The following is a 56,067-nucleotide window of genomic DNA, read 5'->3' as shown; positions in this document are numbered from 1 at the left end:
TTCAGCAAGCCTCCTGTACTCAGCTTTTTGAATATTTCCCCAAACTCAGAATCCATCTTCTCCATGCATCAGAGATGATTGATCACTTGTGAGCTTTCCTCAACTCAGCCACTTGAATAACTCTCTAGACCAGAGACAGTTGGGGATCTGTTCTCCTCCTCCAATCAGTGCCTCCATCATTTCTCCAGACTCAGAATCCATCTTATCCATGAGTGAGAGCACATCTAGTGTCAGCTCTCCTCCACCACTCAGCCTAAGTATTTTCCCAGAACTGGATTCCATCCTCTCCATTGATGAGACCAATGAGTGTCTCTTATATGAAGCCGTGAAGCTGGCCATGCTCCCAACAGTGGGAGACAGAATCCCGAGTCAGTCAGCACATTGTGCATCTTCTGCAAACCCAGCTCCAGTCCAAGATGCAGACCCAACACAAGCTCCAGAATCCAGCACAGCTTCAACAGCAGCTCCAGGGGCAATGGGAAGAGGTGCGACAAAGAGGAAACAGTTTGAGAAAAATATTATTGCATGTGTTTTGTTCAGTGTGTATTTGGTCGTAAGTCTGACAGCCCACATGTTATGTAAAAAGAAAACATGAAAACTGATTTGCCCATTTTCCCATGTAAACCATGAAAATAAAAGTAGGATCCTCGGGCTTGGTGATAAGGGATTTGATGTGCCATCTCCCAATTTTCAGAGCTCTTGAAGGGTTATGTCTCCAGGAAGAGTAGAGGATGACACTGGGCTTCTTATTTGAACTATAACATGCATGGCCTGTAGGCACCTCCAACTAAATAATTTTTTTTACAATTAATAGACAGATCTTTGAAACATTTCAGTAGTAAGGCCCATTTAATGCCTCTACACACCAGGTTGGTTCACCATGCTTGTATTGTCTTGGAAGTAGAGAAATTATGATCTGGGCTTGAAGGCCAACCATGACTACACAGCAGGTCCAAAGACTGCCTGTGTTACAGGAGACCCTGCCTCAAAAGGTAAAAGAAACATCAACAAGAGATAAAATCTCAACTTGAGTATCTAGGAGTTCAAATGAAAAGAGCAATCATACACTCTTAATGTTAACAAAGGCTACTTAAGAGCCAGACCTGGGGACCCAGGCCTGTCGTCCCAGCTGCTTGGGTCACTGAACCAAGAGAACTGTCTGGGCTACAGAGTGTCTTTGTGGTCAACCAGGGATAGGTGATCAGAAATTTTCATTTGAAAAAAGAGGGAATAGAGACAAGAAATTTATATGAATAAGACACTTATTTCCATTTTTACTATGAACTGGTCTCTGGTTCAATATCCAGTCTTAGGGAGACAAAGAAAAGAGCAGAGAAAACAGAAAAGGATTAAATTAGGTGAGGAAGTCATGGCTAGAGTCAAATATAAGCAAATGTCTGGCATGTGTGGAGATGGACATTCAGGCCTCAACCTTGCTCTCATGAGTGCACCATAAGCCTCAGAGACACAACTATTCCAAGAAGAGTATTTTAACTTTTAAAATTACACTTTATCTCATGTGAAGATTGTGGAGTCACAAATGAGAGAAAGCGGTCAAGTTGCAGATTTGTTTTTCCTATAAATGCCTTTACCCAATCAGCCCTTTTGGGATAGACAGAAAAGTAATTACTGGCTTTTGAGAAAAATATTTTATACCTTATATTTTAATCCCCTTTACATATGGTCACTTTTAATCCTAACACTCAAAAAGCAGAACCAGTACAATCTCTTTTACTTCACTTCTACCTTTGTCTTTGTAACACTTTCCAGGACAACTGGAACTATACAGAAAAAAAAATGTTCCAAAATGCTTAAATGTGCATTGATGTATGTAAATATTTATATTCTTTCCACTCCACCAGCTCCTCCCCACTTTGTGGCCATGCAAATTCAGTTTTTTCTCTTATAAAAATAGGTCCACAGAGAAACCCTGTCTCGAAAAAAAAAATAGGTCCACAGGTAACTACATGAATAAATGCCACATACATGCACACACATAAATTATATGGAGTCCATTTAAGCCAACTCTTTATGATCTGAACTTCAGAACCCACAGGTTGTTGCTAGAAACTGAACTCAAGTACTGCCCAAGAGAGGGAGTTCTCTCAAACACTGAGCTCTCCCTTCAGTCCATAGAGTATTAATGGTTTTAAATCATGTGTGGGAATCCCTATTCTAGCCCCAAATACACAGAATTCATTAGAAAAAAATGTTTCCTTTGCTTGGTAAATATTTGAAGTGCTACTCTCAGGAGATCTTCAGCCCTCTCCCAGGCCCTAGGTAGTGCATACATACATGCAGGCATTTAAACATACAAAAATTTGCAAAGAGAAAGCCATAAACACAGCCATTCTAGGAAGAACAAATGTTAAAAATGCTTGCAGAAATTATTTTCTGCTTTTATCAAACTAACACAAAAGAAACAATACTTAATATTTTAATTTGTTTTGAAACAATCTCAGTGCATGGACGACAGTGGTAAGAAACTAACACAGATTAAATTGCATCACTCTCCCAAATCCTGAGATTAAGGGCATGAACCACAACACCTCTTTCTTTAAAAACTTCTCGGCCTATACTGGTCCAGTGTGAGAGGTATTGTGGAGTCACTATGTAACTCCAAGTCTATGAGTCTCCCATGTATCCAGATGCTTTTGTATCCATTGCCAGCGATGCTCAGAAGTTGGCTGTGGATGTTGAGCAGCATCTGGGACTCTTGCAACAGCTGTGGTGGAAACTGGAGCTTCCACCAAGGCTTGACCTTCAGCCACTCCTGGGTTAGTCTGGGCTTCAGCTACTGTGGCATGACTGAGGTAGAAAGCCACCGCAGAGGCTTGAACATCAAGTAGGTCCTCTTGGGGTTACACCTGGCATCCTCTGTTCCTTGATCATCATGGAAAGAAGCTTGCAAGCTGGGGTTGAGTTTGGGAATGGAGCAAAAAGTGGGTGTACCTGGAGACATGGTCTTTACATTGGAAGAAGCAAATGCTGGTAAGTGACACAGGAATGGGGGGAAGGAGAAAAAAAATCTTGAGAGCATCCTCTTGCCTCTGGCAGTCCTTCTGGTGATTCTTCCATTTGTACTTAGGCATTGGATCCTGAACCAGATCTGGAATGACAAAAAAAGAAATCAGAAGACCTGGCAGCCTCAGACTGTCACAATGTGAAGATCCTCGATGGAAAGCATGGATACAGGAGCACCCAGTGACACACACATTCACAAGGAGTGATGCCAGGATCTGGTACTCTTATCACTGGAAACTTTTACATAAATTCCACAGTGCAGGCTTGGTTACCTGCACTGATCAAAATATTCTAGGAATATATTATCATACTTCAACCCTTTCCCAGGAGCCTTGGGGCAAACTTGCCAAGAGCAGCATTTATCTGTGGGCACTAAAGAGCTTATGAAACCCTGCCAACCAAAATGTCTTAAGCAACAAGACAGCATTTGGAGACTGGGGTCACTGGACCACTTCTCAGTGTTTGGGAACCTGGGTACATTGGGGACATGGTTGCACTCAGAAACTTTGTTTTCCTAGTCCTCCTGGAGCCAATCTTGACCTGGGTACCTAAAGTGAGAAATTACCAATATGGAGTCAGGTAGAAATACAAGGGTATTTAATAGGGAAAAGCCTTACTTACAGAGCGACCTAGCCAGCCAGCGCGGCAGCAAGCCAAAAAGTGAAGCTGAAAGTGAAACCCAGCCACCTGAACCTCTCACTCTACCTCACCCTGACCACGCCCTAACCAGGTGTGGCTACAGGTTCTCCTACAGGTACTTTTTGGGTCTAGGTGGAGGTGGAGACTTGACTGCATTGGGGATAGTGGAGACACCTGGGGATTTAAAACATTTGGAGCCATAAATTCCTTGTAGGCTCTGGAGGTGGGTGCATATGAGCACATTTGTTAACATGCATGCAATGAGGGATCTTGGGGCATTTAAGCAACGTAAGTTTCATGGGTATGATGGCTCTATGAGGGAGCTCCAGGCACAGAGGATGTGGAAGCAAACTGGGATGGAATCCTATTGGAGTATTATCCTCTACTGGAGAACCTGGGAGGAAGTAAATGCATAGATAGCTCCTCACTCCCCAGGTTTTCTCATCCAGTCTTCCCAGCACTTGAAAATTTGTTTCACGTCAGGCATTGGTGGCACACGCCTTTAATCCCAGCACTCGGGAGGCAGAGGCAGGCGGATCACTGTGAGTTCGAGACCAGCCTGGTCTACAAGAGCTAGTTCCAGGACATCCTCCAAAGCCACAGAGAAACCCTGTCTCGAAAAACCAAAAAAAAAAAAAAAAAAAAGGAAATTTGTTTCAGATTTACTATGTAGTTGGGATGACTCTGTTGCCTCATCCTATCTCTCTGTCATTCTGTTTCCTTTGGCTCTAAGTTTTCTAAAGAGTGGAGTAATCATACAAATAGCTCCTGTGTAATTACAAGACTGTTAACCCTGTGAGGCTGGCAATGGAAAGGACGCTCACCCAGAATTTCCAAGTCCTAGGTCCTCTGTCATCCCTGTGGTGCCCTGTTTCTAATCAAGGAGTGAGGAGAGCCTGGGACAGGCAGTCTCAAGTGGACTCACCTAAGCCTAACCCTCAATACACTATCCTTTGTGGCCAACTCACTCCAGTTATCAGTAGGCTCTCCCATTCTGACCTGATCCTTCCTGATGTTTGATACTCGACTCTAAGTTCATAACCTTAAATGTCTTTTCCATCCAGGATCCTCCCAGCCTCACTACACTTTATTCCCTCACATCCAGCAGACCCTCTCACCTGTGGCCACAATCCTGTGGATATCATTGATCTTTCTTTATTGTGTAGATATGGAAAATTACAAACTAACAGGTCTTTGGACAAAGCACTAGACCACCCTGCCCTCATGGTTCTCCAGCCCAGAAAAAAACTGGTGTCTACTTGGCTTCTGTCCTTTTCAGGAAATGTGACCCTACTAAGCTTGTTGACCAGGCATTCTCCACTTTCCTTTCTATTGATGTCATCTGATCTTGTTTATATCTTGATTGCTTCCATGCTCTCCTTATTTCTGTCTTTATTTCTGTTTTGCTTGCTTTCTGGCTTTCTAGTTGTCCTTATTTAATACTTTCTTCCTTTTCCTTTTTAAAATTAAGACAGGGTTCTCTATATAGCAATGTTGTCTTGGATCTCACTCTGTAGGTATTTCTGGACTCCATCTCATAGAAATCCCACTGTGTCTGTCTCCTTTGTGCCAAGATCGGTCATGCCCAATTGATGGAGAAGGGCATGCTCAGCCTGAGACCTTTCTGTCTGCCACTATTTCAGCAATGCTGACACCATCCAGTCCATTTACCTTGGACATCTAGAGCCTCACTCTGGTTCCACAACTCAATGGATTCCCAACTACTTAGAGGTGTCCCAAATTTTCTGCAAAGAGGTAAAGGCATAGGCCTGATGGGGGCTCAGTTTCAGTTAACATATTGCCCCTAGGCTAAATGAGTATTTAGTAGACAGGGCTGGTTACATTTTGTGAGGAACTGACCTACATTTAATCAGTACCAAGGAGGCTTCAGTTTGGTTCCTAGGGTACAGCCACTCCCAGCTGTAGAAATATAGAATCTGCATGTGACCTTTTACTAGTTCCAGAAGCCTGTGTCAGGGAAGACATTTGTTTACTGGACCAAGTTCCAGGCAGCTTTCTGGAATTCTACTGGTGATTTAAATTAACAACTAAATGCAAATGTAATCAGGCAGGGCCAGATAAGGCTCATAGACTAAGCAGTTGTCCAGCTTTTTGAGACCCTGGCATTAACTCCCAACACTGAGTGATAAAGAAGAAAAAAATAGGAAATAAATTGAAAAAATGTTATTACATGTCTTTTATTTTATGTGTATTTGGTCACAAGACAGCCATGGCTCACATATAGAGGCAAAAAGCAAATATGTGGGAACTGATTTTCCCCTTCCACCATGTGAACAATGGAAATAAAACTCATGTCCCTACAGCTGGTGACAAGGGCTATGGATGTGCCATCTCCCAAGCTTCAGAGCTCTTGAAGGTTACATCTCCATTCACAATAGTGACTGACAACAGGCTTCTCCCTTGAACTACAATCTTAAAACACATATGGCCTGTAGGAACCTCCAATCAAATGCTCTTTACAAATACTAACAAGATCTTTGGAACACTTCAGTAGTTGGACACATTTAATGCCTCTAAATCTCAGTTTGGTAAAGCATGCCTGTATTTCCTTGGAAATAGAGAAAGGTTGATCAGGACTTGAAGGCCAGTGCTGACTACACAGCAGCTCTAAAGACTGCCTGGGTTACAGGAGATCCTGCCTCAAAAGAAAAAACAAGTATCAAGAATCAATAGACAAAATCTTTACATGATTATTTAGGTGTTCAAATGAGAAGAACAATCATACACTCTTAATGCTATCAAAAGCTATGTAAGAGCCAGACCCAGGGCCATAGACCCGCCATCTCAGCTACTTGGGAAGCTAAACCAGGAGAACTACAAGTTCAAGGATAGGCTACAGAGTGTCTTTGAAGATGGTGATGATGATGCAGACAAACATAATCATCATCACCATCTTCACCACCATCATCATCACCTCCATCACAGTTACCATCACCATCACAATGATCACCATCACTGACAGTATCACCAACATCATCACCACTATCATCATCGTCACCATCATCATCACCACCATCAACATCACCATCATCACAATCGGTTCCTATTGGTTCTGAATGGTTCAGACTGGTTCCAACCAGCTCAGACCGGTTCCAATTGGCTCAAAACAGTTGGGTCCGGTTCTGACCAGTTCAGTCCTGTTCAGACTGGTGCTGACTGGTTCCAACTTGTTCCTTCTGATTTAGACCTTCTTCGACTGGTTCAGTCTAGTTTAGACAGGTTCTGACTAATTCATATTTCTGTACATAACTCTAAAGCTCTGCTTAATTATTAGTCCTTGTTATGAATTACATCCTTTGTGTAATGGAACTCAATTATAAAGTCACATTATACAGACATTGTAAAGATACCCAAGTGGGACTCTCTTGAGAAGGCCTCACCCACACTTGGGTATATTCTGTCCTTTTCTTATGCATCTCTTTCTAAAAACCAGTGCTTAAATATAAATTGTACACTATCATTTATACACAGTAAATTCACTATTTTTCCTTCACTCTGACTTGTCTTGGAATTCTTTTCTTTTCTGAAAAGTAGTCAAGAATTTGTGTTACCTCAGTGGGGGTCCCTAAGAATTAGAACTCCTCGGGCCATTGGTGGCAGTTCTGGGATGTGTCTTCTCACCACTGCTGATAGTTTCAGCTCCACAATTGTCAAAGGTTAACCCAAAATCACCCATAAGTAACATTAAAGAATATCTGTCTCCTGTTAAACTCCCTCTGTTCATATTGTTCTCTCCACCCAAACTTTGACCTACTATATCACACAAGGCTCCCAATCAGGGAGATGTGAGGCCCTTTATAAAGTCCTTTTATAAAGTGAAGAACATCACTTGTGCTTGAAATACTACACAATTGCAAAGAAGATAAACACATAGATAGCACTCACCAATGCAAGGCTTTGTCAGTTCAGTTTAACATGTTTGAAATGTTAATAGCAGCTCCCACTTATAGTAGAGTGGCACAGGTTAAGTTACAGATACGTGATAAGCAAGACAGTCATGTGAAAGACATTAAACAGTTGCAAAATACCTCCAGTGGGGTGGTGGTGCTCTAAAGGAAAAATAAAACAGATTTTTAGAGCAAGTGCGTTTGAGACCTCTTTCCTGACCTAAGGGTAGGTCAAAGAAGGTTTTTGGGGGAAAGGGGTGGAAAGAATCTATAATATGATTCAGTCTGTGCTACATATCTGACTTATTTCAATAAGAGCATGGCATTGGGAGGAGGAGGAGGAGGACTGGCATTGGGAGGAGGAGGAGGAGGACTAGGAGAAGGAGGAGGTAACTCACCCTCTAGAGCAGTGCTTCTCAACCTTCCTAATGCTGTGACCCTTTAATTCAGTTCCTCATGGTGTGGTGACCCCCAACCATAAAACTATGACATTGCTACCTCATAGTTCTGATTTTGCTACTGTTATGAATCATAATGTAAATATCTGATGTGCAGGATATCCGATATGCAACCTCCAAAGGGGTTTTGATCCACAGTTTTGAGAACTGCTACTCTAGAGGCCTCCAAGCAATTCTGGCTGCTGCTTTCCCCATTATCTCTACTCTTTCTGTCAAGGGTGTGACATCAGAAAAGACAGAAGAAGTACTGTCTATACAGACCTAAGTTTTGGATCCTTATGTACTGCCCCCACAAGGTAATTACTGTTTGCAGTATGTTCCATACAAAAATGTAAGCAACTTATCAGTTGCCATCTGTGCTGACCTCCTCTCTTTAACCCAAAGAAAGCAATAACAACCAAAGCAGTTTAACATGGTAGAGATTTGCTAAAATGCAGTCATTAATGCAGAATATTCTGTAGTTCAGACCCTACCAGTAGTCTTTACTTATTTGAAACATTTCTTGCAAGATTTAACTATGATATATAATTAATAAGCATGGGTTATCATTAATACAGTTAAAGTTAGATTTTAAAATTCTTTGTTATATTAGTATTCCCAGACTGATTGATTACCTCTATGATTTAAAATGAAGACTAAAAGGCTGGAGAGATGGCTTAGTGGTTAAGAGCACTTGCGCCTTTCAAAGAGGACCAGGAGCAGTTCCCAGAAACCCATAAGGTGGTTCAAAAACCATCCATAACTCCAGTTCCGGGGGGGGGGGTCTGATGTCCTTTTCTGACTTAACAGGCCCCAAGCACATATGTAGTACACATACATACATGCAGATGAAACACTAGAATACATGAAATAAATCTAAAAACATTAAGATAAAGACTGAGTTTAGATAAATCCATTAGACACTGTAGAGTTTACTTACAAAATAGAAATCTATATTTCTGGATATACAATTTGCAGGTTATTCTTCCTTGACTATAATACACACATGAGGTTTTGCTAGCAATATTTGAAACTACTTGGTTGTTGTGGCAATTAACTAAGAAATAAGTAATAAATTAGATGTGCTTCTATCTGGAGGAGGCAGGTAAAGGGTGGAAGGGAGTGGACGGCAAGAAGAATAACGTTTGCCTAAAGATATCTACATCCTAATACCCCAGAATCCATGAGTCAGTTACTTGGCACAGAGCAGTTATGGTTGTTGTGGCAATTTGAATGTAATTGATCCACGTAATCTCATAGGAAGGGGCACTCTTAGGAGGTGTGGCTTTGTTGGAGTGAGTATGGCCTTATTAGAGGAAGTGCATCGCTGTGGGGGCGGGCTTTGAGATTTCCTATGCTTAGGACACCACCCAGTGTGTCAGTCAGCTTCCAGTTGCCTGCAAGGTGCAGGACTCTCAGCTATTACTTTAGCACCACATCTCCCTGCATGCCACCATGTTCCCAGCCATGATGATAATGGACAGAGCCTCTGAAACAGTGAGCGAGCCACCCCAATAAATGTTTTCTTTTATAAGAGTTGCTGTGGTCACGGTGTCTCTTCACAGCAATAAGAACCCTAACGAAGATGATTGTAGACTCAGTTAAGATTGCTAATTAGCTAGTATTATAATCAGGAGATTAACCAGGTAGTGGAGGTGCATGCGTTTAATACCAGCACTCAGGAGGCAGAGGCAAGTGGATCTCTGTGAGTGAATTTGAGGCCACTTACAGAGCAAGTTCCAGGACAGGCTCCAAAGCTACAGAGAAACCTTGTCTCAAAATAAATAAAAACAACAACAACAAAAAAAAAAAAACATGAGATGAGCCTGAACTATCCATGTGAGTGAGTGTAATGACTAGGGTCCCTTTAAGGCAGGAAAGACCAGAGTGCTGGCAGCATGACAGAAACTGGTCAGTCATGCCTGGCTTTGCCAATGGAAGAAGGACTCCACAAGCCAAGGAAAGAGGGTAGCCATGGGAAACTGGGAAGGGAGACTAAGCTGATCTCTTCTACAGGGTAGGGAGAAAGAATGCAGCCCTGTTCACATAGTTTTGTGGTCCATAGAAATTAATGTCAGGCTTTTGATCTTTGCAATTGAAAGATAATATATTCTCATTGTTCACAGCACTATTTTTTTGTAATTTATTGCAGAGACAATGAAAAACCAATACAGAGCATCAACATGAGAGGGAGAAATTTGTATGCTTGGGGCAAAAACTTATAGTGGGCAGAAAGTAGCATCAGGTCAAACTAGAAAATGAGTTAAAAAACGTTTTAGTTTCCATTTCAGATGTTTAACTTAAGCCTATCAGGCCACAAGAGGCTAACAGAGAACTAGGACTATGATAGTTGGGAAGAAATGATCTGAGAAACGTTCTTTGGAGGACTGAAAAGTTTGGTGACTTACTGGGAGGGAATAAAAGACTGAGAGATTCAAAATGGTACCCACATTGACCTTCAGATAACCAAGGAATGAATCTGTAGAAAGCACCCGGAGAAAAAGAAGATCATTTGTAGAACTGACTCTTGGGAGGTATTGAAAGGTCCCCATGCTATTGAAACCCAGAGCCAGACGCAAAAGCTGGTCTTCCCAAATGTCCATCTCAGCCGATGCCCTCTCATGTTTATTTGCAACCAGTGGGAGGCACTGGTCCAAGGTCTGAAAACACTTCATGAGTGGGATATAAAAGGGATGAAGACAATTCTCCATGGTGTACAGGGAGTGGCTCATCTAATACTGGAAACTATTTTGTGGACTTGTTTTCTACACTTGAGTTAAGAAATGAATGGTCTCCTGTGTCTTGCAATAATGGAAGGCAGGCATAACAACCTAGAGTGATTTCATGCTATTTTATTAGCTGGGTGTCAACACTTTCTTGAGGATACTGTTGACTTGAGAAGTAATTCTTAAGCTAGTACTGGAGTCCTCAGATTGAAATTGTAGTACTGTGTTCAGCTTGTATAGCTCTTGTAATTTGCCAAGAGTTTTTCTTTTACAACAATTTGGACTCATGGTAAAGACATTCAGAGTGGCTAAATTAATTCTACATTAGTAGAACTGACCTTTCTTCCTGGAAGAACTCACCAAACTTATTAAGGATTAATTAGCATCATCCCAGGAGATGGTGACACACCAATTACCAAACACACATAATTGATAATAAACTCCAGTTGCTTGAAGATAAATGAGTTCATTTGAGTTCAGTCATAATTGTCTCTGGGTATTACATTTGCCTCCCAGTATTCTCTTTATTTAGTTGTTTCTTCTATCTACTGAGTCTGTAGCTGTACAATTTTCCTCATATGTATGGATTGCTAGAGAATTCCTATCCACTTTGATGGCAGAAGTAAAGCACAAAGGAAACAGGAAAGTTGTTTGCCTTTAGGCCTGGAGCAATAACTTTAGGAAAGCTGGGAAGATGGGGAAAGGAAGAAATGGCCTTAGGTCAGTGATCTGTGCCTTGTGTGTGGGACCCCTACATGGAAGGGCTCACAAGTCTTCCTTTTGGATCCTATCTATCTACAGCTTAGATATTGGGGAAGATTACAAGGGTACACTGTAACAATGTGTTCTCTGTAATTTTATTGTAAAACAGTTCCTGTGAAGGAAAAAAGAAACATGTTGAAAACAACTTATTTTTCTTCAAAATTGTAGCACTCAGTACTCCAAGCCATGAGCATCTCAAGTGTCGAATTTTAGGGAATGGTCTCCATCCTCAGCCCATAACAAAATACTTTCCACAACCAAAGGAATGGATTTCAAAATAGAATTCAATAAATAAAACTCACTGAAATGCTCCACCCAACATCTTCATCTTAAATTTCTGATCCAGCATCCTCAAAGAAACAAACTCAAAATTCCCTGTAGTCCAATGTAATCCTTTTCTAAAACAGAAACTCTTTTCTTGCCATGAGGTGCCGGGAGTACAAGGAAGTTTTTTTTTTTTTTTTTCATAAGAAGAATCTCAATGTATAATGCCAAAATGTTTTATTGTCATTAACGCACCTCATTTCCCAATAGTGCTTCTTTCAGTTGGTTGGTTTTTGATTGATCAGCTGGGTCTTTTGGGTTGGTTTCATTTATTGTTGTTTTGTTTTTAACAAGGTTTCACTTTGTAGTCTCCGCTGGATTAGAACACACCATGTAGCCCCAGTTGGCTGCAAAGTCACATCAATCCTCCTGCCCTAGTCTCAAGAGTGTGAGGATTACAGGCATGAGCCATTGGCCTGGCTTGAGTAGGGTGTTTTATTGTCATTTCTCTGGCATGTGGTCAAAATTTATTAATTTAATTTTTGCATTCCAATCCCAGTTCCCCCTCCTTTCTGACCTCCCACTCTCCCCCCCACACACACCTCCCATCTGTCCCTTGGAGAAGGTAAGGCCTCCTCTAGGAAGTTTACTAGGGCTGTCCCTTCATCTCCTTGAGGCAGGACCAAGGCACCTCTCCACCCTCCACTAAGTCAGTTTGTGCATTAGAGTTAGATCTTGGACCCACTGCCAGTGGCCTCATAAATTGTCCCGTCACACCACTGTCACCTATGTTAAGGGAGTCTAGTTTAGTCTCATGCAGGTTTCCCATTCGTCAGACCTGAGTCAGCCATCTCTCACCACCTTGGGTCAGCTGATTCTGTTGTTTTCCCCATCGTGGTCTTGACTCCTTGGTTCATATTATTGCTCCTCCCTCACTTTGTGCTCCAGGAGCTTGGCCCGATGGTTAGTTGTAGTTTTTTGCATCTGCTTCCATCTGTTTCTGTAAGAGGATTCTAGCTTCTCTGGGGTTGTGGATTGTAGGCTGGGTGTCTATTGCTTTATGCCTGGAATCCACTTATGAGTGAGTACATACTATATTTGTCTTTCTGGTTTTGGGTTACCTCACTCAGGATGTTTTTTTTTTTTTTCTAGTTCTGTCCATTTACCTGCAAATTTTAGGATGTCATTGTTTCTTACTACTTCGTAGCACTCCATTGTGTAAATATACCATATTTTCTTTATCCATTCTTCAGTTGAGGGGCATCTAGATTGCTTCCAAGATCTGGCTATTACAAATAATGTTGCTATGGACACAGTTGAGCAAATCTCCTTGTGGTGTGAATGTACCTCCTTGGGGTATATGCCCAATAGAGGTATTGCAAGGTCTTGAGGTAGGTTGACCCCTAATTTTCTGAGAAATCGCCATACTGATTTCCACAGCAGCTGTACAAGTTTGCATTCCCCCCAGCAATGAAGGAATGTACCCCTTTCTCCACATCCTCTCCAGCGTAAGCTGTCATTAGTGTTTTTGATCTTGGTCATTCTGATTGGTGTAAGATGGAATCTCAGAGTGGTTTTGATTTGCATTTCTCTGATGACTAAGGATGTTGAGCATTTCCTTGTGTCTTTCTGCCATTTGAGATTGTTCTGTTGAGAATTCTCTAATTATATCTGTTCCCCAATTTTTTAATTGGGTTATTTGGTAGGTTGGTGTCTAGTTTCTTGAATTCTTTATATATTTTGGAAATCAGTCCTCTGTCAGATGTGGGATTGGTGAAGATCTTTTCCCATTATGTAGGGAGCCATTTTGTCTTGTTGATTGTGTTCTTTGGTTTACAGAAGCTTTTCAGTTTCAGAAGGTCCCATTTAGTAATTGTTGCTCTCAATGTTTGTTCTACTGGTGTTTTATTTAGCAAGTAGTTTCCTGTGCCTATGCATTCAAGTGTATTTCTCACTTTCTCTTCTATGAAGTTCTTCTACATGTTAAAAAGGTTATATTTTTAAAAATGGCATTTTAAGAATTTAAATATTCTCATATATATATATATATATATATATATATATATATATCAGTAGGTTTTAGTCTGCTTATATTCCTTTGCTATCATCACCACTACCTATCCTAGAACAGTTTCATTAACCTCAAGGAGAAATTCCCTACCTCAGTCCTACTCATCCCTCCATCTTCTCTATTTAATTTGTCTCCATAGATTTACATACTCCATGCATGTCATTAAAATATAATCATAATATGTGATATTTCGTGTTTGTCTGCTTTCACTTAGCGTATTTCCAAGGCTCATCTTTGATGTAGCATGTATCAGTATTCCACTCTATGTTGTAGCTCAATAAGATGAGTATTAATTGTTTCCACTTTGGGCTATTATGAATAATGCTGCTGTGAACATTGACACACAAGTATTTGTATGAAGGTGTATTTTTGATTAAGATAAATGCCTAGGAGTGAGATTATGGATCATATGGTCATTATGATTATTTTAAAGAATAAATCTAATGGGCTTGATCCAGAAAAGCAAGTTAGGGAATGCAATTTTTCTCAAGGCATTGTGATCTGTTCCATTAGAAGTATATATTACACAAAGAAAATCCTACCATAAAGAAGATACTACCATTACTGAAAAGTAATAAAAGAAGAGCTCAGAATAGTTGAGGCAAAATGGCCAATTTTAAATTCAGCACTTAGTGTCCTCCAAAAAAATCAGGACAGATTTAAAGGTACATAGGAAAAAAGTAGAGGTTCACAGAGCTAATAGTTTAGAGAGAAAGATAATGTGGTGAAATTGGGTGGAAGAGGCAGGCAGATCTCTGTGAGTTTGAGACCAGCCTGCTCTGTATCAGGAGCTCCAGGACAGCCAGGGCTACATACAGAGACCTTGCCTCAAGCAAATAAAACACAAAATAAAAACAAGAAAGCAAGAAGGGTAAATATCAGTAAAATAAATGCATTATCTCTCTGAAAAGTTGCAAAAACATGGAAACATGGAACATACTAAGCTTTTTTTGTTTTGTTTTGTTTTGTTTTTCAAGACAGCATTTCTTTGTGTAACAGCCCTGGCTGTCTTGGGACTCCACTCTGTAGACCAGGCTGGCCTGGAACTCACTGAGATCCACATGCCTCTGCTTCCTGAGTGCTGGGATTAAAGGTGTACACCACCACTGCCTGGTGCTTTTTCTTTCTTTCTTTCTTTCTTTCTTTCTTTCTTTCTTTCTTTTCTAAGATTTTATTTATTTATTTATTTATTATGTATACAACATTCTGCTTCCATGTATATCTGCACACCAGAAGAGGGCACCAGGTCTCATAACAGATGGTTGTGAGCCACCATGTGGTTGCTGGGAACCGAACTCAGGACCTCTGGAAGAGCAGTCAGTGCTCTTAACCTCTGAGCCATCTCTCCAGCCCCCGCTTTCTTTCTTTTTTTAAAGTATAAATCTGCACATGATGCTCTCTGGTTGTTGATTCTTGGGATGCTCTAACATTCCTTCACGGTCCTATCTCATCTTCCACTGTGCTCCTTGACTACCATGCTCCATCAGCAGGCCTGCCTCCTCTTTTCTCATAAATATCAAAATCCAGAGTATTGAGAAACTAAGAATCCTGTTGTCAAAGAATGAAGTTGGTTTCCTATCTTAACCACATACAAAACTTAACTCAAAGTGAAGTAAGGACTCAAAACTAAAAGACAGAGGAGGAAAGCTTCATGCCATTGGATTTGGTGGGTGTCAGATATAACTCAAAAAGCATTAACAGCAAAAGCAAATGTGAACAGTGGGATGAAATCAAACTTTGATACTCCTGTCCATGAGAGCAATCAATCAACAAAGTTAAGGGACAACCTACAGGACAGGAAACAATGCTTAGAAATCATAACTTATTGGAGTTCATATCTAGAACATATGAACAACTCATATAATTCAACAGTAACATGCTGTTTTGTAAAAATAGATAAAAGGCTTGAATATATATATATAATATATATATATTCAAACATTATATATATATATATATATATATATATATAATGCTCCACATTACTATTGTAAGGAAATATAAATAAAACCTGCAAAGCCAGATGTGGTGGTACACACCTGTATCGGTGCTGAGAAGGAAGAGGCCAAGAACTAGGCCAGCTTAGAATATACCACAAAGTCCTAGCTTAAGAGAAAAATCATTTAAAAACCATTAAATAAAAAAAATATTAAATACCCCCAGGATATCCATGGGGCGGGGTTAATAACAAATGCTACCGAGGATGTGGAGAAATTGACAGGCATCTGCACTGTTGGTGGAAATATAAAATGGTCCCATCAGAGAAGTTTATTAAAAATGTAAAAAAGTTATTGTATGATTCAGTGTCTATATCCAAAAGGAGAAAAGAAAAAGAAAAACAGAAGTCTGAGAAGAAACGTCTTTAAAAATCTGTGTGTGTGTGTGTGTGTGTGTGTGTGTGTGTGTGTGTGTGTGTGTGTGTGTGTGTGATGTATAGAGTGCTTGGAGAGACCAGAAGATGAAGTCAGATTCCCTGGAGTTGGAGCTCCAGTAGTTGTGATCTAACATGGGTGCTGGCCACTGAACTTGGGTCCTCTGCAACAGCTGAGCCATCTCTCTAGGCCAGGGAAAATGTTGAAGTATTTACATAGCATGTTCACAATAGCATTGGTCTCAATGGGCAAGAAGGAGAAGCACCGTAAGCATGGCTAACAGATGAATGGATCAACAAAAGTGGCATATACATACAATGGAATGTCACTGTGTAAGTGGACAAATAAAATGCAGTATACGGTGCCACAGAAAGTCATTCAGCCTTGAGAAGAAAGACTTCTTGCCACATGCTTAAAGACACTGTGCTATGTGAAGTAAGCCAGTCGCAGAGAGACAAAACCCTCATGATCCCACCTACATGATGTACTTGACATGACCACACACACACACACACACACACACACACAAGTGTAAGGCAGACCTGTGAGCTGGGCATGAGGGCACATGCCTGCAGGAATTCAGTGTCATCCTTGGCAATGTAGAAATTCTTAGGCCAGCTTGGGTGGCATGAGATTCTATCTCAAAGTCAGGGAGAGACTGAGGAGGGGGAGGAAAAGAAGAATGATGGTTGCTGGAGTTAGGGACAAAAGGGGTGTTGTCAATAAGCACACAACTTGGATTTTGCAAGATGTAAGTGTTCTAGAGGTCTGATACCCAACATGTGAGTGTAGTTATCAGTAAAAACCCACAAATTTTAACATAATAAAGATGGAAAGTTTAATGTGTTTTTTTTTTAGAGCACAATGCTCAAAGTAATATTGTTTCTAGTGCCACATTCTTTCCTGACCAGAGTGGCCTTTGCTGTCCTTTCTGCCTGGAACATTCTCTCCCTTGTTTTTCATATGATTGGAACCTTTCGTAATTTTAGTAAGCTTAAATGTTTCCTACTTAGAGGTAACTCCCTCAGAAAATATTTTTTCTTTTATATTAACTTCCATTCCAGTCTTACCATGTTTTTACTGTTTTCTAAATATTTGTGGCAATTAGTTATTGTATTTATTTGTTTGAAATTTAATCTATAAAGAAAGCAAGATGTATTTTAAACTATGTGCATGACTTAGTAGCAGACACATAATAGATATTATATATACGAATACACAGATATATGTATATATTCCAAATGAGCAGAGTCCGTTCTCTCCTTCTACCTTCTCCTTCTCCTGTGGATCAAACTCAGGACATCGGGCTTTGCTGCTATAGCCGTTACCAGCTGAGCTGCTTCACTAGTCCCTTGTTCCTTTTTATATCCTTGAAATGTCAAAAGAAAACCTATGCCAATGGACCAACTCTTGCTAACCAATCTATAACTATAATAAAATAGTGTGGAGTAAAAAAAATCTACAAAAATGGGAAATTCTGTATTATGGAAGACCACCAGAAGAGTACAAAAGTATTGCATTAGGAACATATGGGATTCTTAGAAGACAAGGCAGAGCTCTCCCTCCAGCCTCCCCCTTCAGGGATTAGGAAATAAAGCCAGCGTTGAGAAATCGACTTTGTAAAGATCACTATGCACAGTTGAGAAATCGACTTTGTAAAGATCACTATGCACAGGCTTCCAGGCTGCCTGGGAATGTGAAAACACAATACCTTTCACTTTCCCCAGCTTTTTGTTTGGGTTTGCTATACTTTTGGTTTTTCTTCTTTTCTTTTTTAAATTAAATTTTATAAAAATTACAACCAACTCCACGAATGTTTACTGTGTGCTTAATCTATGCATGATTCCACAAAGGAGTAAAAGGAGTCTAAGAGAGTCCTTGATTTAGAGTTGCAATTAAAAATCACTGATTGAAGCTGGGCGGTGGTGGAACACGCCTTTAATCCCAGCACTCTGGAGACGACAGAGGCAAGCAGATCTTTGTGAGTTCAAGGACAGCCTGGTCTACAGGGCAATACAAAACAAAACAAAACAAAACAAAAACAAAAACAAAAAAAAAAACTGTCTTGTCCGGCATTGGTTGCGCATGTCTTTAATCCCAGCACTCGAGAGGCAGAGGCAGAGGCAGGTGGATCTCTGTGAGTTCGAGGCCAGCCTGGTCTCCAGAGCGAGTGCCAGGATAGGCTCCAAAGCTACACAGAGAAACCCTGTCTTGAACCCCCCCCCCAAAAAAAAAAACCTGTCTTGATTTAGTAGACTTCCTAGAGGAGGCCTTACCCTCTCCATGGAGCATGGATCCCCCATTTATCCTTTTCCTTTTTCTCTTAAATTTTATTGGGGGGGACTGCAAGGGAAGAGAGAGGGCAGATTCACAGTGATGGGAAATAAATGGAATTGAGATGCACAATGTGAAATACACAAAGAATAAATAAAAAGAAAGTTTTAAAAAATCAAATAGTACCACTCCCTGGTGACCAAGGATTCAAATCTGTGACCCTATGGGGGCCATGCTTATTCAAACCACCACAAAAAGGAATCTGCAATTCCACTAAAATTTAAACTTGACAATGTGGCTTCTATTTCTCCCATGTTAACCAAAGTACTTCTGAAAGATCAGCAATAGCCTGGGAGTCAATAAATCTAATGGCTTTTCTAGTATTGCATTTCCTCTTAGGTTTTGACACTAATAGTCACTCTGTCTCCTTTCTACTTCATGGGGGCAGGAGGATATCTATGGGGGTTAAACCCTGTTAGACAAGTGTTCTACCATCTCCCACACTCTTCTTCTATTTCTAATTTGTTTTCCTTTTCTAAAGGGCTAGGGATAGAACCCAGACCCTGGAGCAGGTTAGGTAAGCATGCTCCCTTCTCTCTCTCTCTCTCTCTCTCTCTCTCTCTCTCTCTCTCTCTCTCTCTCTCTCTCTCTCTGTGTGTGTGTGTGTGTGTGTGTGTGTGTGTGTGGTGTGTGCACTGCTAAGTCAGTCCTTGCTATGCATCCTTAGACTGTCCTTAACTTTATCATCCTTTGCCTCAGCCTCTCAAGGGTTGTGATTGATTTCAGATATGTACCACCAAGTCCAATTTGTCTTATTTACAGTGTCCTGTCTTGACTCCTCTGCACAAGGCTGATTATCGACAGCTCTGCATCTTTTTCTCCCCAGATTCTAACAGGCACTCATTCTCTTCATTGCTGCTCCTTTCCTTTGCTACGATTTGGATATGGCTTGGGTATGCTTCCCAGGAGTCCTGTGTTAGTCCTCAGGAAGGAAATGGAACATTTAAGAAGTAGAGCTCATCATAAGGTAACTAGATCATGAGAAGTATCAGGATGATGGAGGAGACAAGTCAGGCTCAAAATTAAGTTCCTGGAGGTGGAGCCCTTGTTAGTGCTATAAGGAACAAGATGGCCCTCCCCATTGTGCCTTTCTGTTTTGCCATGTAATCTCCCATCTTGTATGCGCTCCTTCCATGAGGTCATCAGCCATGTGATGTAGAAAGGAGGACACTGACTAGAGGCCAAAATGATGGAGCTATTTGATCTTGGATTTTCAACCCCCCCAAATGAAGTTAAATGAACCTCTTATAAAATACCCAATTCTGATATCTCGGTGCTCCAATAGAAAATTGATATTCTTGTAAATACTCTGCCTTGGACTCTTCTTCCTAGAGATGGCAGTTAGGAGGCTCCCTATGTTAAATGGCTTTCTACCCTTAAGAAAAAACGGCATAAGGAAGAAAAGAGAGACTTCATGATCTGACTTTTCTTCCGCTACTATTCACTTAGTTGACAAGAGAACTAGGAAAAGAACTAGACCAAGACAGGGTTAGCAATGGGTACTCCACGACCAGATATCCTTTGTCCTACAACCATGACTTTGTAATTTTTCTACTGAGCCTACTCTTGCAGGAGTTGATTCATGCCAAAGCATAGTAATGGCTTCCTCTTATTACTACCCCCAAGGTATGGAAGCACTCCCACTTGATTTCATTGTAGTTTTAGTTTACTACTAAGCTTCAACAAATGTGTTGATGCCATTGTCCACTTGACTCTAAACCTGACCATATTCCTTTTCAATTGTTGCTTAGTATTAGTTTGGATCTTAAATGTCCCCCAAAGACATGGAGGAGGTTTTGGTGGTCTTTAGCCTGCAGTGCTATTTGGAGATAGTGGAGACTTTAGGAAGTAGACTTAGTGCAAGGCCCTTGCTCATTGGAGACATTGCCTCCAAAGGAACTGTGGGACCTAAGTCTCTTTGACTTTTTCTTTTGGCCACCATGAAGTGATAAACCTGCTCCTCAAAGTGACCCTTGTCATGATAATCTATCTCACTACAGTCCCAAAAGTAATGAGCCCAAGTTACTATGGACTAAAACCTCTGAAACTCATTAATCCAACTGACCTTTCTTCTTTTTATGCTATCTCATACTGTGTTTGCTACTTTTAAAACACCACAAACAACTATAGAACACATAGAAAAAAGAAATTTATTTGGGCTTATGGTTCCAGAGAGTTAGAATCCATCATGGTGGAGCAAAGGCATGCCAGCAGAAGCAGAAATCCTGAATCACAAACACTAAATAGAGAGAGCAAACTGGAAATGATATGCGACTTTTGAAACCTCAAACTCTCATTCCTAGTAACATACTTCCTCCAACAGGGCCAAACCTCTTAAACTTACCCCCAACAGCAGCACCAACTCAAACAACTGAGTCTACAGGGAAAATTCTCATTCAAACTACCATACACAAGCATTTTATCACAGTAATGAAAAGCTAACACCCTCAGTTTTGTGTTGTGTATAAAACTGAATTTCTGGAAGAGTATACATTTCACCATTTTTATATCCTTAAACTTTAAAAGAATGCATACCACATAGATCTGAAAGATTAACCAATTCACTTCGATAGTGCACACAAAACTAGCATTACCACTTTCAGCAAGAAATTTTGATCTTCAGCATACTCAGAGATCAAGTGGGATCACCACTAAGATTGAAAGACTGCTTCCATGTGCTTCAAGAATAAACTGGGGTGTGTGGCTTCCCTACCAACAGTGGATGGGCCACAGAAAGTCCTCAGCCACCATTGCAGGATCAGGCTGAGGTTCTTCTGGAGCAGCTAAAGATAAAACAGAAGAAGAGGAGAAGCTAAGAAGATTCTACATTGGCCTGCCATCTGAAGTTGTCGATATGGTGGCAAGTCAAAGAAAGACTACAAAAAGTTGGGTGAAAATAACACCATGAGTTTGCTCATCAGTTTGGAAAAAATCTGGCACAGTGGACATAGCCAAAGAAATTCTAAACACTTGCACCCTGCTGTTCCCTCTCCCCATCTTACTAAAAGTAAAGCCATGGGTACAGGATGAATGCTGGAGTATACAATGTTGGGTAGTTACCTCCTCTGAATTGGAGCATTCCTCTCTGAAGGATGAGGCTTACAAGATTTAAGAGGCTATAAAAACAAAACTTAATAAGTTACAGGATTCACAAGGCCCCAAGGTTATAAAAGTAGTAAATGGCTGTTGGGAGGAGGCTCTCTGGTGGTGTCATCGGTAAGTTGGGCAAGGAGCTTCAGGGATGCAACTTTCAAGAGTCATCACCCATGTCATGGTTGGCTTTTTGGTGATGCACTCTGCCTTTGAGTCACTCAGGCTCCTGTAAGTAACCCCAATAAACTCTTTGGTTCACCAAAGTAGACTTGGGTGGAATTATTCTTTTGTAGGTTGCTGGTTCCCTATCTGGGGTAAATAGACATTTGTTCAAACCCCTCTAGGAAGTCACACACCATAGAAGAAAACTAGTTAGATGATGTGTTTATTTGTGAAACTTTCTACAGTCCCCAAGTTGCAGTAGCTGTTGTCTGGCCAGCTGTTAGGTCATATAGCATTGTTCACCATGGCCACTCAACACAGCTCATAGAAATCATTTTTTAATCAAAACACTTTTGATAGCTTTTATAAAATATTGTTTTATTTACATACTGAGATAAAATATCTTTTACTACTTCCACTTTGCACTAATTTTTAGCTATAAAGTTGACAAATAGATTTTTATTGTCCCTTTCTCTTATTATTTGGCTTACAAATGTCATTTTAAGTGTCAGAAATTTTCCTTTATTAGGAACAATGTATCACAATGCAATATTTAAAAATAGTTAAATTTCTGTTGATTCTGTTGTATTTTCTTTTTTATGTATGTAGAACAAGCTGACCTGGAATGCACAAAGATCCATCTGCCTCTCTTCATGAATGCAGGGATTAAGTGTCTGTCACCATTCCTACCTTTTTTTTTTTTTTTTAAAAAAAAGCCTTCTAACTACAAATATGTGATAACCACACTGTCTCCTATTCTACCTTCGTGTGATAGTGGCATTTTAGCGTGTTAATTCTATACTATTTTCAAGGACTTAGTAGTGGAATATCTGGAAAATTCTTAATTTGCTAATGGCATGTATACCGATCTATTCATTGCTTCAATAGACTGATTTATATCTCTATAAACTCTATAGATTCCTAATGCACTTATCATAAATAATAGCCCAGGGACATGTAGCTAAAGGAATTCGGTAGATATGGACTATTCTGCCAGCAGATACTATTAGTTTATTTGCCAGTGAGTCTGTATTATTATATTTATTTATAAAATCCCATTCTGGTTTGCTGTCTTATGAGTATTCCCTTATGAAGGAAAAGTGGACAACATATTTTCTGCTGAACATATCTCTTACTGTCATTCACTGACAGATGAAAAACAATATTTTATTTCTTTTCATTTATATTTTGAGCGTTGTACATTTATTCACATTTTTACAATTGATTTTCATTCCATTTTTTACATCATAGGAAACAATAGCAAAAAAAAATTGAAAGCTGAAAAATAAATCAAATAGCAGTTAGCTTAGCAGATGTGAGAGACAGAAACCCTAAGCAGGCCATGAAACAACCTGATCTGTCTCCTAGATCAATGCTTTAACTGGAGATTAAGTACAAAAGCCACAGATCTAATAGTCCCTTATAAGGCAGTCTTGGCTGCCTATCCCAATATGATAGACAGGTAAAAAGCAGAGAGGACATTTAATCAATGTTTTGATAAAAAAAAAGCAATGTGCTTCAGTGACTCCAAGTTTGTCTTCAGAGTACTGTCCGAACTTTAAGCTTAAACAGAGGATGAATTGGAAGTGAGATGCACAATTAAAACCATTCACTTGATTTCTTACTCTAGTGCAATGACTAGTCTTATGACAACTTGACACTAGCTGGAGTTACCTGAAAGGAAGTTCCAGAACCTCAATTGATAAAATGCCTCCATAAGAACCAACCATAAGGCATTTTCTTAATTAGTGATTGATCAGGAAGGGCCCAGCCTATTGTGGGTGGTGCCATCCTTGGGCTGGTGGTCTTGGGTTCTATAAGAAAGCAGGCTGAGAGAACTATGAGAAGCAAGTCAATAAGCAGTCTCCATCAGCTCCTGACTCCAGGCTTCTGGCCTGTTTGAGTTCCTGTCCTGACTTTCTTCAGTGATGAACAGTGCTGTGGAAGTGTGAGCCGAATAAACCCTTTCTTCCCTCAAGTTGCTTTGGTCATGTTGTTCTGTCACAGCAACAGACACCCTAAGACACCTGGTCAAAGGGTGGTTCAGTTGGTACTTTTCTGTTCTAATTCTGAAGTGTGGATGGTGGTCTAAAGAAGTTACTGCTGGAAGGGACAAATTGATTTTCAGATTACTTCTAACCCAGACACAACTTTACTTCCATGGGTTAATTATCATATTGGAGTAGTCTGTCCTGAAAGCTTACACTGCACTAGGAATGCAAGGTGACAAGGTTCAGGACAACGACTTGACCTTGTGTGTCTAAACTTGAAACAGGATGAGAGAGTCTAGGGCAGTGGTTCTCAACCTTCCTAGTGTTGCAACTCTTTAATGCAGTTCCTCACGTTGTGGTGACCCCCCAACCAATTATTTCATTGCTGCTTCATAACTGCAATTTTGGTTCTGTTATGAATCATAATGTAAATATCTGTTTTCTGATGGTCTTAGGTGACCCCTCTGAAAGGACTGTTTGACTCCCGAAAGGGATGTGACCCACAGGTTGAGAACTGGTGGTCTAGGTGAAAGACACTACTTGAGTGATTAACATGTGTATGCACAGTCAAGCAGGATTCTAAGCCAAAGTAAACAGACACAAAATGAAGGCAGCAATGCCAGGTTTTCACATCTGTGGGCCCAAGCAAGGAATTAGTGACCAGTGACTTTTAATGAAAGCAGTTTCTAAGTTCTTATTACAGAACTATTTAAAATGGTCCTTGCTTACTCCTTGGTATATGTGACTGAGGTGGTTTGAGTAAGAATGGCCCCCATAGGCTCACAGATTTGAATGCTTGGTCATTAGGTAGCTGCACTACTCCACAGGGATTAAGTATGGCCATGTTGGAGGAAATGTGTCACTGGGGGTGGGTTTTGGAGTTTCAAATACTCAAGCTAGGCCCAGTCTTTCTCTCTGTCTGCTGCCTGCAGATAACTCTCAGCTCCTCTCCAGCACCATGTCTGCCTGCATGCCACCATGCTGATAATGGACCAAACCTCTGAAACTGTAAGCCAGCCCCAATTAAGTAATTTCCTTTATAAAAGTTGCTGTGGTCATGGTGTCTCTTCACAGCAACAGAACTAAGACATGACTCACAGTGACCATAAAAATCACATTTTTTAAGTATTCACAAATGTGATAGTCCAAGGTACTTTTTCACATTATTAAAAAGTGAAAGCATGTAATTCCTGGTCCAAAAGCCATCAAAATAATTAGCAAAATTAAAGCATTATGACTAAAAATGAAGAAAAATAATAGATGATCTACTAAAGCTAAAAAGTGACATGTCTATTGCAGTTTTATGATCATATTTTCTTACACTGTCAACAGACAAGGGCTGTAACTGGCTCAAGAAATAAAAAGGAAGTCCCACATAGCAAATATACAGGTAAAAGATCAACTAAAGAGGCGGGAGATGGCTCAGTGGGTAAAGTACTCATTGTTCTTGCAGAGAAGCTAGGTTCAATCCCCAGCATCCACACGGCAGTTTGCAACAGTCTGTAAATCCCATCCAAAGTCCTCATCTGACCTTCAAGAGCACCGGGCACAGAAGTCCATATATGCTTGTAGACAAAACACTAATAAATCTTTAAAAAGCATCAAATGAAGAGAAAAAGCTTCTGGGCCATCTACGGACTCTGTGATAGTCTCACCATCATGCCCTGACAGATACTCGGACTAAGCTACTCCATTCTGGGTAGGACATTTCAGTCCAAGCCAACCAAGCTGTGTAGGACTGGACTCACAAGTAGTGGTGTCTCTCCGGGAATTTTCCTCCTCCTGTTTGTTCTCTTGCTCCTGAACACGCTTTCTTATTTTTGTCTTTATGAAATACCTGACAACATGTTTCCCCACAGTTAAGACAGTAGCAACGAACGACTCATTGCTATTAAGTTTAAAAGACATGTGTGTGTGGGGGGGGAATGAAATACAAAATCCAAAATACAAACGTTTTTGGACTAAGTCTAGCGACATCAGATTTGCAAGGTTAAATATATATGCCAAGCAGAGGAAGGAAAGGAGTTGGTAGGATGGCAGTGCGAGGGTTATTTCCCACTAAATCCGGTGTCTGGATCCTGCTATTTTAGGCTACAACTAAAGGAAATGAAACTGACTAACCCTTAGCAACGATCCTCAAGCCTGACTAGTTTTGTAAACGGCATCAAACAGCTCTTCCATCAGAAAACGCCTTAGGCATTTCCAGAAGGCAGGCAAAGCAGCAACTTCTAACCGACCAACATCTCAGTCATCCCTTCAGCGTCCCGCTCTGAGCGACCTCTCCTCAACGTTCCCTACTCATCCCACGCACGATCCACGTGCTCCTCCATTGGATCTGAACGTCACCTCCACTGGGTTTCTCCCAGGTTAAACAAGGGCCGGAGTGATCGACCAGCTCGGTGTCTCCGCTGCTTGAGCTCGTCCCGTCCGCCCGGCAACAAGAAACGGAGCGCCGAGAGGCTCGATCTCCGATGCCTGGACCCGCCCCCATGAACCCTCTCCAGGCCTCGGAGTGCCGAGCGGCTCGATCCCCGAGGTCTGAGCCCGCCCCCTCCGCCCAGCGCCAGGCTGCTGAGCGCCGAGTCGCTCGATGCGCGGGGGCGCTGCAGCATCACGGAGCGGGGCCGGGTCTGCGCCCTCGGTCTTCCCCCTCCCACCCTCCTTCCTCAGCTTCCCGCTCCCTCCCCCGCCCGCCCTGCGCAGCCAGCAGGGATTGCTGCCCGGAGCTCCTCCGGAGCCTCAGGTATCCCGCCCCGGCGCGCCTAGGGAGGAAGGAAACCAGGCGACGCCCCTGCCCGCCGCCCCCAACGTCCGCCGGGGCTGGGAGCTGGCCTGCGCGAGGACCCGGTCGCGAGTGGGGAAGCCTGGGGCCCGGGGTGCCGTGAGGAAGGGGCGCGAGGACGGGGGTGCGGCTGGGGCGGCCCAGGAGCTTTAGGAGCGAGTGACCCTCCCCGGAAAGAGCTGTTTCGAGGGGGCGCCTGCACCGGGAGTCGGGGGCCGGAGTTCCTAGCAGATGTCGGGGTGCTGGGCCTGGTACGGAGGCGGGAAAGAGAATCCTGGAACCAGCGGGGAGGCTGCCCCGGGCTCCTTCCTCAGGGGTTCTGGACCAAACGCGCAACCCCGCTGTGTTCAGAATGAGCCGAGGGTGGAGGTGAACCCTTACACGTAACAGGTTTTGCGAGTAACATTTCCAGTCTTGAGTCCATTCAAATCACGATTTGCGTTGAACGGCCACCAACCAAAGACTGCAGATGAGATGAGAAATGGGGAAGAACCAGAAAGGGAGTGGAGGCTGAGAAAAGGGAAGCCAAGTTTGAGCATTTTGTGAAATGAAACACACAGGGCGTGTTTTGTAAAGTTAAAAAAAAAAAAAAGCCAACATAGAATAAACAACAGGTTAGAAGTTTGCTACGTGTAAAACCACTGACGAGAGAACGTACTACAATGTGAGATTTAAGCCAGTGATGAAGTAAGTACACGTCAGAGTCCTGCGTTGTTGACACTTCAGTGAACCCTGACGTGGAAAGACATCAGGGATGGCTCTTACTACGTAGACGCTGTAACTGACAAGAATATTTTTGGTAGAGGAACTGTAGGCATAATATAGTCAACTCTAATTTCTGAGCACAGTTTATTTCTGCTACTTCCCCCCTCCCCTACAAATATTAGTTGCTGATAGTTTGTGAACCACTCATTTATCTGTCTGCTGTTTTGCTAGTGACCTGAGTTTGCTTCCTTCTTCAAATTGATAGCTTGGATTTAAGAACTTGGTTTACTCTTCATTAAGGCTTAGTGGTATATCTTGTAGAAAGGTTATGTAAGTTCGTTTGATCACTTCTTTCCCTGTTGGCTAAGATCAGGATTTATCTGTTATCAGTGAGCTGTTTCTTTGTGCTGTCAAAGTTTACAATAGAAAGTCCAGATATATTTAAAAGCTCATTTTCTTCAATTCTTGCTTTGTCAATTTTTTTCAGTCCACTCTAGTATTCCTGCATGAAATTTGTTTCGAAATTAAGGAATAAAATGGGTCAGATATATCTAACAGAAATAACACGGAGTAAAGAACCCTGGAGTTGTCACTCAGGCAAGGGTAGTAATTTAATGTTACAAGTGGTTTGAAAACAAATGGCAGGAAGCTGATTTTACTGATAGTACTTTGATTTGAGTTTCTTTTAGTGCCTACTATTAGTCAATAAACTAATATTTAAATAATTTAAAGATCTTCAGGGATATTTTTTGTAGAAGATGGTAGGTTGTTATAAGAAAGTATATCTTTTTAGAACAGAGTTGTGTAACATGATGACAGCTAAGTGAGTAAATGTTAAACTGATAATGCATAGTCACTTATCAATTAGTATGAGTGGAGCGATATAACACTGTTATTTGTCCTACTACCTTTTCTTATGCTTGAAAGAAGTGTCAAGAGTAAAAAAGAAAATGCATGTAAAACACTGAATGCTAAAAATGATTCCGTGTTACTGAATATGCGTGTGTGTGTGTGTGTGTGTGTGTGTGTGTGTGTGTGTGTGTGTGTTCAGCACATACTAAGCATCTTGGGCTCTTAGGAATTTTTAGTCGGCCATCATCCGCTCCACAACACTGAAAATTTATATTTGCCTAACTAGTTCTCTAGAAAATTTTGGTTATGTTGCATACTCAAGTATTTCCTGGAAAAATCACCGCACACATTCTGCTGCAAAGAAAACCAGCTTTGTTTAACTCCCTTGTTTTTATGTATGAAAAATTTCATTTTCTCAGAAAATGTCTGTGAACCCTGGATGTGAGGAGGGAGTTTTCACTCAGAAACAAACCAATTTTCAGGACATTCTCCAGCAGAGGCCAGCTGAAAGGCCTCTAAGTTTGTTTCTACCACTGTCTACAAGGAAATAGCCACAAGTGTCCCCCACTTCAGGTCCGAGCCCCAAGTTGTTATACCTGTGCTTCTAATTGGCTGTAAATTGAGATGGTCGCAGTCTCTATGTTGGTCTCATTTAATTTGCTAGAGTGGCACACAGAATTCAGGGAAACACTTATTGTCAACTTACTATAAAGGCTATTATGAAATGTGCAGATAAATTATCAGATGGTGTAGATGGAAAGGTATAGGAGAAGGAGCCCAGAACTTTCCTGGCCCCTCTAGGTGTCTACCCTCTAGAAAAGTCCATGTGTTTATACCTAACAGCTCTCTGGGGTCCTGACCTCTTGGGTTTTTATGGAAGCTTCATTTGTGGAAATACTAAATTACAACCACAGCTGTTGGAGATTACTTCTACCTTCTCCGGTTGGGGTGATGTGGACTGAAATAGCCCAACCTTTTAATCCTGACTTGGTTTCCTCAGTGAACAGCCTCCTTTCTGGCGCTGTTTATAGACTGCCAGACATCTGTCAAACTCATTAGCATAAAAACTCACATTTATCACTCCTGTGTGTGGGGCTTTTAGGATCTATATGTCAGGAAACGAAGACTAGAGAGAATATGTACATATACACGCATGTAAATATGTTTATGTGAATATATGTATGCATATATGTACTTTGTGAGTTAATAAATCTGCACGTGTATATAAATATAGAATTGCTATTACCTCAATGTCACACTGATACTTACAGATTAGCCACTCTCATGGAGCAACAGTGGACCATCGTTTACGAATACTTATGCATGGGTTATCTATGTCATGTGACCAACTCACTTCATGCAGAATCCTGGAAATCACTTCTGTGCAGATGAGGAACCAAATCAATGCTTAAGCAACTGGTAAAAGTGCAGTGACTAGAAGCTTGCCACTGTTTTCTGACTCCAAGTTAAAGTCAGAGCTTGTTCAGTAGTTAGGGACTATTCCCATCTTTTGGACAGCATCTGCTCTTTCATTTTATAAAAGCCTAAATTTACCCATTTTTACTACATGTTTCCTTAGGAGAATAACATTCGTTTTTCTTATGGTTTTAACTATTTCTTGCAAGCTAAGACTTAGCATAGAGACTGTAGTCAGCGGAATGGAGCAAGTCAGGGTAGGTAGTTGCAAGTGAAGAGACCCTGATATACAGGGCCTTGTACAGTTTTAGGCACTTTTGCTTCTACCTCAAAGTTTCTCATATAATGAAATTTGTTTTCTTCTTCAGGTGGCAAATTCTTACTCTGTGGGAAATAGAAAAGTGTTTGTGAGCAGAAAGTATGCCTCCCAAGTTCAAGCGACACCTAAATGATGATGATGTCACTGGGTCTGTGAAAAGTGAAAGGGTAAGTTTAGATGTAAGTTGCATTCCTTGTAAATGATAGCACATCTGGAATGTATTGAACAGAAAAGGGTTGACCCTTTTCCTGTTCACCCTAAAGGGTAATGGCTGAAGCCCCATAAAAAAAAAAAAAAGTTTAACAGAGGAAAAGTGGAACAGATTTATCTGATCATGGTTTTATTTTACATGACATTAGAGCCTTTAGATTGAAGACCCAAAAAGGAGGGTGAATTGGCTTGTTTTATTAAATTGACATTTAATGAAACACGGGCAACTTTGTAGAAATATGATTGGATAGAAGGGTGTGATCTAATAGCAAAGAAAAAAGGGGAGGAAGAGAAACTGTTTCTCTACTTCTTGGCCTCTGTGTTCTTTCTGCTGGATATGGGACAGAAACCTTTTGGATGGGGGTCTTAAGACCTATCATCAAACAGAGTAGGTCAGAGAATGTTTTTAGGATCAATTCCTAGATAAAAAGACAGGAGAAGATCAGTGTAATATTTTCAGGTTTATGGCCATTTAAACATGTAAATTAGATGTATATAGTTGAGTGGATTTTGGCAGCTACTATCATAGTCAGTTTTTGGGTATATCTATATTCTTGAAGGAAGCCCTGTTTTCTTTCTTTCTTTTCTTTTTTTTTTGCAGATTTTTTTTATTTGAATTAGAAACAAGATTGTTTTACATGACAATCCCAGTTCTCTCTCCCTCTCCCTCTCCCTCTCCCTCTCCCTCTCCCTCTCCCTCTCCCTCTCTCCCTCTCTCCCTCTCCCCCTCTCCCCTCTCCCTCTCCCTCTCTCCCTCTCCCCCTCTCCCCCTCTCCTCCCTCTCTCCCTCTCTCCCTCTCCCTCCCCCTCTCCCTCTCCCTCTCCCTCTCACATATCTTTTCTGTTCCCCCTGGATGGTGAGGCCTTGCATAGGGTGTCATCAGAGTCTATCATATCCTTTGGGATAGGGCCTAGGCCCACCCCTGTGTGTCTTGGCTCAGGGAGTATTCCTCTATGTGGAATGGGCTCCCAAAGTCCACACCTATGCTAGGGATAAGTACTGAACTACTCCAGGAGGTCTGGTAGATTTCAGAGATTTCCTCACTGAAACCCATGTTCCTGGGGTCTGGATCAGTCCCATGCTGGTATCCCAGCTATCAGTCTGGGGAGCAAGAGTTCCCCGGTCATCTGTTTCTGTGGGTTTCACCAGCCTGGTCTGGACCCCTTTGCTCTTCACTCATCCTTCTCTGCATCTGCATTCCAGTTGAGTTCAGTGATTAGTTGTGGGTGTCTGCTTCTACTTCCACCAGCTGCTGGATGAGGGCTATCGGGTGGCATATAAGTCAGTCATCAATCTCATTATCAGGGGAGGGCATTTTGGGTAGCTTCTCCTCTGTTGCTTAGATTGTTAGGGAAGCCCTGTTTTCTTTACCAGTCATCCACATTCCCTTCATTTCTTCAGTCACAGACAACTAAATCTCTATAGTTTGACTTGTTCTGAACATTTTATGCAAATGAAGTCATATGATATATATCTTGTGATTGGCTTCTTTGACTCATAATGTTTTCAAAATTATCAATATTGTAGTATTAGTACTTGATATTCCTTTTTAAAATTTTTTTTCCATTTTTTATTTTATGTATGTGGGTGTTTTGCTTACATGTATGTCTTTGCACCATGTGAGCAGTGCCTGAGAAGGCCAAAAGAGCTTTAGACCCCCTAAATAATGTGGGTACTGGGAATCAAACCTGGCTCTTTTGGAAGATCAAAAAGTGTTCTTAACCCCTTCACCATCTGACCAGCCCCTTTATGTTCCTTTTTATTGCTGAGTAATATTCTGCCATGTGGATGTACCATTTTTAGTTATCTATCCATTAGCTGATGGACAGTTTGGGATGCCTGCTCTACCACACCCCTTAGTTCAGCTATTCTGAATACTGCTGAATGAATACTAACATATACATTTTGTTTGAACATACATTTCATTCTTATATTTTTGGTTGTGAACCTACCTTTGTAATGGCTGAGACCAGTTTTCATTTTGGAGGGTATTATCTAGCAGCAGAATTACTATGTTTTATAGTAACTGTATCTAGCCTTTGGGGTGATCTCAGACTGTTTTCCAAAGAGGGTGTACAGCTTTAAATTTCTAGCAGTGGTTTATAAGCACACCCTTATCACACTTGCACTGCCTGCTGGGTGAGCATGGTAACTTACTGTATCCTGTTATAAGTTCTTTATATTGTATCCCTAACACATATATCTAGTCAGTGAATATCACTCTGTGTTTCTTAGTGGACAACTGAGATAAACTCTCTCTATCTAGTTATCTTCAAAGCAGGGTGTAACTCACTGGGCTTGTAATTTGATATGACCTTTATTTTATATATTTCAAACTATGCTGTCAATAGATGAACATTGAGCATTGTTAAATATTTCTTGTTGTTAAGTCTTCTTTGTAGATGGTGCTTTTTATAATTGTTGCACAAAAAGTCTTATTTGGTTATTTATTGTGGTGCTTTAAGGTTTGTCTTTAGATTACTAATATTCTTTATGTTTTAAATATGTATTTTCTCCACACCCCACCTTATTCTTTATTTGGCATTTCTTTTAAGTGAATCTCTTGAACACAAATACTGACTGATCTGTGGATCTCCAGTCATACATGATTTGTTTTTAGTAGGGTCACTCACTTGCTATTATAAATAATGCTGCTGGAATTTTTCTGTGCCAGCCATTTTCCTATGGGCAGTAAGTGTCCTGTCTCTAATATTTGTCTGGGTCTTTGTTATCATTTGAACTTAAGCTTAAATTTCATCTCTTCAGAATGATTGTCTATGGCAGCCTAAGTCTCATGAGATCACCCTGTCACTTTCTGCCCCATCACTGTTTGAATTCTCTGCATGGCATTTTTCTTAGGATCACCTTTTTCTTTGGGAGCTGAGACCATGTCACAGCTCATGTTTGGTATTTACCCCAATACCTAGCACATATGAAATACTCAGGATTAACAAGTATTTGTTAATGAACAGTATTTCTTTTTTACTCCTTAGTATATGTTATATATTAATTATTTTACATGGATAAATGACTGTCATACATACATGCCTTTCTTTTTATTTCCCCTCACACCTTTGCCAGATTGATCATTTCCTCATCTCTTACCTTGCCCTGGGACTCTGAGGCACTGTGATGAATTTATTCTCTTTATTCTTCTTCCCTGTTTTTAAATATTAACTAAATATTTTGGCAGTGATATTTAAATCTCATTTGTCAACACACCAAAAATTATTCACCTTCGTTAGTTTTCTTTTTTCTTCCCCTTCCTGCTTTTACTCCTCACCAAGATGAGCACGTTAATATACTTTTACTTCCTCACTTCACACTGCCATGCTCAGCCTCTGAGCTTTAATGGGAAAGTTTTGCTTCTTAATAACTTACTGTTCACATGATATTATCTTCGTGTGTCTGTGTGTCTGTGTGTGTGGGGTCTTTCTCTCAGTTACTCTACACCTGGTTTTTGAGACATGGTCTATCACTGACCCTAGTACTTGCTGACTGGGTAGGCTTGCTGGCCCGAGAGCATGGAGTATTCTCCTGTTTCCATACCCCAGTATTGGGTCCAGTACATAATGTTACATGGATGCTGGGAACCCAGCTCAGGTCCTGTGCTTGTGAAGCAACTCCTTCACCTACCGAGCCAACTCCCAAGCCCTCATCACATTCAAATTCAGCTGTACATTTATTTAGATTCTTTGATCATATCTATCTGTATCCTAAGACTTTGTTCTAATTTGATTTTCTTTTTGGCTGGTCAAATTCCTCAATCAATGTCCTCAGAAAAGATGCACGGTGATCCGTTTCCCCTTTCTGTAGAAGTGAATTACCGCAACATTAAAGCACTGCAACTCTGCTATTTTATATTTTCTTAGGGAGAAATTGCTTTTTGCTCTTCCAAGCTACTAGAAGCTACCTGCCTTTCTTGGTTCATACCCTTCCTCCACCTTCAATCTCAGTTTCTTAGTGTCTCTCTTTTTACCTCCCTCTTTTCTTTTGAAAAACCATGTCCTTAGTTGGGACTCAAATGAATAATCAGTAAGGACCTTCATACTCCTTACTGACATTGCCAACCAAGTCTCTTTCACCTCGGAAGTTGGCAGAGTACAGGTTTGGTTACCAGGACATGGACATCTTTGGGACACCTGCACATACTCTGCCTACAAAATATTATATATTATTTGTGTCTAAAGGTCTGGATTTTACGTGACTTTAATCTTTTAGGACCTCATGTTCTCCTTTTAGGAAGAATGTGGCACCATCTTCATTTCAAGGAAGACTTTGTGTTTGGAAATGTGAAACTATAGAGTTACATTTGATGGAAATCAGCATATGTAGTGGGCTATTTCTGGATTAGGTGTCTAGAAGAGCCTTTGTCTCAGCTCTAATGTCACCCCCCCACACTCCTTCTGGGGTAGCCACTGAACTCCGAGTTCAGGGCTGCCAGTAGAGAGCATAGAGGGAAGGGAATGACTGCCATACCAGTGACAGGACTCAGGAAATGAATGCATTTTCTCTGGAAGGTCAGCAAACCTTGTCCCTGATCTTCTAACTGCCCAGGAGACACCTGTAATTCACTCTTCCCTGCTCTGGAAGCTTGTTTAAAAATGTCAGCAGCTGCCCGGGTGTTGGTGGCGCACACCTTTAATCTCAGCACTCAGGAGGCAGAAGCAGGAGGATCTCTGTGAGTTGGAGGTCAGCCTGGTCTACAAGAGCTAGTTCCAGAACAACCTCCAAAGCCACAGACAAACCCTGTCTCGGAAAAACAAAACAAAACAAAACAAAATGTCAGCTGCTTAGAACTTGTTTCTTTTCTCTTCTCTGACATACTCAAGTCTTTTTTCTTTCTTTCTTTCTTTTTTTTTTTTTTTTGACAGAGAAATCTTTTGGAAGATGATTCAGATGAAGAAGAGGACTTTTTTCTGTAAGTTAATATGTTTTTCCATTGTAATTAGCATACAAGAAAGTACACATGGTTAAAGTGTTCATTGTGGGTTTTGACATATACTAAAGTAAATCTCTATAATATCATCCAAATAAAGAAGGAACACAACTCTGGCCTTAGAACTTTCTTTGAACTTATTTGTAAGATATTGCTCTCCATGGCTGTAGGTTTCCACAGACCTGCTTTCTGTCACTGTGGTTTCTATTTCCTAGAGTTTTATATAAGCAAAGCCGTATGGCATGCCCCCCACCTTTTTAAATTTTTATACTGACTTCATTTGCTTAACCTGCTTATTTTGAAATTCATCTGTGGATCAACAGGTTGTTTGTTTTTCTGAGTGGTTTTCCATTGTGTAAACACACTGCAATCCATTTATCCATTCACGTCTGTGTGGATATTTAGTGGTTTTCGTTTTTTTTTCTGAAACAGAGCTGTTGTGAATGTTTCTGTGCAGGTGTTTGTGAGGACACATGCCTTCATTTCTCTTGGGTAATCCCTAGGCATGAAGGCTGGTACACACTGGCGTCTGTCTTCTCAAGTGGCCATACCACCCTTAAAGCTTTTGTTGAACTGAAATCAAGTTTTTACATATCTTCCTTAGGCCCCATCCTGCCAACAGGATTTCACTCTGTTTCCCAGGATAGCCTCAAGCTCAGCCATCACCTGTCCTTTGTTTCCCAAGTGCTGGGATTAGAGATGTGTGCCACCATGTATCTGTTCATCTGTCTGTCACATTCTCACTCTTTCCCTACCTTTCCTTCTCCCTCTTCTTCATTTTACCCCATATTTCTTATGTCATAAATACTATTCTGAAGAAATAATGTCACGATAGTAGATTATATGTTGTCTTTTTTTTTTTTGGTTGGTTGGTTTGGGTTTTTTGTTATTGTTGTTTTTGAGGGTTTTTGTTTGTTTGTTTGTTTTTGTTTTCTCTGTGTAGCCCTGGCTGTCTCACTCTGTAGACCAGGCTGACCTCGAACTCACATAGATCCACCTGCCTCTGCCTCTGAGTGCTGGTATTAAAGGCATAAGCCACAACAGTCAGCTTTTGGAATGTTTTATCCTAATGATTTTTAGGTAACTATTTCATCTGTGGCGTCCTTATTTAATCACTGCTTTTTCATGCTTGTCTCTGGACTTATTCATAGTTATCTGGTCCACAATATGAAACATCATACTTTGACTTGTCATTTGGGATAAACACTGGCCCAGAACTGCAGTACTTAGTTGGAACTCTGAAGACTGAGAGGGTAAAGCTTACAGAAGCTAAGGCAGTCTGATATTGTCACATTTATAAATGATATTATTTTAATGAATGCTTTAATTTTTTTCTCTAAATGTGTTTTCTTATAAGTGCATTTCCCCTTCATTTAGAAAGTTCCATGTCTAAAAATTAAGAGCTAGGATTTGTTTTTTGAGTTTTGTGGTTTAAACCTTCTTTATCTTCAGAAAAATTTTTATCAAAATATCCTGAAGTTGCCATTCCAAGAGCATTGACGTGGATGTATCAAGGTGTTACACACCTGACTGTAACAAGAGATGACAGTAACAGCTTGAGACTGTTACATACTTCCTTGTGCTCTTATATTTTCCTCTTGTTGTGTGGGTATCTGTAAGAAAGGTATCTTAAGGGGCTGGAGAGATGGCTCAGAGGTTAAGAGCACTGACTGCTCTTCCAGAGGTCCTGAGTTCAATTCCCAGCAACCACATGGTGGCTCACAACCATCCCTTATGAGGCCTGGTGCCCTCTTCTGGTGTGCAGATATACATGGAAGCAGAATGTTGTATATATATAATAAATAAATAAAATCTTAAAAAAAGAAAGGTATTTTAAAATATACTTCAAATTTTTAATGTTTTGAGTAAATTCAAAGTAAGTTGTGTTTTTAGTTCTAGAATTGACCACAAAGGTATTCATAGTGACAGTTGAGTTGATATGACATTTCAGAGTTTAATGTGTAGGAGGGATAGTACCACTAAAGGTTAGAATTATGTACTCTACTTTCTCAGGAAGTTGTACCACTTGGAAGAATTAGATTATGGCCAACAGTACATACTATGAAGTAGATACATGATTGTGTAGCATCCATTTCTGTCAGCTCCTAAAAAATGCAGCTCCATATGATTAATGATGATCCATATTTAGAATTCAGCTTGATAGCACAGAGAGATGTGTTTCTTGTTTTGATATTTGTCTGATATTGTCACTGCTGACATATACTGGGTATTTTATTTTCAGACGGGGACCATCTGGACCAAGATTTGGGCCTAGAAATGATAAAATTAAGCAGTAAGTTCCTAGATACTCACTCATTTAAATGATTATCATAGTTCTCTGTGGATCAGGGCTATCAGACTATAGCCTGCGAACCAGATCTGGCTGTTGTTTTTTATAAACAAACTTGTTTGGTTTTTATTTTTTCTTAGACTACATGCTCTATATTCATATTATCTGTAGCTGTTTTTGAGCAAAATAGCAATGTTGAGTAGTTGTGACACAGAGATCATATAGTCAGATATTTCATTGTCAAGGCTTATATATAAAGTAATTTAAGATAGGTTCTTATCTGTGGTTAGAGTGTCCCAGGAATACTAGACACTCAATTAAGCATTTCTGTTTTTTTAACTTTGGAAGTAACTCCTAAGGGAAAGTAGGTAGTTGAGGCTAATTCTTAAGTTTGTTTCAGTTTTCACTGAATAGCTGAAGTTGATTACTGAGCATTCTGTCAGTGCTTGATTTGCTTATGAGATACATTCAAGATAGAATCAAGACTAAAAATACACTTTCAGTTAAATATTACTGTAATGTATAGCCTGTATCCTTAAGTATCCAAGTACTCAGGCCAACAAACGGAAAAACACTGCTTAATTTTATAGTTGAATGGCAAACCACAGTTCTCTGAGAATTTGTTATCTAGTAAAAGTTCTAAAAGTGTGGATATTCCTAAAAAAAGAATAAATCTTATCTCTTTTCAAACTAGTGTTCAGAATCAGGTGGATGAAGTTATTGATGTAATGCAAGAAAATATTACAAAGGTAATTGAAAGAGGAGAGAGACTAGATGAACTGCAGGACAAATCAGGTACAGCCACCTCCCATTTTGTGTATTTCTTGATATGAATATGTGTGTAGCTAATACATACCTTCCATTTGTCTCACTGATGTTTAGGAATCATGGGTTAGGAAGTTAACATTCAGTTCTTAAGACTGATGGCCATGGCTTAGTTTCTGCCCATTGATTTGAATGGTCTTACTGTTATGTTGATATGCTTTATGTTTTTTATGATGTCAAGATGCTAAAATCTAATCTGTTTTTAGTACTCCTTTTAAACTTGCCTAATATTTTTACTTAATATCTTCTCTGGTAATTGGGGAGTAGTCTGTCTTCACTGACAGGTGTTAGTCTCTGTGTCTATAATGTTTCCTAGCACATACCTGGACCTCAAATATTGTTTGAACGATGACTTAGGCTTTCCCTGGAAACTTAGTAACTTTTGTTTACAGGCTATTAGCCTTTGAGCTTGTATTGGTTTTTGGCACATATTAGCCATTCATGCTGTATGAATGGTGAGTGGCTGCATGCCATATTCATTTAGACTTGCCTGACCAGAAACTTGCTTGATTGTTTATTCTCTTCCCTTAAAATCAGCTATCCTTTTTTTCTAAAAATGTAATTTTCTCTGTGTGCAATTTTTTTAGAGTTGTGCCAAGTATTTGTTTTGTTTCTGGTGCTAGGATCTAATGTGTATGATCAGGCATCAGCCCATGAGACCTTGTAAAAAGGCATTACATGAATTTGCATGCATGCGCATGCATTGGAGCACACAATGATGAATATGTGGAGACCGGGCTCTTGGCTCTCTCCTTCCACCATGTGGGTCTCTGTGTATCAAACTCAGGTCATCAAGCTGAGTGTCTATCTTGCATCCCCCCACCATTCTTATTTTTAAACTCTATTTTCTTACCAGAATTAAGAAGCTTGTGTATGTAAGCATTGAGGCTGTAGGAAGGGTTCTTGAAATCTTGAGTCCAGGATGGGGGTGGGATTGGTTGAACAAACTGACCTTTCATTGTGTTTTGCTTTTTTTTTTTTTCCAATGTAAACTAACAGAATTTGTGGGGGAAAATTTTAAGAAGTCGAAATTGATGTTTTTTTTTATATCTGTGTGACTAGATAAGAGAATCCTGTTATGTTTTAATCTTTCTCCCCACCCTCTGTGTATACAGAAAGCTTATCGGATAATGCAACTGCTTTCAGCAACAGATCCAAACAACTCCGAAGGCAAATGTGGTGGCGTGGATGCAAAGTAAGTAAATGAGACGGGGGAGGGGGGGGGCAGAGGAAGATGTGAGGAGAAGGGGCCTCTAGCAGTGAGCTCTGTGAGGACAAATGGTGTAATTGCCTTGCTTATTGAGAGATTTCCTCAGCTTGGAACAAGAAGGAGTTACTAAAGGAACCAAGCAGTGTCCGTCGGAAAGGGTGCCTCATAGTCCTCTCCATGATAGGACCCCTCATTTCCCAGTGCCCCAGCATCTGGACGCATGGTGACGACCGCTGCCCTTAGCAGCACTTCTTCCTAGCACTGTCCAAACAATTCATTATATACAGAGTGGGGTTTTTCTTTTCTTTTTCCTTCTATCTTTCTTTCTTTCTTTCTTCTTTTATTCTTCCTTTCTTTTTTTTCTTTCTTTAATAAAAATGAAACTAGAGAGAAGTATGATTTTTCTCCTAAGGGGAAAAATCAGAAGCAGTTTGTATGCCATAAACTTTAACAAAAAGATTAAGAAAAAAAGTCCTATTTATTCCTTCATTATTTCAGTGAAATAAGAAAAAATTTTAATAAGGACTAATGGAATCACTGTATACTATATCCTGAAGAAATGAATTTGCCTCTTAAGTCAAGTATGATCAGTTATGAAGTAAATGTCTTTAAGATTTTTTGGCAAATATCATGTGATGAGAGCAAATCTTTTTTTCCTCAAGTCTAGGTATATGTTTTCATTTTGCCAAAATCCTTAAACATAGGCTCATTGGGTTTGTTGTTGTTGTTTGGGGGTTTCTTTCTTTCTTTTTTTTTTTTTTTTGATTTTTCGAGACAAGGTTTCTCTGTATTGTTTTGGAGCCTGTCCTGGAACTCGCTCTGTAGACCAGACTAGCCTCGAACTCATAGAGATCCGCCTGCCTCTGCCTCCCGAGTGCTTGGATTAAAGACATGCACCATCAACACCCGGCTGGTTTTTGGTTTTTTGAGACAGGGGTTCTCTGTGTAACAGTCCTGACTGTCCTGGAACTTGCTTTGTAGACTAGACTGGCCTCAAACTCCCCCACCTGCCTCTGCCTCCCAGGCACTGGGATTAATGGCATGTGCCACCACCATCTGGCAGACTCATTGTTTTTAAACCCTCATTTTACAGCTCAGTGATAATCTTTTAAACCTGAGTTTGCCATATATTAAGGATTTCTTCCAAGAGATGTCTTGGATTTACTGAGTTTTGTCTGTTTAACTGTTAAATATCCTGTTTCCAGAAATAGAACTGAGGAAAGAAAGACAAATTTCATTGCTCCTTTCATATAGAACATTTTATCTATTTTTGTTTTCTTCAGAGAATAAATTTTGTATTTTCTTTAATTTCTTCTTTGCCTCCTCCTCCTCTAATGTTTTTAAAGAGTTTAAAATACACAGTACTGTGGTTTTAAATAGACTCAGACCCTGTAGATCATTCTAGCATCAAGCACACAATGAACAACATTGTCCTATGACTCAATGAAGATGAGTTAAAGTAGCAAGGCTTATATTTCTTCTCTCTCATACACTATCAGTACCTCGTTGTGCTCCAGTTCATCTGGGACGTTTCCCATGTCTCCTGCTTTCTGGATTGACTTTCATGGTAGTGATGTAGGAAGGCTGTTATGGAAATTAAAGACATCAGAGGTTGCCAGTGACTGAAAGGGTTGTAGGGTGGTAATAGGTTACAATTGGTTATGAGGGATCTTGGGGCCTGTAATGGAAATGTATTTGAGTATGATGGTTTTAGATACTTCTTGCTTCAAATTGGAAACCAAGGAAGAAAACTCTATTCAATATGGTATTTTTAAATTTTTGTTGGTATTTCCATATAAATTTGTAAAGTTAAGCCTAGTTAACTTTACTTTAATAGGACAAATTAATAGGTGTTTTGGGAAAGGTAGGAAAGCTACTATTAAATTCCATATGGTTTAAAAAAATATTCTCAGGTTAAATAAAGGATTAAAGTACTTTTAGTATAACATAAGCCCAGGTTCAACACTATGTTTACATTTGTAAGTATCATAATTACAGACATAGTCTTTTATATCCACATTGCAAAGCTCTTTATGTGTTTCTTGGGTCACTTTGTTGGTGTCATAGCTGTAATGTCATTCTATTTTTAAAATATTTAATTCCCATTTCTATTTATGATTGTCATTAGAATGAAACATCTCTTTTATAATATTGGAAATACTGATTTTTTAAGTTTTTAGAACCATATTATAAAAATTTTGGAAATTAAAAAAAAAGTCACACATTGAAATTACCCAGTATATATCAGTGACCATCCATATAATTACCTAGTATATCTCAGTGACCGTCTGTATAATTATCCAATTAGAACAGCCCTTTTGAAGCTGTGGAGTCTCACACTGGACTTTACACTTTCACTATCTAATATATTTTTATTTACCTATCTACTACCAATATTGATCTTTTTTGAGTATCCCCCTTCCTTTGAAAAAAAAGATTGGCTGGCCTAAACTCACTCTGTAGACCAGGCTTAGCCTTGAACTCACAGAGATCCATTTGCCTATGCCTCCCAAATGTTGAGATTAAAGTCATAAGTTTTTAATTATATGAAAATGTTTGATGAAAGCAAGGCTTTTGATTCATCAAGGAAATGAAATTAGTTTATATAATGTATGCATTTAAGAAAAAATGGAATGATTGTGACAGTTTTATATAGAAAGATAACATGAACTTAAAATGTCAAGCAGCTGACTGAGAAATGATTTTTTAAAAGATTTTTTTATTATGTATACAGTGCTCTGTCTGCATGAAGGCCAGAGGAAGACACCAGATCTCATTACAGATGGTTGTGAGCCACCATGTGGTTGCTGAGAATTGAACTCATGGCCTCTGAAAGAGTAGCCAGTGCTCTTAACGTCTGAGCCATCTCTCCAGCCCCCCCTGAAAAATGATCTTAAGGCTTTTCTTTCTAATTTGATACTGACACAATACTCTTAAGTCACTTATGTGTTGTTATTCATAAGGAATCTAAAGTATAGTCCTTAAAATGGAGATTAAAACTTCGTGAAGGGGTAAAATTACTGTGAAGAAAATATGGCAAGAAAACAACTGACAGTATTCTTACATATTTGGAGAAAACTGCTATGAAGCCTGCTGCCATATGTGTAATGGTCCCCTTTGAAGCCTGCTTCCATATAAATAGCTGGCCCCTATCCATGTTTTGTTTTCCATATCATTGGTTATCTACAGTGAGCTGTGCTTAGAGAAACCTAAATTTGTCTTGGCTCTTGGAAGAGAAAAACCAAATTCATTTTCCCTTATTATACATGTGTTCCATTTTACTGTTGGTTATTAGTCTATTCTATTTACTTTATCAATTTATTATCATAGGTATGCCTTTACAGGGAAAACCACACATAAACGATTTGGTATGATCCATGGTTTAAGGCATTCATGGAGCAAGGGCACATAACTCCCCACATAAGACAGGACCATTGTATGTAAAATAATACATGGTCTACTGGCTACCTGTATTTTCATCCAGTCCTGACTGTAACTGCTAAAAGTACAGCTTTTGTGTGTCGCATTAGAAGTAGGCCCAGCCCTGAGAAGGCTTCGATTGTGGCTGCTACTGTGCAGTACAGCTTTAGCTGGTAACATCCACCAAAGCAAAGCCATACATTTGGGGGCACTGATTATTTACACAAGAATGCAAAACAGCCATCAAGTTCTTTCGAGAAGCATTGAATTGGAAATCTCCCCCAAAGTATGCCTGTTTATTGATGAGGTAGTATAGTACAATAAATAGTAAACCAGAGAGTCTTGTTTTTATTAACGAGTCAAATCTTTCATTTGTCTTTTTGTGTGTTATAGATAAAAGCCATCATGGCTTTGGCTGCAGCTATCCTTTTGCTAATGATTATCAGTAAGTATTTATTGGATCGTTGTTCCATGGGGTATTGTGTTTTGTAAGACTTAGGGTTTGATATGGTCTTGATTTTTTTTTCCCCGTGACATAGTCTCACTATGTAGCCCAGGCTGTCCTAAATGCCACTGTGTAGCCCAGGCTGGCCTCTGGCTAGGGTTTTATATTAAAATCATTTTAATTCCTTTTCATTAGTTGACCTCGTGTGTGTAATGTGAGCATTGGATAATGACATATGCCTTGAATAAGGAGGGTACCTTTACCTAGAATCTCTCAGTCTCTGAAAACTGCTTTAAGTGTCTGAAGTTCTATGTGAATTTGCATGTGTACATTTCTGTGGGGAGTCTATATTCTCAAAGGGTACTCTCTCTCCTGCTCCTCAGCCACACCCCAGTCACAGCACAGGGCTTAGCCATCTGTTTAAGGCTAAAGCTGCTATCTGTTATATTTAGGACCAAAATACATTTTTTTCTTTACTGCAATGTTCAGGAGACAAATCCAGTTTATTTCTCCAGATGATTTATTTTTTTCAAAGTCAGGTCATTTTTTTAAGTACCTTTCTTCAAGATCTCTTTACTTTTACAAAGATTTTTGAAGAACTAGAAAGTTGAAAATTTTTATAAGGATAGTTTTTAAACTTAAAAAGTGTTACGGAAATCTATAATCCAGTCTCATTACCTGGGTTGTTGTTTGAATTTGTTTACTAGTTGAAGTGTATTTGTAACCCCCATGTTAATCATGTTACTTCCATGGTCATTCAGAACAAGAAGAATTTTGAATCCCTTGACCCATAGGTTTCCAGATGGGTCAAATGGAGATCTACCTTCTTATTTCAGCTTTCATTGCATAACCAGGTGTCCTTTTCATAGACTGCTTGATGCACATTTTTGCTGACTTCATGGTTTGAAACGGACCTCATGGATAGTCTAGAAATGCTGTCCCTTTTACTAAAGCTGTGGTAACCCTTTCCAGAAAATATGTATGTGGGCTTATTCCAGGATGAGCTACAATGCTGCTAACCTTGACTTCATTATATTTTTATTTAATGGTATCTATTAAACAATGTCTTTCAGAAAAACACACATAAAACAAGATTATGTGTTGATTTATAGCCAGACACTCATGGGAACTTAAGTCTGTATATTCCCTAGGATTAGTGGCTCAGGAGTTACCAGTTCAGTGTTCATGATAACTTTGTAGAATATAATTATCTCAAGTAACAAGAACCTACCATAAATGGTTGGCACTATGCAATAAAAAGGACTATAAAATTTTAACTGGACTCTCACTATACTACTATAGCTGCTGTCAATATAGCTATTGTATATGCTTTTAGTCTTTTCCTATTGGTATGTTAGCATGATTTTCAAAATCTAAGATCATATCAGATATTTTCCAATAAATATTTTATTAATTATTTTCCCACATCATTAAATATTGTAATAATTTTTAGAAGCTACGGGCTACTGTTTTGCCACGGTTTATTTGCTCAAGAGGCCAGTGTTAGACACCGGTTGTTTTATGATGTTTCTGTATGTCCTCTTATTTCATAGCTGTTATTTCAGATCAGAGTTTGGCCTGGGTTTCTCCTCTCTAACAATGGCCGGTACCTACACTTAGGGATTGTGCTTCTGACCTAGCTGTGATATGGTTCTGATTTTGATGCATTCTTTTCTTTTTTTGTTTTACTTTTTTCTCTTACAGTTCTTATAGTTGTGAAAAACCGTACTTGATTTGGTGACAGAGATCCTCATTAAACAAGATCTGGGACAATAATAATTAAAGATTGCTGCATAATTTAAATGAAACCTGTGTATATAACTTTCAAATTTTCTTTTTCAAGAAACTAAAAGGCAAGTACCACTTCAAATTGGAGCATTGAGAATATCCAGTTACCTTCTTCCCAACTAGCAAAATGTGTTTTGAATAATTATATTTAAGGCAAAGATAACTCTATTTTGCTTTATTCCAAGGATCTAATTTGAAACTAGATACTTGCCAGTTTGTTATATGTATATATAGTTAAACACTGATGACAATATTCATACTTGTATTTTAGTGTCATTAAAAACATTTATTATTTCATTAACGTGAGGGTCAAGCTGCTGGTCAGGATGCCTGTGTAGAATCCTGACTCTTATGCTGAAAGAGATTCATAACCATCCCATCAGTATTTGCAAGAATGTCATTTTTTCATATTGCAGTTGCTTTACAGGCAATCTCCGCATTTATGGATTAACAAAAGCTAAGTGTTGTAAATGTTTCTGCCTTCAGCTCTACCTGAAAACATTCCAGTAAACCTATTCTGACTGTATAAGGGAATACATGGTAACTTTTTGGTATTTGCATTTTGAAAATGGGAAACTTTAACAGTGTGAAATGCATAATATGGTACCATAAAACTGGAGATAATAAAAATATTGGAGAATGTCATTGGAGTGTTTGAAAATGAGCAATATATAGCGCCCAGTCTTGGTCCAGTCGATTGTCAGTTAAACTACAATAAAAAGGGACTAATTCTGATGTAAGTGCAATCTGCAGGTAACTTTTTCCTTGATCTAATTTATTAATAGTTTTCCCTCTTTAATTTTAACACACCCTGTGCCACAAGAGCTGAAATTAGCATAGTCTTCTGCTTTGACTGTCACGTTTCTCTGACACTCGCAGTGTGTTCTTTTGGGGACATAGATGTTGCACAATCAAGTGTCCAAACAGCCAGTGGCAGTGAGTAGCGGACTGTCAGTAACAGATGCTCAGGGGCACAAGATGTGTTCATTGTAGAGAGCGCCAGCCCCTTCATGTTGTTTAAACAAGTCAGCGTGAAAATGCATCCTGATGTGTAAGAGGAAAGGCCACACTAATCAAATTGGAGACTTCGGGAACTTCTTCACATGGACATCTTAATTGAGAAATAGAGTTCACAGGGATTATCAGTATGTGGAGGGGATGACGACAGTGGTCCTGTATGACAGATATCACTTCTGTGATCATTTTAATTCAAAATGTATAAAAGAATTTGGATTTTAATTCTACAGTAGTTAATACTAACAGAAAAGAATGTTTAGAATGGAAAGAAATTTGATGGAAGCCAAATGAAGTGATGCCCTAGACACTTGCAAGGTCTAGATATAACTGCTGACTTTATAGTACTTGCATATTATGGAAGGTTGACTCTGGCCTCTTCATTCTGTCAGTCAGTTCAGATGCACAAAAGATGTAAACCCTTTTGAAAGTGGTGGGCCAAGGAGTCTTCTCAATCCCAGCAGCTGGTAGTTGAGGGACAGTATGTTTTACTTGCATCAGCCAAGCTGATCCTGATGTTTGCCTCGTGTTTAGAGTGTAACTAGATCCTGCATCATTAGTTTTCCATATAGAAGTCTAGTTTCATTCACTATTAGTGAAGTTTTTTTTCTGAAAAGACTCCGTATTTCCTGTGCTGCTTTTAATAAAGTATGCCACTTATAAGGAAACAATTATTTAAAAAATAGAATTATAAAATTATTTTTTAAACATTAAGTATAAAATTTTTAGATCACATAACTGCTTCTATATATAGTTGTTTGTATTTAAATTTATTGCTACTGAGGAAACCCTGTTGGCATGTGACTGAGAATTTTGCAGCAGTGATGACTTCATTCAGTTTATTTATTGTTTTATCTTTTTTGATCTTACATTATCCGAGACCTTAAAATTACTGGCATGTTTAAGATACTATGTGAAATATTGGAAATATGGGCGTTTCTAGAATAAGAAGCTGAGGAGAGCCAGGGATAATGGCTCACACCCAGAAGTCCTGCTCTCTGAACACTGAAGTAGGAGGGTTGCCATGATTTTGAAGCCATCCTGTGCTTCATGGTGTGTTCTGGACCAGCCTGGGCTATAGAGTAAGAACCTGTTTCAAAAAACAAAACAAAACCAAACAAAAAACAAAAATCAAAACCAAACAAGTACAAAATCAGAAGGGAAATAGTTGTTCAAATTGATGCCAGGCCTGCCTTCATTCCCTCCTTAATCATTCTTTTTCTCATCCAGCTCAGATCATCCTGCACTTGAAAAAATGAAGTTTTACCACCATCAAAACTATCATTATTTAACAACAGTGAAGATCAACAGAAACATTCAAGTAGCTTTGCTAATGTTAGTTGATGCCCAGTGAAATCAGGTCACTACTTCCATGCCTGAAGCGTGCCCTTGTGATTTGTCCAAAACAGAAGCATTTTCCCTTGCAGCAGTTTGTGATGAGTGGGTTCTTCTCCTGGTCATAGCTCAGTAGCACCTGTGACCTTGGATTCCTTTGTCCTAACAAAACCCATTGGAAATTGTCCCAAAGTTTTATAAACTGGGAAATATACTGAGTAAAAGAGGGTCCAGTAATGGTGATGGAACATTGTTTAAAATGAAGAAAGAGTAATACATGTCAGGTACAGGGATTCCTGGGACTGTCATTACAGTTCATTCCTGGGCTCTGTGTTAGAAAGTACTGTTGGCCTTTTAATAGCAGAATCTACACTTTGTGTTCTGGGTAGCATGTGGGTACCCTGTAAATACACACACACACACAAACAGGCTGAGGATCAGATGTGGAAAGAGTTTGATATCTCTCCTTGCCACTTCCACGTGTTCTGTGTCCTTGTCGGCACTGTAGCCCAAACAGACTTGTATTCACATCTTGTATATACTTTATGGTTAGAAAATATGCAAGAGGTCTTTTTAGTGTTGAACATAATTGTCATTAGTTGTATTGAGTCAGAGCATTGCTAAGTTAAGGACTATACTATCAATCAAATTTTGTGTTTTCACATAGAAATGTTATTAGAGTCAGTTTTACTTTTCTGTGAGTGGTACTAAGAACATGAGTCAATCTAAACATGTTTTGCGAGGGCAATTGCCATAGAACAGTATAAAGACAATGGGTCAGAAGGAGCAAAAAAGGGCCATCTTAGTCCATACAAATGCCACCTTCCCTTAGACTGATGGAATCTGAGCCTATTTTGTGTGTCTTGTTTTTGAGACTCTGACCCAGGCTGGCCTCAAACTCAGAGAGTCACCAGCCTCTGCCTCCCAAGTGCTGGTATTAAAGGTGTGTTCCACCATGCCCTGCAGGCTTTTTCTTTTTGACCAAAGAAAGAATTCTTGGGCTCAAGTGATCTTTCCAACTTAGCCTCAAAAGTAGCCGAGACTACACGTGGGCACCACCATGTGCAAATGGGCTTTCTCTTTAAGCCTGATGTCAGTCTTACTCTGGTATTTATTTTCATATGTCAGGTAGAATAAGGGATGGGAGCACACTTTTATTCTGGCTCATGTTTTATTTTACAAAACTACTTAGAACAAGTGAGTACAGATGAAAAGAAAAACATTGCTAATCCAGTTGGGATAAGTGTAAACTTGTGAAGCAAGGACCATGTCCTGTTGTGTCTCTAAGCACTGCAGTACCCTGGCAGACGCTAGACAAAGGTTGGGGTGGGGGGAGGGGGACACTTTGCTCTAGAAGTCACACTGTGCTAGTGAGAGCTGATTTCCAGTGTGTACTGAGAGGTGATTAGGTGATTACCTAGAGATTAACATGTTCTTGTTATAATTGAGTATAGAAAAATTCTGGTTTGACAGTGTTGTATTAGCTTCTTTTCATTTGAAAAGATTATGAAATAAAATCATATTATTTTAAAACTGTAAATTGTATATGTCCGAGGATTTAGTAAAATATTAGTGATAAGAAAATTCAAGCATTGTTTTTATGTCTTAGTTGTATGTCATTATTTTACATCCTGAAATCCCTGATTTAACCATTTCGGCAAGTGCCTTTGACATTTAAGGAGTATGATGGGAGATGAGCAATGTTAGATGCCATGCCCCTTTTCCTGGCTTCTCAATTCCTCATGACCATTTATGTTTTACAGTGCTACAAAGTTCACTCCTTTGTTTTCATATGGAATGTATTTGTAGCTTCTCCATAGTAAACAGCAAAATAAACCATTTTGTAGAAAATGAAAAGTAAGTATTTTGGCTTGTTCAGTGTGTGTATCCTATTGACTTAACTTCAAAGCAGAACACCTGTACAAGCACCTTGGTTTCATTGGTCCCTGTTTTCCACTAAAGTACATGGAGTAAAAGTAAAACCTATCTGAAAGAATTTCTCAATGTACAACACCAAATGTCAACAGCCGGGAAGTGATTGGGGTATTTATGCTTATTCTCATTGGTGTCCATTTCAAAGAGAGGAAGGAGCACGAAGCCCACTTAATAATTCAGTCCCAGTCAGAGCTGGGCATGGTGTTATATGCCCACGATCCAGCACTCACGAAGTGGAGACAGGTGATCAGGGAAGGGAGTAGTTCAAGGCCAGAAACAATTGCATAGTTTGAGGTCAGCTTGGGCTACAAGAACCTGTCTTTATAAAAACAAACAAGTAGTCCCAATCAGAACACCTGGTACCTGTTCCTCAACAGTGTGGTGCTGTCTTTTATAAAAAGCCTGAGTAGTGATCATGTCTCCAGCCTCCAGACCCTAAATGCCATCTCTGTAGTACTTGGGGTTATAAAGTGTTATCGACAGGGATGGAGACAGAAAACATTCTAAGAATGACGCTGGGCTGGAGGGATAGCTCAGCCATTAAAGGCTAGGCTCACAACCAAAGATATAAGAATGACACCATTTAATATCTAATATTTCACTTTATGAGAGAACCAGTCTAGCAGGCCAGGCTTCCCTAAGTCCAACAGTCACACTTAGGCACAGCATGCCCTTTAGATGTTAAGCACTGCTGTAAAGCAGTCACTCTACTTCCTTGCTGTAGGTACATGAAGGGATTTAGTACACTGGTTGTGTGAGAGGGCCATATTTCATCAGAGCATGTCTATAAAGAGAGCACGTGAAAGCACTAAACTTGGGAAGGAGAATGCTCGATTGATCTTGCAACATAAAAACTTGCTGTTTACTCCACTTAAAAACGGGGGCCAGGGAGTTTGTACATTGAGTAAGAGTGCTTGCCCTGCAAGCATGAGGACCTGAATTCAAATCCCCAGTACCAAAGGGGAAAAACAACAGGCATGACTTCGTGTATCTGTAACTCCTGCATTGGGGAGCAGAGAGGCACATGGGTTCCAAGATCTCACTATCCAGCCACTCTAGACAAAAGGGTCATCTTCCAATTTATTGACTCTGAAAGCAGTAAGGTAGAGAACCAGCAGGAGACAGCTGAGGTCTTGCTCTGACCACTGTGTAACTGACATGCTGGCACCACACAAATACATAACCCCATCATCATCTTAGCCCACTTGTCCTGTCACCTACCCATCTTTGACCTGTGTTGAATTTTTTGTTCATTCTCACAAACTACTTAAGTTTTACATACATACCTCACCCAGTCTTACTCTCAGGAAGGTCACCAGGGTGTCAACCTCTGTGTTGACAAATCCAGAGGCCCCTATTCTGCCTATTCTGTTTATTAGCATGTGTTAGTTGGTAACTCCACTTCTGAAGGTCCTTTTTACATTGCTGGTTGACACTCATCCCCCCAACCCTTGACATTGTAATACTCCTGGATTCAACTCTTGGTCCTCTTTGAATACACTTCCTTAGTAATCTTACCTAATATTACCATGTAACATCTTTGTTCTGACATATACCAAGTTCATGTCTCCCTGACTTGAAATTGGACTCATGGAATATTCCATTTGTCATGTATTATCATTTCAGATTCACATGCCCAAAATACAATTCTAATACCAAGTATGGTGGCACATGCCTGTTATGTCCATGAAGTCTGCTCTGAATGCCCCATCAATTCTCTGTACGCCTCTATTCTTCTATAATTATTTATACTTGTTACCTTCATTCCAAATGTAACTTTCATAAAAGGATGTTTGTCTCTTGTTCACTCGTATCTCCCAAACCACTTGGCATAACAGCAATAATTACTGTTGAATGGTTCCATTATCATGAAGATACAAAGACCATAATTTTGAAAATTATATACAGAAGATAAATTGATTTTAGAGTATGTCAGCAATAGGATGAAAGACATGGCCTCTATAATTCAGAAAGTCATAGATAAAAGAGGTAAAAATGGAATTATATGATGAAAGCAACTTAGGTCAGCTACAAGGAAAATGAATTAAAATGACTTGTTAGCAGTGGTTCGCAACCCCTTTGGGGATGTTCAACGACCCTTTCACAGGTTGCCTAAGACCACCAGAAAGCACAGACATTTACATTACAATTCATAACAGTAGCAGGCTTATAGTTATGACGTGGCAACAAAATTAATTTTATGGATGTGGGTCACCGAAACATAAGGATCTGTATTAAAGGGTCTCAGCAATAGGAAGGTTGAGAACCACTGCTAGAGGATGCTGGAAAGATGACTCAGAGAGTAAGAGCACCTAGTCTGTAAGCATAAGGGTCTGGGTTCAGACTTCCAGAATCCACATAAAGAGCCAGAGAAAGTGAGTATTTACGACCCAGCACTATGGCGAGCAGTTAACAGGTGGATCAGCACAGCCAGCCTAACCAAAATAAACCCTATCTGAAGACAATGAAGTGGAGAGCAATAAAGCAAAACACCCAGTGTGCGCATGCACCACACATACTGAGTACATGCACACCACACAACACACGCACTAATAGTCATTTGCTAGAAAGGAAAAGCAACTGCAATATGCATATTATCTCCTACACAGAAGTCAGGGATAGAATTGCTTGAGAAAGTGGTATAAGAGAGAGTCTAGTCAAGCAGTGGTGGGGCACACCTTTGGTCCCAGCACTCAGGAGGCAGAGGCAGGTGGTTCAAGGCCAACCTGGACTACAGAGTGAGTTCCAGGGCAGCCAGAGACACACAGAGAAACCCTGTCTCAAACAATCAAAGAGAAATAGAGGGAGAAGTTCTAGAGGCTGGAAGGGGAGATAATTGGATCTTTAAAATTACTGAGAATTGTGTGGAGTTCTAAAACTAGTAGAAATGAGCATCATGTTTTCCTTTGATTAAAGCTTCAATTTTGAGAAATTCATCCCAGATAAAAAGATTGTGTCAACTGCTTGTAGGGCTGGGACTGTACAGCTCAGTGGTAGAGCACTTGCTGGCCATGTGTGAGACCCTAGGTCTCAGTGTTAAAGAGAAAAATCCTCTAAGCACTGTACCTACAAGTACAAGCACAAGTACCTACAAGAATACAGACATTAAACTGTCTCTCGACTACACATCACTAGGCTATCATCTATAGCACTTCAAGAATAACTATGACTAAGGAATTTCATATACAAACCATGAGTACAAAAAAGAAGGTTCAAAAATATGAAACACCACCAGACCTACAATCCCCTCCTCAGAATCAAAGTCCAAGACATTGGACAGTGTTCCCAGCACTTGCACATGTGATGTGTGATAGGTGAAGCTGACGCCTAAAGTGGAGGCAATCACCAGATCCCTCAAGCTGCATCACTCTTCCTGATCAACTGCCCCTGTAAATATCTTCAATCCTGATGGTGCCTATTTCTGTAATCAGTGGAGATGAGGACTGGATGGGTGGCTATCTCCTGATGGAAAAGTGTTGTTAGTTCTCAGATTTATTCTGTCCTTTGGTTCTGGGATGCTAAGGCTTGAACCCAGGACCTCATGCATGCTCAGTGAGCACTGTACCATTAAGCTATATCTCTAGCCCTGAGTCAAAGCTTTTTTCACATTGTTCTTGTGTTCCTATTAGCAAAGCTGCCAGCAGCATCTCCAGCACCCAGTGTGAGATAAAAATGTAGAGGACTTCACTCAAGGAGCGAGGAAACAGGGACCTTAAGGTACTAGTGAGTAAAACATTTCCTTTAAAAATTATTGGTTACAAAATATACCAGGCTCATCATTATGAATCCCTAGGGAAACAAAACCACAATAAAATAGGACCTCATATCCTAGGATACATTACTATGAAAGCAACAACAATAACACAGGTTGGTGAGAGTGTGAAGAAATTAAGCCTTTGTACCCTGCTAATGGGAATGAAAATTGATACAGCAATTATAAACAACAGAACAAAGGATCCTCCTCATAAAATTAAAAATAGAATTACCATATGATCCAGTTGTGCAGCTATTTCTCTTTGTCTTGGTTAGGGTTTCTATTGCTGTGAAGAGACACCATGACCACAACAACTCTTATAAAAACATTTGATTGGGACTGGCTTACAGTTTCAGAGGTTTAGTCCATTGTCATCATGACAGGAGCATAGTAGCATGTGGAAAGATAGAGTGCTGGAGAAGGAGCTGAGAGTTCTACATTTTGATCTTTGGGCAACAGCAGGAGACTGCCACTCTAGGCCTAGCTTGAGCATATGAGACCTCAGAGCCTACCTCCATAGTGACACATTTCCTGCAGCAAGGCCACACTTACCTAATAGCACCACTCCCTCTGGGCCTATGAGCACTGTTCGTTAAGCTCATAAGCCTATGAGAGTGTTCAGCACACAGAATTCTGATGAGTCCGCAGGCAGGGGACTTGGACAAGATACAAAGTCAAGCACACCTTGCAGAAGGTGTGGGACAGAGCATGTGCATTCCTCCGCTCATACACATGCTCCATTACCACATTAGATTTCACATACAATCACAAGTTAAAGGAGAAATTATTGAGAACTCAAGACGGTGGCAGAGCTGTTAACATTGCCCCCACCTGGCAATACCCTGCTTGAGCAGCTCTTTGTGACTGCACTCATCATGCCCACAGAGGCAGTTCTGCTCTTCAGCTGCTCTCTTGGGGCATTTGCAGATTTGCAACATGGATGCTAAAAGACAGATCCACCTAGGGCTGAGCAGTTAAGTGAAGTGAGATGGGGTTGCATTCCTACAGAGAGTATAGTTGTTCTAACACCAGCATCATACTAAACTCTCAAAATTAGCTCAAATCCCAGCTGTTGGGGGTTGGGGGCTGAGCAGGAATCTTATTCAAGTTTGAGGCCAACCTGGGCTACATAGTGAGACCATGTGTCAAAAAACCAAAACCAATAATAATCGGTGCTGGAAATCTAATTATCTATGCAGAAGAACGAAATTAGATCCATAAAAAAAATTGTTCAACACTCCTCCATTGCTGGTGGGAGTGCAAACTTGTAAGACCACTCTGGAAATCAGTATGACGGTTCCTCAGAAAAATGGGAATCAGTCTACCTCAAGATCCAGCAATTCCTCTCTTGGGTATATACACAAATAATGCACATCCATACAACAAGGACATATGTTCAACCATGTTCATAGCAGCATTGTTTGTAATAGCCAGAACCTGGAAGAAACCTAGATGCCCCTCAAACTGAAGAATGGATAGAGAAAATGTGGTACATTTATACAATGGAGTACTACTCAGCAGAAAAAAGCAATGGAATCTTGAAATTAGCAGGCAAATGGATAGAACTAGAAGAAACCATCCTGAGTGAGGTAATCCAGTCACAAAAAGACAAACATGGTATGTACTCACTCATATATGAATTTTAGACATAGAGCAAAGGATTACCAGCCTACAATCCTCTTCACCAAAGAAACTAGGAAACAAGGACTCTAAGGGAAAAATACATGGCCCCCAGGAATGGGAAAGGGCAGGAACTTCTGAGCTAATTGGGAGCATGAGGTTAGGGGAGAGGGAGCTGCCAGGATGAGAATAGGAGAAGAAGAAAGGAGAGGAGGAAATGGAGGAGCAGAAATATTGAGTTGGGGGAAGAATAGGGGAGAGCAGGATGAGAGATACCATATTAGAGGGAGCCATTATTGGTCGGAAGAGAGATCTGGCACTAGGGAGATTTCCAGAAACTTACAAGGATGACACGAACTGACAATCTAGGCAATGGTGGAGAGGATAACCTAAATGCCCTTGCCCTATAATGAGAATGATAACTACTTTTTATGCCATTCTAGAGCCCTCATCTAGTGGCTGATGGAAGCAGAAGCAGACATCCACAGAAATACACTGAACTGAACTCTGGAACTTAGTTGCAGAGAGGGAGGAATAAAGATCAAAGGGGTCAGTATGAGGCTGGTGAAACCCACAGAAACAGCTGGCCTGAACAGGGGGGAGCACATGGACCCCAGACTGCTGTCTGGGAGGCCAGTACAAGACTGATCCAGACCCCTGAACATGGATGTCAGTTAGGAGGCCTCCACACTCTAGGGGGTCCCTGGTAGTGGATTAGTATTCTTCCCTGGTGTAAGAAGGGATTTTTGAGAGCCCATCCCACGTGAAGGGATGCACTCTCTTCCTGAACACATGGGGGAGGACCTAGGCCCGGCCCAGGATGATGTGGTGGACTTTGGGGAGCCCCCATCAAGGGCCCTACCCTGCCTGGGGAGTGGAGGGTGGATGGGGTGGGGAGTAAGTTGGGGTAGGGAGAGGGGAGGGGAGGGGAGGGAGAAGGGATTGACATGTGAAACAAGCTTGTTCCTAATTTGAACTAATAAAAAAATTACAAAAAAATTGTTCAAAATGCATCAAAGATCTCAACTTAAAGTCTGCAACTGGGGGCTAGAGAGATGGCTCAGTAATTAGGAGCACATGCACATGCTGGTCTTGTAGAGGACACATGTGATGAGCATCTCACACTGCCTGTAACTCCAGCTGCCGAGGGATGCAATGCCTCTGGCCTCTGCAGGCACCTGCACTCACATGCACTTACACACAAACAGATAGATACACACACACACACACACACACACACACACACACACACACACACTTGTGTATACACCTAGAATTAAAAATAACTTTCTTTTGAAAAAATAATTTCAGAAGAAGAAGAAGAAAGAAAAACTAAGTATAATGGCACATGCCTTTAATCCCAGCACTTGGGAGGCAGAGGCAAGTGGATTTCTATCAGTTCAAGACCATCCAGGTCACTACAT

General features: G+C 40.1%; 1 protein-coding gene and 1 long non-coding RNA gene across 8 annotated transcripts; one reads left to right on the top strand and one right to left on the bottom strand.

Annotated features, from left to right (window-relative positions):
• Nucleotides 1-2,015: 2,015 nt before the first annotated feature.
• Nucleotides 2,016-26,029, bottom strand: LOC118238552. The gene is made up of 2 exons (XR_004770086.1): nt 25,905-26,029; nt 2,016-3,109 (listed from the first exon to the last, which is right to left on the bottom strand). It is a non-coding gene; the product is annotated as an uncharacterized LOC118238552 (long non-coding RNA).
• Nucleotides 26,030-26,228: 199 nt separating this feature from the next.
• Nucleotides 26,229-48,918, top strand: Vamp4 (vesicle associated membrane protein 4). 7 transcript variants are annotated; one of them, XR_003485657.2, is made up of 9 exons: nt 26,371-26,526; nt 29,907-30,024; nt 34,943-34,989; nt 37,250-37,300; nt 37,992-38,092; nt 39,238-39,317; nt 43,146-43,197; nt 44,902-45,050; nt 47,230-48,918. XR_003485657.2 is itself a non-coding variant. In XM_027417213.2 (8 exons), exons 2-8 carry the CDS (start codon nt 29,959-29,961, stop codon nt 44,928-44,930), a joined length of 426 nt encoding a protein of 141 aa, XP_027273014.1. In that variant the 5' UTR covers nt 26,371-26,526; nt 29,907-29,958; the 3' UTR covers nt 44,931-45,630. The 7 variants fall into 7 exon arrangements, 6 of the variants coding, with proteins under 6 accessions (XP_035301035.1, XP_027273014.1, XP_027273015.1 ...); XM_027417213.2 differs by lacking the exon at nt 47,230-48,918 and having other exon boundaries at nt 44,902-45,630; XM_027417214.2 differs by lacking the exons at nt 26,371-26,526; nt 47,230-48,918 and adding an exon at nt 26,597-26,816 and having other exon boundaries at nt 44,902-45,630.
• The last annotated feature ends 7,149 nt before the right edge of the window (nt 48,919-56,067 follow it).

The sequence above is a fragment of the Cricetulus griseus genome, chromosome 5, assembly GCF_003668045.3.
Source record: "Cricetulus griseus strain 17A/GY chromosome 5, alternate assembly CriGri-PICRH-1.0, whole genome shotgun sequence".
NCBI classification, from domain to species: Eukaryota; Metazoa; Chordata; class Mammalia; order Rodentia; family Cricetidae; genus Cricetulus; species Cricetulus griseus.
This window is presented reverse-complemented; position numbering and strand designations above follow the sequence as displayed.

Coding starts and splice junctions, on each gene's coding strand:
- Vamp4 (XM_027417213.2), top strand. CDS start 29,959: ATGCCTCCCAAGTTCAAGCGACACCTAAATGATGATGATGTCACTGGG. Junction 34,990..37,249: donor GAAGAAGAGGACTTTTTTCT/GTAAGTTAATAT, acceptor TTTTATTTTCAG/ACGGGGACCATCTGGACCAA. Junction 43,198..44,901: donor CCTTTTGCTAATGATTATCA/GTAAGTATTTAT, acceptor TTTCTCTTACAG/TTCTTATAGTTGTGAAAAAC.